General features: G+C 40.2%; 1 protein-coding gene across 4 annotated transcripts; it reads left to right on the forward strand.

Annotated features, from left to right (window-relative positions):
• Positions 1–25,720: 25,720 nt before the first annotated feature.
• GPR63 (G protein-coupled receptor 63) lies at positions 25,721–56,476 on the forward strand. 4 transcript variants are annotated; one of them, XM_032989923.2, is made up of 5 exons: positions 25,721–26,058; positions 41,390–41,518; positions 43,847–43,932; positions 48,620–48,694; positions 50,810–56,476. In XM_032989923.2, the coding sequence occupies exon 5, from the start codon at positions 50,954–50,956 to the stop codon at positions 52,211–52,213; it is 1,260 nt and encodes a 419-aa protein (XP_032845814.1). In that variant the 5' UTR covers positions 25,721–26,058; positions 41,390–41,518; positions 43,847–43,932; positions 48,620–48,694; positions 50,810–50,953; the 3' UTR covers positions 52,214–56,476. The 4 variants fall into 4 exon arrangements, with proteins under 4 accessions (XP_032845814.1, XP_032845813.1, XP_032845817.1 ...); XM_032989922.2 differs by lacking the exon at positions 41,390–41,518; XM_032989925.2 differs by lacking the exons at positions 25,721–26,058; positions 41,390–41,518 and adding an exon at positions 28,696–28,779.
• The last annotated feature ends 15,613 nt before the right edge of the window (positions 56,477–72,089 follow it).

A 72,089-nucleotide genomic window follows, 5' to 3' on the forward strand; every position in this document is an offset into this window, starting at 1 on the left:
TCAGCGGGCAGGTGCTCTGGGATGCTCGGTGCTCCTCACGCTCAGTGCTCCAGCCATACCTTCACGGCAAAGTCCTGCCCGTGGGTGAGGCGATTGCAAAGCTATGTCTGGTTCCTCTGGAGCCAGGATCTCCTCCTCAGAACATACCGTCCACGGTGGGGAAGCAGGCAGGTCCCACAGCACAGAGGTGGGCTGGGGATCCGTCTCCCTGGAAGCAAATGAGCTCTCGGTGGCCCGGGCGGCTCCTCGGGAGCAGGGAACTTCTCTGGCACAGCACATTCACTTCAGGAAAATCCGACGCAGTGCAGTTTGCCGGTCGGCACAGGGCTGCTTCTGCTGGTCACCCGTCCCACCCGCTGGGCAATGTCAAACCAGCATCGTGGAGGCATTGCTGATGGTATGGGATCGTGTAAAACCTGTACCTTTATCCAAATTATCCATAGTCTGAATGTTTAGCTTTCACTGTCTCTTTGGACTCAGAGTGTTTTACTTGCCCAAAGCTCGCAAGAGGATCCAGGAGCGTGGATTTCTTCTCTGCTCTGGTGGGGACTTTGGTGATGACTCTGGTGGTCAAGCACTCTCAGCACTACCATCTTGTCTTGCGCAGGCTGCCGGCCACAGCCAGCCACAAGGTCCTTGGCAGGTGTGTGCGTAAGCTGTGCTCAAGTACATGTTTGAAGAGAACTCTCTCTTTAGGGTTGATGTCTGGAACAAGACTATTCTCACTGTTGCATCTTTTCTAGAACTGCCTATTTCCTTTCTTCCATTTTCAAGGGACTCTTCATCCATCAGTTATGTTGCCTGCTTACCAGTTTCTGGTTTTGATGCAATTTCCAATCAGAAGAATAATGGTATTTTCTTTGCACTTTTAACTTGGTTTTGTCTGTGTCCCTTTCTGTCTAAAAGGTACTCTTCAAGCAACTGTTTTGAAGAGGTGATTATGGGGAATTTGTGGGAACCTGCAGGTCAGTTTTCTGGAACTCATGTGGAGAATTTTTCATGTTTCATTGCCATGCATGCAGTGCACCAAATTTAGCACAGATGTTTTTGGCCACCATATAGAATCATTACATTTGGTAGGGAACAACCTGCCTCACTCAAGCTGCTTTGTTCTTGCTGAATTAGTGTAAAGCACGTAGCAAGTATAAGCTTTGTGAGCCTGCAAGGGAGTTGTTTAATTTCCAGTATAAATGACACACAGTTCACAAACTGCTTTATATGTGGCACTAGTACTCCAGTTTTCCAAATGTCATGCCTTGTGCACTGAGACAGAGTGAGTACACAGGGCAGGCTGAGCCTCATTTGGAAATGAGGGTTACATTCCTGGTGAGACAGACATAAAATGGAATTTCTTCAGGAGAGTTCCAGCAAGTATACCAAAATTCCTGGCTTGAATTTTTCCAAAAAATGTCTCTTTAGAGGGAGCCTAGTAGCTCACTTACCCACGTTTTCTGGGACATAGTCCCATTCCTCTAGCCTTGTTCTGGCGTTAAGTCGGTTCCCAGCTTTTTCCAGCCAGTCTTCTCTGCTGTGAAAAATTTATGCAGCTGCACTCTCACTCTTTACTAGCTCACAGGCAAATGTTGGTTGTATTCTGCCCTTTCAGTATCAACAACCTGTTTTATTTCTGTAGAGCTCTCTTGCCTTCTAGGAGTAGCACATCTGCTGAGGTAAAGATGAGAGGACTGAGCACATGTTTTGCTCTGCAGAACTTATGAATAGGACAGATTTTCAAAAGGAATGTAGCTTTTCATACATCTTCAAAAGCTGCTCTTTTGGGATATGTGAAACTAAGTAATCCTGTGCTGTGTCACCGTGTATTTATTAATCGTAGCTAGGTTCTTGCAGTCTGATACCAAGACAGCAAAACTGGAGCTGTAAGGCAGGAGTTTTAACTCTGCTTTCTGTGCAAGTTAGTTAGAGGGAATTTCAGTACAAAATGTGATCTTTCTGTAGCCTTTCAGTGCAGGGAATGTGTCTTTTAAGCTACCTCTTTTTACTCAAGGAGAAAAGAAAATTATGTTTATATGCAAAAAGTGTATACTAAACTTACAAAATGGAGTATCTTATTTCTGTGTTGAAAAATAGAGTCCAACAGGATCAAAATGCAAAATTTTAAAAAGGTAGTTGTCTCACTTTGTTTCATATGAGCACTATGCTTTCATGTTTGAGATTGCATGAAGCTTCACATTTCATGGTTCTGTTCTGGAGCCCCTTTCTAAATAGGATTTTCTGGTTCTTAATCGGGTGGTGCCAGTGTTGAACTGAGAGCAGGGGAGGCCTGACCAGTGCAGGTGAGCTTCAGGTGCAAATGGATTTTGGCACTTGAGACTGCAGCAGCTGTATACCGACTGATGTGCTATTAGCAATCAAAACACTGTGTCGGTGCCTGTTACTATTAAATCTGTTTCCAGCAATCTACAAGTCTAATGAATTATGTAACTCTTCACAGTTTAGGTATTGATGTGTTATTACCAGAGCTAAGTGTTCTCTGCTGAACCCTTTCCCCACCCCCCCCACCCCACCCCCCAAAAAAAAAAAAAGGATTAATTTTTCTTAGAAATGTAACATTAGCTTTCTTGGTCTGAAACAGAGGCTTACATTTACATGAGGAGACAGCAGTGTTAGGTAACAGCAGCACATCTGTAGCATGCCGGAGGGAGTGCACTGTGGGAGATTCTGTGGCTCTGTGGGGTGGAGCAGGGTTTGATATGTCTGCTGCCAGAAAGAAAATTTAAAAAATAAATCTGCCAAGGTGGTTCTTCTGTGACTGTTGTGCAAAAATCTCCTTTGTGTGTGGCTTACTCCAGTTGCTGAAGCTCTGTCTTTAGGTGAAGTGTTCTGGCCTCCTGACGGTAGTAGTGCCACTGTATTACCCAGGAAAAAAGTGACTGAGGGCAGGATAGACCCTGTAACCATCTCCTGTAAGAATTCCTTGCACAGGAATGGAAAGCGCATGGTGCCTTGTAGGACTGAGGCTTTCAGGCCACTACTTTTTCATGGTTTCAGCTCAGTGTCATGGTTTCAGCTCAGAGGGCAATTGAGCACCACACACCCACTCACTCCCCCCTTGCCCCCCAGTGCTGGGAAGGCTAAAATAAGCAAAGCCTTTGGATTCAAGATAAGGACAGAGGGGGATGAATCACTCATTATGGTCATGGGCAAAAGGCAGACTCATTAGAAGAAAAGAAAAATAACATAAATTTAATACAGACACTAATAACAACACCATTTAACAGACAGAGTAGGACAGTGAGAAGCATTGCCGCATCTTGAAAGCACCTTCCCCCCACCCCTCCATTCTTCCCGGGCTCAGCTCTGCTCCTGATATCTCTTCTTCCTCCCCCCACTGGTGCAGGGGCAGGGAATGGGGGGGTGCAGTCAGTGCTGCCACTTCTTCCATCTCAGATGGGGGGTGGAACTTCTGGAACTTCTTCCCCCCACTCCAGCGTGGTCCCCCTCTCACAGGAGACAGTTCTCCACAACATTTCTCCAACTTGAGTCCCTCCCGTGGGCCACAGTGTTTCCGTAGCTGCTCCGGTGTAGGACACCCCTGTGTGTTGCAATCCGCCAAGCACTGAACTACAACAGTGGGGGTTGCTTCTTCCCACATGGTGCAGGCCTCCTTAGGGTGCAGTCACCTGAGATGGCGTGGGGCTCCCCACAGACTGCATGTGGGCATCTGCTCCACCGCAGACCTTCATGGGTGGCGGGGGGGGCCGCCCTGCCGTCTCACCGCAGGATACAGGAGGGTCTCTGCTCCGGCACACCTCCCTGCCTTTCCTCCTCCGATCCTCCACTGACCTTGGTGTTCACATAGATGTCACAACTCCTCCTCACAAGTCCCAAGTCCTCCTCCCAGATCCCTTCTTAAATATGTTACCGCGGAGGCACAGCTGATTAGCTCAGCCTTGGTGCAGAGGTGGGTCCGAGTTGGAACTGAGGGAGCTTCGAGAAGCTTCTCACAGGGGGCCACCGCTGTAGCCCCTTCCCCTGCTGCTAAAAACCCCACCACTCACTCAAACCCAGGGCAGGGAGGTGATGGTGTGGCTGGAGGAATCCCTGCCTTTGAAATAGTTGCTCAGCAGCAGCCATACCTGTGAGCTGGGTTCATCCAGGGAATAAGGGATCCCACTGCTGAGCTGCAAATGGTGCTGGTGAAAGCTAGATTTGCTCCTGCCAGGAGCTGCTGTAACTGGAAGCGTGAATGTAAAGACACAGCTGGGAGCTCTGCTTACGTGAGAGGGATCGGGGCTCTGCAGAAAGGATAACGGTGCTGGCAACCCGGGTGCAGCTGGGAGTGCAGAGCTGCTTATAATTGCCTGTGATGGCAGAGGGAAGAAGAGATAACGGTGGAGTCTTTGGAGCATTTTCTCTGAACTAGAGCATGCCCCGTGGTTAATTGCACAGGGCTTTGTTCCCAGGAAAATCAACACAGTGCGGTTTGTGACTCACACAATTTTGACGCTACCCAGGGCCACGTGCCGGTTAGGAAGTAGGGGCAGAGCACTGTAAGCCTGGAGGGCCAGAACCCAGTGGAGCTGCTGTGTGGACAGACCTGTTGGGAGTTGTACGTCGCATGCATGTCACACTGGATTGCCTTCTGCCTCGGTTTCTGGTGTTTGAAGCACAGCCCTGTAGCCTAAAGGGTGCCACAGGCTTGATGGTTGGGTCTCTCGTTAAAGCGGGGCTGTGGATTTACATCCCCCCTTAAGGTGAAGCAGAAATTGTCTGTGAGGTAGGAGTCTAGCTTTGCTGTCTCCATGCCCCTCAAAAGCTGGAAACTATGGATTTTATTTTAGTTGCATAATTCCTCCCTGCCGTGAATTTCCTTCCTGAGCATGAAGCATAGCAAGAGTCCCTCTTGGTGGGACCGAGTGGGGGAAGTGGTAGGGGCTGCAGCACGGTGGGTGCAGGACGGGCTCGCCGCTGCTCGGGGAGGGAAGCCTTGCTTGTTCCTTACCCCTCCTACCCCTGTTCCCAGCACCACAGCCCACTGCAGCCCACCGCCTCTCTTCTTGCCAGCGCAGGCAATCGGCAGACTGCTTTATGAACCACTTTTATCCATTAACGTGGCAGAAACCAAATCAAAACAAGTGTATTTAAAACCGAGGAGGAGAAACAGTCTTTACCGCTGTCAGCATTAGTGGCTGTCCTTTGATTGGAGCCAGCATATATTCAGCTTACTTCTATTATCAGCCATGTCCACTGGGGGAAACAAGTTATTAAAATTGGGTATGTTTTTTGCACACAGTTTAGGGACAAAAAGCTGAACATGCAGAGGTACCAAAATTCTTCTGTGAATTTTTGAAATACATTATCCCCAAGTTATTTGATTTGGGAAAAGCATATTTTAAAACCTATTTTTTATATTGTAATAAAATATTTTGGCATTGTGGTATGACATTACATGTATTTCTACAAAGAGTTCAAACTGAACGCAAAATACTAAGATATCCCTTGCTTTGCCAAATAATAAGGGAGGGTTTTTTGTTTGGTTGGTTGTTTTTTCGTTCGGTTGGTCGGTTGGTTGGTTTTTTGCTCTGGTCAATCTCAAAAAGAAATGCTAAGACTTTTGTTAAACAAAAGTTTGTCCCATTCTAGTTACTACCATTCCCACCCTTACCTAAATCCAGCCCTCCGACTGCCCCCGCTACTTTGTGGATGAGTTTCTGTCAGGTTTCCAGACCTGTTTCACGGATAGGCAATTAACTGGGCCCAAGGAGTGAGGCTGATTTACTGTCTACCTAAAGCTACAGTGTAACTGGAATAAATAGAAAGTGAGTGCATTGAATAGCAATGAATCAAAGCAAAGCAGGCTACTGAAGATGTCTTTAGGAAGAAATAATGCCACTCTGTTGGTTTTTCTCCCTCACAGAGGAAGAAAGTGGGAATAAATTTCATACTGTGTTCTGCCTTTCTCAATTAGCTGTCACCAGTTAAAGATTTCCTTTGTGGGAATGAATTCGCAGTTGTCGTCACTTAACAAAGATAAATTCTATCATCTCACTTCTGCACATGCAATACTTCAATATTAAACTATTTTTTATGTCGCAAAGTTCTCATTAAAGTAGCAATTTGAGAAATGGAGCCATTTTTCTTGTGACTTTCTTAATAGGTTGACATTTAATCATGGTTTCTTAACCCTTTCGAAAGAAATGTACTATTTTGTATATTTTGAATAAAATTATTTGAATTTTATCATGGACACACAGCTGTGATTAAAAGCTGAGAAGATAATACAAAAAGTACGTCTGTTCTTTCGACAAATAACATGAACACCTGTTTGTGATGTATAGGCCCCATGACATACATAATTCTCAAACCTTCAGAAAGTGGTGAAACTGCACTGTTTTGGAGACACCCTAAGGAAAAAACATGATTTTACTGACAGAGCACTATAGGAAATCCTTGTTGGATTTTTATCCTCAAAGTTTTGTGTTTTCCATAATTCTGCTGCCATGGAACTTGTTACAGAATTCACCCCTTGGTACAATATCATGCTCTATCATATAACATTTAATTTTGCTAAAAAAGTGTAATTAGTTCTCAGACAAGAACAAAAGCTTGAACTGAGTGTGAACTATGCTATTCAGATCCCCTTGAGTTTGCTGCAACCTAAAACAGTACTTTGAGAAATATGAACTGCTCCCTCTGTATTAGCTGCTACATAATTCTGAAAATGAAAGATTAAAATCTAAATGTAGTTAAAGTCAAAATGCAGAACATGATATTAATAAAAATTACATGAGGCTTTTGATGTGCTATTACTCCTTTCTGTCTTGAATTTAACCCAGAGTCTGTGACAATTTACTTTTTTTTTTTTTTTTTTTTTTTTTAGTTTTTAACAATATGAAAAGCCTTTGCTAAAATAATCCTTTGTCCTTGATGAAATGATAACACCTCCTTCAACTTCCCCTGCACAGATCATCTCAGCTTCCCAAATGAGGGAGGGAAACAGCAGACAAATAGATTCAAATGTCAGGTTGAAGAATGTGTCATGAAGGATTTTCAAATGCTTCGTCCTTCCTACACCAGGCACTAGGCACGGATACATTGCATTTGTGCCATCCTGATCAAAGACAACTTGAATCTGAACTAACTTCTCATGCTACTGGTTTCAAGTTATTTCCATGATAAGGAAAAATGATTACTTAAGAGATAAAAATCCAGTATGCATTCCAATTGGTCAAACTGTTTCTATGGTTGCAGAGCTGTATCTAAAGATTCAGCTGAAAAAACGTGGCTTAAAGATGAGAAAACAGGTTATCTGTTGCATCCCTTCAGTAGATACACCAGACAAAAATGGAGTTCCAGGCTGCAGAAGAGATACAGGCAGATGGTCTTGTTGCTGAATCCTTGCAAATAACCCCTCCCCAAATAAAACTTTTCCTGCAAGCCCTGCCAAGTCCAGGTGGCCTCTTGTTTTGTTTTATGTTGTTAGCTAGCAAAGCTTTTAAGTTGCCCCAGAGATTTATAAGCATATCATGAGATTTATGCGGGGGACACTCAAGGGACCTGACTGCATCGTTTGGGAAGGTGACTTACAAGGATGTACCTAGATGTAAACTATGAAAACAAGGATAATATTTGTTTTAGCTGTGTTCCGCAAGGACACTTCACCCCATAGCTTTTAGAGAAGTCATCGCACAAAGCATTACTTAATTTACTGATATGTTTTTTTCTGGTTTGCCATTAGGAATAATATTGTCTTATTTTTTCTTGAGGTCTGCTAGCAGCACAGTAGGAATAAAAAATTTATGGGCATAATACGAGAAATTAATCTTGACTTTTCCTAGGCATGTTTTTTTTACGTATGCATATCTTGCCATGTTACAATAATAGTTCTATTTCACTTTTTAATTTTACTTACAAAATTGCAGATCATTAGCAGCATCTATAATTTCTGTAATATTTTCAGAGCTTGTCCTTGGTCCATCAAGGTTATACAAAGGCAACAGCACTGGAATAATGAGTACTGGAGTCCTACTGACCTGCAGGAGCTGGATGACAGTTTTAACAGGATCTGGGCAACCTCCAAGTCAAGTGCAGTTAGCCATCTCGGCGTCTAGGGTCTAGTAGTTACAGAGACAAGGTATGATTTTAGTGGAAGAACTCAGCATTTCATTTGGGAAAGAGGCAGACCACTTGCTACATCAAAACATTGGGCACCATGCTGAAAACAGTTTGAATTCATAGATTCAGAATAAATCAGATTGTAAGGGAATAATTTATCTTGTGCAGTTGAGGAACTGGTGACTGTTACCTGTTGCTGTTCTGCTGCATGCCTCTGAGAAGAGTGACTCCATATCGCCTATGCCTGGCCAAATGTCTCTCAGCATCACCAGAACATTAAAAATCCTGGGGATAGAAACTCGATTCCACCCGTCTATGCTTTACTCCTTTGCTTGGAATGTCATCCTTCTGATTCCTGTTCCCACTGGGAGCTAACTCTGCAACCTCATCATGAGTGGAGAGAAAAGGTACTAAAATATAGTACCTTTGTACTTTGTCCTTTAAAAGACAAAGGAATCATTCAACAGAATACAAATACACAATTTAAGGATTATTCCTGCAATAGTAACACTATCATCCTTCCTGCCAGCTTGCGTGTTTTCTCTGCATATACTTAGTACCAGGCAATGCATTCATCTCTGGAAAGCAGCAGCCAGGGTGGTGAGTGGGAGAACAGGGAAACAAGAGCTAAAATCCAAACAAAACTTATCCCTGTCTTTTATCCGTGGTTTACTAATGGAAACAATATTGCCTTATTTTATTCAATGAACAGTAATGTAGAAAATTATATGTAAGCTCACAACCACTCCTCTTCCCTTAGCAATTCCTCTGTAGTAATGTTTTCCAGTAATAAGGTTACAGGATCCACATTACAGTCAGAGCACTTTATGAAAGGAATTGTATTGCACACTTAAAAGATCCATGGTTGTTACTCATTTTCTAAGGCTCCAAACTTTCTGAAATAGTTGGAAACAAGTCTGTCGTAGATCGGCTTTATCATTTATGATGCTTTAATTCTTTGTTTTGCTGGTATTGATACATAGGCACAAGCGAGTTGACATTTTACTTTAAAGTCTCCCACATTTTTATAAAGATACCACAGAAAAAATTGTGTACAATTTCTTAGTGCTTCAGGTCTACATCAGACATATGATGAAACCTGGGTGCAGTGACCGACACCTCTGGTTCTTGATCACCTTAGCAGCATACACCAAATTGTCGTTATATCACTTAAATCACTGCAATAAGACTCTCTGATGGTTCTGTGGCATGTACATGTTTGTCTTTCTGGTAGGTGTTCATCTTAAGTGATAAAAAGAATAAAAGATATTTTACTGATATTGGTATTTTATTTGATAAAACAAAGCTGAAAAATTCTGACCTGCTGCAATAGGACTGGGGAAGAACTGGTGAAGCTGAGCCTGTGCCAGTGCAGGGGAGCACTGTTATCCTCATCAAGGGAATGGAACAAGAAGGAACTTCAAGTCCTAGTCCTGTAGCTTAGATATGCGATTATTTATTTGCATAAATGGTCAGGTTTCCACCAATAGGAATGATGCATGTGATCAAAAATTTGCACAGTTAGGTTTTAAGATTATCTCTGAGGCTTCTGTAAATTTATCAGAAATAAGGCTAGTTCAGTTAGGATTCTGCTGTTCACTCTTTCTTTTTGTCTGAAGGATGAAAAACATTGAAATATGCTCTTCTTTGAAAGTGTGAAGTGGCACCCTGTGAAGACTTCTGTGTAGTAAAAGGCATGATGATGCTCTAATCATATGCTATTGATCTGACCATGTGAGAACACTCTTAAAAGTATAGATTATCTTAATGAAGTCAAATAGTCTAACACCCTAGAGACTTCCTTTTGACACACAGTGATGTAACATTATGCCACCTTATGAAATTTCTGACACTATACATCCTGAGTCAGTAAATGAGAATGAACTTTAAAAAGACAGAAAGGATATGTTGCTTACAGACAAATATGATTTATTTCTGCACAATGGAGAAAGACATGTATACAAGCACACATGATATTAACATTCTAGTATGAGTGTAATAGCTTAGATTTTGGGAGGAATCTAAGCTTATTCAAGTGTGCTAAGCTACATTTGGAAAGACATAATATTCCTGTTCTTTTTTACAATCTCCGGATCATCAGCTGATGCTGTGTCAGATGCTGGATCTGTTGTGTGGGTCACTTAGGTCCCAGGGAAGTATGAAGGCATTTCACTTGCCTGTACTGAGGAAAGCATCTGCATGTGAGATGAAAAAGAAGCATGGCCAGCAGGTCGAGGGATGCAACTCTCCCCCTGTACCCTGCTCTCGTGAGACCCCACCTGGAGTCCTGCATCCAGCTCTGGAGGCCTCGGCACAGGAGGGAGGTGGACTCGGTCGAGCGGGTCCAGAGGAGGGCCGCAAGAACGATCAGGGGGCTGGAGCACCTCTCCTATAAAGAAAGGCTGAGAGAGTTGGGGTTGTTGAGCCGAAAGAAGAGAAGGCTCCAGGGAGACCTCATAGCAGCCTGCCAGTACTTGAAAGGGGGCTTGTAAGAGAGATGGGGACAGACTTTTTAGCAGGGCCTGTAGCAACAGGACAAGGCATAATGATTTTAAACTAAAAGAGGGTAGATTTGGACTAGATATATGGAATAAATTTTTAATGATGAGGGTGGTGAAACACTGGCACAGATTGCCCAGAGAGGTTGTAGATACCCTGTTCCTGGAAACACTCAAGCTCAGGTTGGATGGGGCTCTGAGCAACCTGATGTAGCTGAAGATGTCCCTGCTCACTGCAGGGGGGTTGGACTAGATGACCTTTAAAGGTCCTTTCCAACCCAAACTATTCTACGATTCTATGAAAGTCAGCCTATTTAAGGTGTACCATCAACAACTAGAAAGCACCAAAACTTTATCTCTTTTAGCTCATTATTATAAATAAATTGGATCCTCATCCAGCCTTGCCACATCGTGTAGATATCAAAGATTTGTATAATATTGTTTAGTGTTTAGAAAATATTTAATCATCACTGTAGAGTACAATTTGCATTATTCCCATTTTTCATGCCAACATGATTTGTATGGCAGCCAGTGTATGCTAATTAGAGAATTTCCCTAACTAATTTTTGTCAGTGTGCTGCCCTAACACGACTTAAAATGTACAGCTTAATGTATTAAATGTATTTAAATTGCTTCTACTTCCCATTGTATACCAGGGAGTAATTTGCTATTAACAGCAAGTGCTTACAACAGTCTTTAGATGTACATATTCTAATTAAAGTGAACATCCAACATGTTGGCCAAGGATGAGTCATACTTCTCACTAGCTCTATAGGGAAGGAGATCTGAATTGTGTATTCTTCTAAAGCAATGGCCAACAAGAATACATTTTCTTTTGTGTGCAATGTATGTTGTGCTGCTTATTACATGCCTGAAGGATGGATTAGTGAACCTGAAAGTACGAAGACTGGGCATACATACTGCATGGGACAGGGATGGCACCTGCCGTGGAGGGCTGGAGGGAGGGCTATTTGAAAACTTGCTTGATTAGATTTTGTTGCTAAGTGCAAAGCCTACTCGATGTGCATTTTTATCACTCAGGAACAAGGTACCAGCATATGCCATCCTAGTTACCATGGTTTCCATTCAGCCACAGTGCCCTCTCAGAAAAGAAACAACTTTAATTTTACATTAATTACATATATTCCTTAGGTATCTTAAAACCAAAATTGCAACTTGAGTTATCTGTGGACATCATGGTTTGGGTTTTTTTTTTTTTTGAAAATAAAACCCTCAGAGAGATGCCTTTTGTAAAAGAGCGCTTGAACCTTTCGAACGCCGCGGCTCCTCCTGATGCAGCCTGGCAGTGAACGGACTGTGCAACTCCACCTCGGCGCCAGACGGTACCGTCACATCGACACTGAGCCGTGATGGACTGAGGGCCTGCAAGAGGCTCCCGGGAACCTCCAGCAGCCACCCCTGGCATCCCACCCTGCTGCCAGGAGGGCACGCTTCGCCGCTGTGACAGTCGAGGTTAAGAGAAAAGCTTGGCAGTGTGAGTGTGAGTGGTGGCTTGTATTCTCGTAAGAGAAGGATGAAGGCGTTTTGAACGCAGTGTTTATTCTGACGGTGTCAGCTTCTGATCTCTGCACCTTTCAACAGCTCCAGAAAGTGCAATGCACAGTGACCTGCTCTCTAGAAAGGCCCCTTGCAGCCTCTAGCCATATTTAAATCACACAACATTCAGTGTGATACTTTCCTAGGAGAATTGACAGTAATTTAGTTTGGGCGATACAGAACATATGCAAAGAAGCAAAACGTGAAAAGGATTAATGCTCTCAGAACAGTAGCCAATGTTCTCAATTTTTTCTGAATTTTCACCTTTTCCATGCAACCGTGGCGTTCTCAGCACATGATGAACAAAGATAGCAGAAGCTGGTCTTTAGGTAGCAAATGGCACATGAAATGACATACGGAATATGTTAAAACAGATGGGATAATCTCATTTTTAAACGTGTCTGTGTAAACAAGAAAGAGTAAAATAATTAGTAGCACAAAAGCTAATTCCAATAGGATTCAGAGTCAGATCACAATCAGTAAACAAACTTCTTCGTGATTTTCTGACCCATCACCATTTCCGACTTCCTATGATTCCTAAAATACTTGTGAAATGAGGCTCCAGTTACACTTGTCAGTAAAAAACTGCAAGGAAAGACACTCCCTACCCTAACTGTCCTTCTTTCTCCCACCTCTATAGCTGATTAGAGCTGTGGTAAATCTGTAGTAAATAACCATTGGAAAATGTTGACAAGTTAATTGGGCTCATAACTGCGAAGGCAATGAGACATTTCAGCAACTGTTTAGATCAGCTTTGTCAGAAGTAAGTCAGTTACAACGGCGACACATTTAATTCTACAAAGAACACATGGAGAATAAATCAACTTTCAGGCTTGAATTACAGCGCAGGAGGGATAATTACCGTAGCAGAACATGTACTTAGAAACAAAAACCTTTTGTCGTGCACAAACACCTGGAACAGAATTACACTGAAAATTAATGTTGAGTATCCAAAAAATATAAAATGGGAATATTGAATAAAATAGTTGTACCATTTTAAGCTATGAGAATTTACATTCTCATCAGGGATGAAGAAGGGAAGCTTTGATCATACTTCCAAAACATATTGAGGTGATGCTGATGGTTCACTAGGCATCAATTTTTTTTCCCAAAACACCAAATTGTGGTGCTGCTTGCATCTATTTGTTCCACAGTCCCCATATGCCTGGTAGGTGGATTACGTGCATGTGCAGTCTGGAAGGGCTGCTTCAGTTAGAAATGTATATAAATCAGAACCACTTATAATGATTAGAAGTCATCAAAAACCTAAGGTGAGCTCTGAGATCTGGATCAATAGAACTGAGCTCTTTTTACATAACTGCCTTGCACCAAAATTTGCCAATTTTGTGTTTATCTAAGTACACACTGGCAATTTGTTCTACTTGCTTACTTACATTCTCAGATATTATAAACCTGTACCTGGTTTAAAACCTAGCAATAGTATGTAGCGTGTTAATCAAAATGTGTATGACATTTCAAGCCTACCTAGGTAAAATAAACTCGGGCAGGTGATGTGATGAATTACTGAGTTTTACAAAATTTTACCTGTTACAAAAACTTGGTTTCCTTGTTCAGCATGCCATTGAATGTTCCCATTAATCAACTACACTTGGAAACAAAGGACATACATTTGAAAAAAAAAAAAAATCTTCACTTTGGAGTCACGTAATCTATACGACTTTGTTGGAGTCTTCTTGTAACACAGAGTGAAGCTATAACACAGTCTAAGTTATTTCTCATTTACAACAAACGGCTACAGAGGTAGGAATTACAATATTATCAGTCCTAAGCACAGAAAAGTCCTGTGTCCCAGTTGCTAAGAATCATATTACTGCCCTCAAGCATCAGGGAACTTTTAAAGAAATATGGGGTTCATGGGGTTTTATTTGATTTACAATTATTGAACCTTTGCTGCAGACTTTTAATCTTTTCTCTACAATCATAAGGCTTAGAAACTTCCATTAAAAGAAGAAGGAAATGAAGCTTTTCATCCACTAGTAGGACTGAAGGAATTAAAACTTCTTGAGAGGAAAAAAGGTAATATATTTTTTTCTCCGTGAGAAAAAAAAATAGGTGAGTTAATGTAAAATCCATATCTTAATCAGATATTGAGGACTGGTTTGGAGGACCGTTTTCCAACATATAGTTAGGCATTTTCTTCAACACTTGTTTCTTACCATTTTCTTAAAAAACAGACAGTAGCTCATATATTCTGCCTATAGATGGAATTATATACCAAATATCCAGAAACCATACTGCTGATCCAGCATACAGTGTATTATTGTCGACAGACAATAATTACAGTTTTTCTACTCAAGAAGAGATTGCTTTTTAGAGATGCATGAAATAATCCCATATATCATCCGTATACCACTTTTGATTACCCGTAAATAAAAGTATTATATAAATCTGCAGTGTTGTTGTTGTTTGTTAGGAAAAGCCCTCAGTAGATTACCGAAGGAATTTTTTGTTTAAGCTAATTGATCATTATCTCCTCTGAATTATTCCAGAGCAAATTATGTCTTTCCGTGGTTTATGGTTATTCTGAGTTCTCCCTTTATCCTTATTTTCATACTTTATATAAACTTAGACATGGCTACTGTGATGATCTAATGTGATCTAAAATAAAGTGATGTAATGCTTCCTTGATTTCCTATTTCTTTAAAACAGAAAAAAAGCTTTAGGGAAAAAACCCAAACCCGCTATTGATCAAACAATTTCAAATGAGAGAGACAATCCTGCATAATCCTTAGAAAATTACCAGTGATTTACTACCTTCATGGTTCAAGATTGTGCTCTACTTGTAGACTGACTGTTTTTGTTAAGCTTTCACCCATTTATTGACTCTTTTTATCCAATGCTTATGGTAGTGAAAACCTACTATATTCTCCATGATGACACTTACAAACTGTCATTTAATAATATAATGACATCATCCTGTAGTGCATATACAAAGAAATACACACGATATTATTTTACTAACTGTTGAAGAAGGACAGGAAATACCTCTAGATCTCCAATTGTTAGGAAAATGACAGGCTCACTCAAAATATAAACTATTCCAAAAGAGATGCTCACAGTAGTTCTAACACGAATCCTGCCCTGCTCCTTCTGATGAGGAAAAACACCCTGGAGGCTGTAGAAGTCGTTTTGGTTTTGCACCCTGCGGACTGTTCTGAAACCTGCTGTATCTCTTAAGTACACTGATGTTATCACGTCAAGCTGTGACTGAAACATTTTCTATTAAGGCTGGAGCTAACACTATGATACAACGGATCTTTTCCATTTCTAGCTTCTGTACGTGTTCCTGTAGGCTGGAACTGGGCAATGCGGGCACTACAATGGCAAACAGGCTTTGAGGAGCGTGTGGCTACTGTGCGTCGTCAGCCCTGCGAGCCAGTCCTTCTTTTAATGTGTAATTAAATTGTGGAACTCATCGCTGTGAGATGTTATGGAGGTCAAAAGTAGATTAAAAAAAAAAAAAAAAAAATCAACACTGAAGTGAAAATCCACGTGTAGCTGTTGAACACAGCAGTCAGGATGTAACATCTCAGAGGAAGAACAAGCGATTTAGGAAGTCCGTAAATCATTGACTGCTGGAAACCAGAGGCAATCATTTGGTACATGGCCTGTTTCTTATGCTACTCCTGTAAGCATCTACTGATCACCCTTAAGGGGAATACACCGGACTAAAACAGGCCAGCAGGAGTGCCACGCTAAAGCTGTGAGGTTGCTTTGCGGTTGACTCGCCAGCCTTGAGACATTGACTGGTCAAGGTGCCAAACACTCCTTCACCAACATTTCAGCACTTGCAAGGATCAGCACTATGGTAGACAGGCATTCAAACAGGCCAAGAAGAAGCGGGCCTCAGGGCAGCATGAAAGGAATCACAGCAGTTTTTGAGTTAGACCCACAAGCCCATGTTGTCCGTTGATTTTTCCTGCCATCTATCAGGCATTTCTTAGTGTGCCACAGGAAGACATCCAATAACGCGTAAATCTGGAAGCAAAGTGTTTTCACCCTGTCCAGAAATGTTGCAAGCTCAATATTGCAAACGATAGTCAGTCTCCTCACTGCGTGGAGACTATCATTTGAATTGCAGCAGAAATAACTGGTTGCATAGATACAGCTACTGGGCTGTGTCAGCCAGCCACCACAGAAATGGCAAAAACTGTTGCTGTCACTTGCCTCTGGAGTTCAGCTTGTGGAACTGCCTCTGTGGGCACTCCTAATCTACTTCTGCACAAAGTCAGCTGGCATCGTTTAATCTATTGCTTAATATATTTTGAGCTAATCTTGGCTGACCTTTCGCTGAAGCAAATAAGAAACACTTGTACGAGCCTTTCTGCCGGCTCAGCTCTGATGATAGTGCCCCCCAGCAGAAAAGCAGTCATGTCTAAAGCTTCCACAGATGCTTTCACAAAAGTTATTTAACACAACTCCACAGCTCAGTAAAGAGCTCGCTCCCTGCGCAGGCAAGGTGTAGCAGAGCAGAATGTGGATTTTCTCCTTTTAATCCCTAAGACAGAGCTGTAGCTATGTCCCTACATAAAGAGTAAGATGCTCAGGCTGTAGAACTCAGGGCTTTTTTCGGTTGTTTCACACAAGAAAGAAAGACGCCAGGCTGTCTTACAGCCTTCTGATTAAATTGGCAGAGCTGGAAATCACAGATGTCATCTTTGTACTGAAAAGAGTTCATCCCACCATGACTTCTGTTGAAAAGATGTTCCAGAACCTGATTCTTCTGATGATTAGAAATGTTCTAAATTTCAAGCCTAAATTTATTCATAGCTCTTCTCCCTCCTTGGTGATTGCCATATCACTGCCTGTGTATTTATAGGCATCAATCATAATATTAGAAAGGACTTTATATAGAGCAATCAGGAGAAATATGCTTCAGTAAATATGATCTGAAATTGAGAAAAGGATGGTTTTATTTTTCCAAGTTTGTGGGTTAAAATACATCTTTGCTGTAATCACCTCCTCCCTGCTTAAAAAAAAAAAAAAAAAAGAAAAAAATCAGAGCTGGTGTCAGCTGGTCTATTTGAGGACAAAAAGGGAAAGGAGTATGCTGATCATTAGCAAAAGGTTGATTATTCAAACATGTTTACTTTTAATAACATAGAGTTTCTTCAAAAGGACACAGAGCTTTCATATTAACAATCTTTTTCAACACAGTAATCATAATTTGGAACAACAGAATAGTGCCAAACTATTCAATTTTAAATGGATATTTTACTTATTTTTGGGGTATTTTACAACCTTCCCCCCTAAAAAAAGCAACAGGTAGCACCTTCTTTTATTTGCTAGAAAACTGATTGAAAATGTCTGGGTTTTTAAAATGCAAAACTAGAACAGCAAACAGCATTATAAAACATGCTGTCTGTTTGTGCAATTGCCTTTACAGGTGCCCTACGTTATTGTTTCATGTGGATACTGAATAGACAAGATCTAACGTGCCAAGCAAAATGTAATATGCAAAATGTCTGACTGCTAGAAAGCCGTTACTTCACTCTTGTCTAAGTAAAATGGATAAGCAAAAACTTATTTCTTCAGCTTGTATCTGTTTTTTTGAACTCTACTGCAAGGCCTTCAAGTCAGAGGGTGCATCATATATGGGGTGTATGCACACATAAACGCACAAAAATCTCAATGTCATAAAGCCTCTGATAACAATCTCCTAACTGGTCACTCTTGGCATTTGTGCATCTGAAAATCAGAGATGAAGTTAAGAAAAGAAATAAAAGCCCATGAAGTCTGCAATGATATTTAAGGAGCAGCCATTCCCCTCCTCCTTATCTACTCAGCATGGAGATTCCAAGCCACAAAGACGCTGATTTTTCTACTGCAGGACTCAGGTACTGCTCCGAAGGTAACACTGTTTTGCTCTTTCTACTGTCTTCTTACCTAAAATCTACATCTGTAGCATTTTCACCTCACCTACCTCATACCAAAGAGATGTTTGAGCTTATTTAAATACGAATTACGCTTCATTTAAAGCAGAGCTGTTCCTTTGGAAGACCTACAACACTGGTACCAACAGACATTCATAGATTATACAAGAAATTGTAAAAAGTAATCATTCACAGTATTGAGAATGGAATTCTCAGCCTGTATAGGTTAACATCACTTCTAAAAATTAACACCACTATTTAATTGGCTAAATGAGTTGGCTTTCTCTGAAGCACACAGATTGTAACACAGCATTGCCAGATCTAATGACCAGATACAACTCAGGAAAAAAACATTAAGAGTTATTGAGACTGAATTTCTCAGAAATCACTGAGTGAATTTGTAGCAGCATTCAAAGAAAATGCAGCAAAGGTGTTTGGCATCATCTGAAATGACAGGGTATCCTTCTGCCTCAACTCCAGCGTGATTCTATTGTATCCAAATTTTGAATGCTGTATAAAGTTCTGGTCTTGACATCTGAAAAAGGACACGGTAGAGTTAAGGAAGATACACAGAAGACAACAGAAATTATTAAAGGGATTAAAGGGAGTGGCTGCCTCATGAGATCAGACTAAAAATTTTGAGACTTTTCAACTGGGAGAGTGCTGTGGTGAGACTCGTTCGAGGTTCATAAAATCATCAAGGTGGCTGAAAAGATGCACATGGAAACGTTTTGCATCAAATTGCAGAGTTTGGCTCATTTGATCAAATTAGAACAGATAAAAAGAACACATTATTTTACAGAGTGGCTAATGAATTTCTGGACTTGTTGAAAGAGGTTGTGAAAGCAGATCCCAATGGCAGGTTCAAACAGGAATTGTACAAGTTCATGCACAATAGGTCTGAAAATAGATAGTAAAAAGACTAGGCAAGGATATATCTTCCCAACAGACATGGAAGCCAGGGGATTACAAGGAAAAGCCTGAAGAAGGTGGCCAGGCTTGTGTGCACTCTATAAATAGTTTCTCCTTCTGCTGCTGCTTCTATTTTCTTTGCTGTTTACGTACCTGTTAGCAAAACCTTGAGGCCCCCCTAGGGAGGGAGAGGAATAAAGGTAACAAAAACAAGGAGAAAAAATTAACTACAATGAGCAACAAATGAAGGGTTATGGGATTGAAAATACAGAGACAGGGAACTGGAGGAGGGCGTTAGGCAGAGAAATCCTGACATCACCTGCCACTCCTTGAAGGTTATCTGAGGAGTAGGTGGATGCTTCCCAATGATGCTCTGCCTGGAGATGAGGAAGGATGATGGACACCAGTCCTAAAGTCACCAGGATCGCCCCCATCAAGCTTCGTTCTTCAGGTGACATGAATAACCAACAGGGACAAGGCCTAGAAGAGGTTGATGAGGACGTCCTGCAACCAGGAAGAACCCTGGTTGAGGACTGTATAAATAAATAGTTGAGAGGAAAAAGTGCAGCTAGAACTTCAGTAAGAGGTTCTAGGGGAGCCGGAGGAGGGACAGCAGCCTGCCTCATTTGATGTACACTCAAAGTACCTGATGGGTGCCAGGGTCTCTTGCCACTCAGAAGAAAAAAAGGATCCCCAGTCCAACCCAGTGGGGCGTTTCCTGTGTTCACGTATGTTCTTAGATATCTTTTTTGTCTCTGAGGAGTACAAGTTGTGAAAGCCTCCACAGATGAAAGTTGCTGTTAAATTACTAGTGCTGTTCTAAAAATGGTAAGGCACATTTAGGACAGAGGGAACTTAAGAATCTGAAAAATTAGCTAGTCCCAGGTGTAATTAAAACAGGGTAGTATCTTTTTTTAAAGAGAGAACTGAAAATTATGTGTAACACGTGTGAAATTTTATATTCTCATTAAATCAATTGAACACAAAATTTTGGTTTAAATTCACTATTTCATATTCATTCTTTGCTTAAGTTACTTACCAATTCAGAGAAGGGATTCCAACACAGATATTTCCCAGTGGTGAATTGTTTGCCTTACTGTAATGCTGTAATGATAACTGAGCTTTTCACCATTATTTTTATTTAACTGGAGGATCTATGAAGCACTGGTCGTTGGTTAACAGTTCAGAAACCTGTTTTATTATAGAGGTCACTTTGTAACACTGGGTTCATGGGGCACCGCCTTAGGTTCCGTAAAAACACAAATGAGGATTTTTTGAACGAATAATATCTATGTTGTCCATCTTGATTTATAGCATCTATTAAAAATAAAATTTGCTACTGAATGAATGGCAACAGTTTTAACATGATGCACAAAATTAGATTTTGCAATACCAAATTTGTGATATCAGAAAGGTGCCTTGTGGCAGAAGTTCTGTTTTGTTATGCTTTTCCTAGAGAGTGTAGTTGCACAAAACACTAGGCATGTTCAGACACTGCACTGTAGTTTCCTGCATTAAGACATTACAAAGTCATCCCAGTTAGTTTCACTAGACTATACTGTAAGGACCCCAAGGCATTTGCTGAAAATAGAGACTGTTATTTAAATTCCTATGTTATCAGTTAAAATAATTGCTTTAAAAACAAATACTTTAATATGTACCATAAAGGTTCTACTGAAAATTGGATCGAGTAAGTGGAGTAGATATAAATCTAGTCTAAAAGTGACAGAATAGCAAATTTACAAAACCAGACACAGCTGGGATCTGGATGAGGGGAAAGACTACACTTCTTTTATTACACCCACTGCATGGAAGCACAGGAAACACTAAACTGGGGGGAGGGAAGGGCAGAGAGCAGGGAAACAAGTTTATAGTTCCTTTCTAGGAAGTCCATGCATCAAGATTTTTGCCCCTGGATTAAAGAACAAAATGAAACAAACATCATATTAAAAAGAGTATATCGACTTTAGTAATATTGGACGTAGCCTTCCTGCCAAGATCAGAAATACCAGAAAGTCTCCAGCACACTAACTACAAGGGGAGGTCAGTTGGTTCTCTTACAGGAGGGTCTAAATGAAGAGAAGTGTTGTGAGTCTCATTCCTTTTTTAAATCTGGGCCACAGGACGAAGAGACATAGTTCTCAGAGTTGAGCTTCTGGGGCAAAATACCACTTTGGGGACTATTCTGTGCCACGCCCTCTACTTTCACAAGCTTCTGAAATTATTATAATTGCTGAAGGACTTAAGTTACAGCCCAGACACTTCAGGGTCTCACAGATCAGGAGCTGAACGTTGAATTTTCCCAAAACAGTTTTTTTTCATGGCAATGTGGGTGGCACACAGATGCAGTAGAGCTTTGGTTTATCTTGCTTCAAAGGCAAACAGTAGCAACTGAAGCTGCCTGTGTCCTTTGAGAAGAAGGTGAATTTATGAGGTTTGTTGACCATCTTTTCATTTTTGCTATGAGAAATAAAAGAAGAATGACTTCAATAGCAGTCAGATGGCCAGAGACACTGAATGCATGGCGATACCTGAAATTACATAATAAATGATCTCATATTTGCTTGACAATGACACAAATTTTGTTCAAACACTTTTTCTCTCTTCCTCTCAGAATGAAAACAGGATAGTGAACTAAAGGACTGAAGCTGTGAGGAAATAAATAGCTGATATTTGCTACACTGCAAATGCAGCTCTAGAGGACCCAATTTTTCCAGAGAAAGATGTGAAAGCATTTTCATGCTACATTTCCAACTCAGCTCCAGTTTACAAGCCTTTTGCACCAATTCTCAGATAAATGTCGTAAATTTCCACTTCAAAATAGCAGTCTGTTTTTTCACTATAATCCTTACTCATCCAGTCTTTCTTCACTCCAGTTACTGTGGTGAGCTTGCTTGCATTCCACATATGGGCAGACCAAAATACTTGTGTAACTTCAAGCACATGAATAACCCCACCAAGATCAGAGTTTGGTACTGTCCCTTTGTTGTTACACTATGCAATGTTTTTTCGTATCTTCAACTTCATTCTATTACAAAGAAGAAGCAGGCAAAAGGGATGTTAAAGTTTTTATGTTGGATATACCAGAAACCACATTTTGAACTCCTCTATTTCTTCCGGGTGTAGAGCTCAGACATCCTGAAACTCAAGACTCTTTTGGGTTTGTATACAACTAACTCCTTAATAAAATAAGTGCAAATATAAAATCTATGAGTAGTTGATATTTTTTTTCTGTTTACTTGTACGTTTTTTCGCTATTGTTAGGAAAAAAAAAATAACTGCATCATTTTGCCATCCATGTTCAATGTTTCTAAAAAGCACACCTTTTCTTTTGGGCAACTCTTCTCTGTCACCCCCGCCCCAATGTTACTCTTTGGCCTGTTCTGTAAGAAAAAAAAAAAAGTTCTGAGGCTAAATTTTAGTAAAAACTTTAAAGCAGTCATGTTATGTCCCGATTTCCCTTCATACAATACTAATGGTTTCACAGAAAGGTCTGACTATTTGCCTTGAGTTTTCCCATACTACGTTGAGAATCATCACTGAACAGAGTTAAATATCATAAATATGAATAGAACAATCAGGAAAAGTCCAAATAATGCTGAAATGCTCATGTAGGATGTTTTCAGCTGACAACTGTTTCAAGCATTCTGACAGTTGCGCACAAAGTGAATTAACAGAAGCATTATGTTACTTATATTTTAATAATAATAATAGTAGTAACAATTTAATGTAATCAGCGCAGTGATGAAGTGATGAGTCATTGCTCTAGGAAAATGACCAAGGAGTCTGGAAAAGGCTAACAAATACTGTGGTCGACAAAAATTCTCTGCCCTTAATGTTATCTCAGGAATTGATGAGACCTGTCTCCACTGTTATAATAGTAGTCAGAAAGAGACACTCCACCTTTGAGGCCTTGTTTGCACTGAGGCATTACTTGAAGCAGATCAATTCCACCCTACCAGACCGCACTGTTTGGAGCAGTCAGCAAGTTGACGACTGTGTTGTTCAAGCCTCTCCCCAGTAAATGAAACAAAAAAGGCCAGTGCTTTGTTCAGCATTGCAGTTCCACGTCACATCCCGGGGAGAGGCACATACATTAATGCATATTGCAAGAGAGGGGGGAATTATGGAAAAAAAAAAAAACAAAACAAAACAACAACAACAAAACCCCCTACAGTTCACGTCTGCTAATTAAATTTAGCCTCCTTGTGGAACCTGCTTCTGTGGTGAGGCAATTCAGAGGATCCTCATTTGTACAATAGAATCTTCTCCTAATTTCCTCCTGAGCAAGACCTGTTTTTCCTTGCTTTTTTAGGTCTGAATGACTAAGCTTTTCTTCAGCCTTTTCTCAAGAAAACCTTTTTCTCCTCCATCCAAGGAACAGTTGGAATAACTAGCTCTTTGTATTTTAAGTTATTCATTAAAGTTAAATGGCTTTCTCTTCAAGCTTGTCCTAGGGCAACTATTATAAGGTTAACCTTTCAATAGCTGTGAATCCAGGTAAGTTTCTCAATTTTCCCTGCACCCAGCCAGACACAGATACGTATGAATATGCCTTTGCTATGGTTCATAGTTGTCGCCTCAATACCTATTCTGATTTCCCAAAGCAGCACTGAACATCAAGGGGAAAAAGGTCACAAGCCACGAAAAGCAGTTTCAGAAGGGCAGAGAGAACTTCATCATTTATTTTTTTTGGGGGTAAGACAGATAGTGATCCTCAATACAGTGTTCCAGATACAGCTAGATTATTTTATTTCTTACAGGGGTAACAAGAAGACCCCAAACCAAACCAGTCAGTTCCCTACTGAGCAATCCTGCATAGCAGTCTTTACCCCAGCCACATATCCCCACACTGTTCACCATCACCATCAGATCACCATCACTGTTCCACCTGGAGCCTTTCGAAGACCCTCCCAAATCTGGGGTGCTCCTTGGCAACCTCATCTAGAAAGCAGGTTCCTTTCTGCTTTAGTTTCCCTTTTCAAATTACATTCTTTGAATGCTTTCCTAAAGCTCCTTTCCAAAACAAAGAAGAAGGAGATGGGAAGCTCATACCTAAAACGAGGGACCTTTACACAACTCCATGGGGTACAATTAGGTAGATTGAAAATTAAACAACTTCTTGTATCCACCGCTCTTTGTAGTTTCTTGCTTTGGCAGTAAGAACCAGACACTGTTAGGTTTGATTACTCAGAAAGACCACTATAGGATCATTTTAAAATGTGTTGTTGCCTCTTCCACAAGATGGAGTGCAGTGATAATATCTGAGGATTTTCAAATTGAGTCAATATATCATGTCTCCCCGCTGCTAGATAAAGCATTTAAAGAATTCAGCCAATCACAGCAAAACAAATCAGAAACCCCGGTGGGGCAGTTTCTCACTGGTTAGTTATGCTTATTTCAAATGGGAGGAGTTCAGAGTGCATCCCAGAAAGTAAAATAGAGCCCACAGGTTTTTTTTCTTTCTACGCTCAAAATCATCAGTAGAACTTAACAGCGATTTTCCTCTGATGTGAAATTACAACAAAAAAGTGCTTGCACCTACTTGTTAAAGAAGATGTAAGAATAAAGGAATGATTTTAGCTGGTCAAGAATTTTTAAAGCAGCCAAAAGAAATTGCTTCCTCTCTAGATCCGCCTTGTGGTTCTCAACCATAGCCTCACCTGTGCAGGACTGCTGAACTCAACTGAGAGCTGTACTTCTCAAAAGTCAAAGCAATATCAGCGGATGTGGCTGATAAGATGCTGCTGGCATCACACCAGCTTCAGGCTTAAGAGATCCATTTAGGAGAACGAGAAGCCTCCTTTTCTTTTTCTCTCCTGTTCTGAGTTCACTGCGAGCAGCTGTGATCTGACACAGAGATCTGTTAGCTGGCAATCAGGTAAATGAAGTTTGAATGGAAAAAGGGATGGCGAAAGACTCTTCCTGGTTCAGACATCAATTTACATCCCTGTAAACCTGTTTAACATGATATAGCGAGTCTTGTCAAATAATACATATTTTAATTATTAAAATAAAACAACTAGCTGGAGCCGCAATAAACTCCCCTGAACCACACAGACTGCGGCCTGAAATTACCAGCTATTACCTTGCACTTCTCAGCACCAGTATTCACAGTACCCCTGCTCGGAGGCGATATGGCAGCCAGTACCACATGCTGCGCGACCTCAGCGTCGCGACCACAACCCGCTCGGCGAATCTCCCTCCCCGCCGAGTTAGCTGCGGGGGCAACAGGGGGGCGTTCAAGGCTCGGTTATCGTCCTTAAAAATCAGCCGGCGCAACTCTTTATGTCTCCAGGCAGAGGATTCTCGACGGACACAAGGACCGCAATGCCACCGAGCGCGCGGTACCGTATTTATGGCCCTGCCCGGCCGGAGGCTCGCAGCTGCTCGGCGTTTGTTAACCCAGCTCTCGGCATCTACCTTTTTTCCCTTTTTTTTTTTTTTTTTAAAAAAAAAAAAGAGAGGCGCCTCACAACTTTACACGAGGAGCCCGCTCGATGCTTGGCTGCGAGAAACGAACGTGAGGGGAAAAGGCGGGAGCGGGGTGTGGGGTGTCTTGACGATCCGCTAAGCCGGGCCGCGGCCGCCCCTCCGCCCGCAGGTGCGGGCCCTCAGGGCCGCGGCCGCTGTGGGCCGCCCGCCGCCGCCGGGCCGCAGCCTGCGCGCGCGCCCCCGGGGGGCGGAGCCGCGGGCGGGGCTCGGCGGCGCTGCGGCGAGCGGGACGGGCGGGCGCGGGGAGCGGCGGCGGCGGCCGGCGGGCGGGCAGAGGGCGAGGGAGGCGGCGGCGGTTCGTCTGCCTGCTGCTCTGTCCGGCGGCTGCGTTCGGGCAGAGCCGCCGCCGAAGCGAATGGGGAGGCGGGCGCTGAGGCGGCTGCCCTGCCGGGTTGGTCGGTAGCCGGGGCGGGGGGGTGGAGGGGGAGTGCGTGCAGCGGCGCGGCGGGCGAGCGATGCCCCCTCACTTTTCTGCTTGCGCTGCCCTTCCTCCTCCTCTTCCTGCTCCCGGCTTCGAAGCTTTTGTTTTCCCCCGCCGCCGCGACGGCAGGAAACTTCCCGGAGGGATGGGTTCGGGCCGGGCTTGTGCTGCGCTGGGCTCCGCAGGGCACCGGCCACGCCGTGAGGTGAGGCGAGGCGAGGCGGCGCGGCCGGCGCCGGGTCCGCCGGCGGCAGTTCCGCGGGGCTGGGCTGCGGCTGCCCCCGCTGCCAGCGGGGGCCGGGGTCGGGGCGGCAGGAGCGGGGTGGGGTGGAGTCGAAGCGGCGGCTGCGTGGGTTATGCCGGTTCCCACGGCGGGGGTCCGAGCCCGTGGGCTAGGCCGGTTCGGGGATCGGCGCCCCGAGGCGGTTGCGTGGGCCCGGGGCGGCCGTGCCGCCTCCTCGCCCCGGGAGCCGTTGGCGGGCAACGGTCGGCGGGGGGGGGGGGGGGGGGGGGGGGCGTCCTGTGGGCGTGCGGGGGGGGGGGGGGGGAGGAGCACAGCACGGCCGCCCGCCGGGCCGCGGGGTGGGTGCGTGTGTGGGTTTTCCTGCGTGGGGCGGCGGCGGTGGGTGGGTGGGTGGGGGTGTTGGGTCCCCGGGAGTTGGGGTCGTTGTTGGGGGCGGTCAGCCGGGGGTGGGGGCGCCGGTTCCCCCCGGAGGCGGGACGCCCCGGCGGGGGCTGGCGGCTTTCTGCCACCTGCTCTGCTCCCTTCAGGCTCTTGGTTGTGCGAAACTCTGGACCGGGGAGAACCTGCCGGTGTCTGGAACGGTGTTGTGCGTGTTGCTCCGGATGCGGGGAGTCGCTCCTGAGGGGGGGGAAAAAAAAAAAACAAACAAACAAACAAACCGAAAAAAACCTCCAAACAAACAACAAAACAAACGTGTCTTACTTAAGTAAATGGAAAACAATTGGTACTTTAAAAATGAACATGTAATTTTTATTCGGGTGTTGTACATGGTTTTCTTCATACGTGAATGCTTAAAAGTTAGATGATCCAGTGCAGGCTAATGTGTATATAGCAAAGCATATTATAAAGTTTTCCTTGTAAATCAGTAAGAACGCTTTTCCAAGAAGACGGTGGTTTTGCATGAGGATAGAGGTAATGCATCTTAAACGGTTAGAGCTGGCACATTAGATTCATGCCCAAGAGGATTGTTAAATAAAATTGTTTAGCCTTACTGAAAACATGAATGCTTAAACAGTGGCCAATGAGTTTTGCACAGTGCATTTTCTGTGGGACATCTTACACATCCTGACACTTGAGCAAAGGTGGCAGAGGCATGGGGTTATGAAAGGGACAGTTTTAAATTGACCATTTCTAGCCATCTGAAACTGTAAAGAGATTTCAGAGTATTGATAACGCAGAATAGCCGTATAATGTCAGTTGTCATGTATTTTTTTCCATTGTTTTTGCACAGTTACCTGTTGTGAAAATGTATTTGCCAATATTACGGTAGCTGTGTTTCTAGGATAATATAATAGAATTACTAATAATTATATTTTTAGTCTGCAGAAACAGATTTGGTAGTGAGTAGTAATTAGAAGAATAATAATTTTTAAATAACTTTAATTTGAAATATTTACTGCAAAATGATCAACCCTCAGAAACCCAGCTTCTTACGCTATTTTCATGACTCTTTTATTAGAGAATAGCCTTACTGTAAGAGCATAATTTAAATGTATGAAACTTTTTTTTTTATTAAAATGAGGAAATAAATGAGACTGTGGATATTAGTAGATGATATGCTGGGTTTGCCTGCTCAGAGGAGACAGGAAGAAGCTAAGACGAGCTCTACTCATTTCTGATTTTCTTCTTGTACACTACAATGTGTAGATAACTTTTAACTTTTGTAAGGTATTGCTGACCAGGCTGTGCTGGTATGCTTCATTGCATGTGCCCCTTTTCAAGTCTTCTGCCAGGTATGACAGCAGATAAAGCCGGGGGAGGCTATGATCACTTCTTTACCAGTTAATGAAATGTTACCAGGATCGTTCTCTGGTCCTAAAGCCAGCTGGCACGGATTAGCCCGGGCCAATGCTGCTAAACTCTCCTGGTTTCCAGAACAGGATAGCTGAATACAAGCTACTGGTTGGGACTGGCTCCTGGCCTATGTTAAATCCAAAATCATGCTCCAGAATTGCATGGGAGGGCTGTAGCTGGCCCCTGTTGGAAGCATGCTGTGCCAGTCTGTAGCAGTTCAGCGGTCTGCGTGACTGAGTGAGTTCCATTTTCTGGGAACAGTTCCTGGCATTGCTTGATTTACTAGTGTGGACACAGTCTATCAGTAACGCTGTAAGTAGCCTCTCTTAACTCTGTGCTCTATCATAGTGATCTAATTTCCCTGCATTGAGGATCTCTGGCACTATGAAATGCTGCTTTTCATAGTCAGCTGCTTAGAACTGTTAGGGCTGCTTTCTTCTCTGCTTGTGCAGGTGGGTGAAGAGGGAGTAGGTGAAGGCTTGGTGCCTCTCCCACTTGCCTGTAAGGGGGGGCTAAGCAGGATCAGGGAAAGGCTTACATGTCTTGTTCTCCTTGCCTGGGAATGTGCTCCCAGAGCAGTGCGTGTCCATAAGCAATCCTGATGACTGGATGTAAATGTGGCCATGGCCTGCATTCCCATGCCATTTTGCTGCTTTCCTAATTAATTTGCTACAGGTAGCAAGATGGGCAGGGGCAGGGCAAGCATTTTTTTTTTTTTTTTTTTTTTTAATGCTCTGAAGATTATTTAATTCTAGGTGCAGGGAGAGATTACTAGACTGTTAAAAATATTAGAGTAGATGTTAAAAATAATTGTGGACCCTCACCATGCTTGCTGTACTTTTTGTCACAGAAATTATGAACAAAGCCTCTGTACTTCATAAAGTTTCTGTAAGTATGTTTTAGTTCACATTTTTATAGTATCTTACTGGTTCAATAAGGAAATGGGGTGTGTGCATTGTATTTTATGCTGTGCTTGCTTTTTGAGTATCGATATGTGTAGTTCATCTCACATAATAGTCTCATCAATAAGTTTCAAAGCAATTCTAAAGGACGTCAGACTTAATTGTTACAAATGAGGAACGTGAGGCAAGAGGAAGTATAACTCTCTGTCTAAGGAATTCTAGTTGTAGGATGCAGAAGTAGAATCTCAGATCAAAAATTGAGCTGTGAGGTCTCACTGACTCTCACAGACATATAAAATACTTTAATAGAATGGTGTATTTTTTTCTATATATTTGCTGGCAGCCATTATTTCACTAACCTAGCTAGTAGCGCAGTTTGAACTCAAATAGGAAAACTCTTTAGTCACCTTAGTTCCAGTTGAAGTTAGCTCTTGGATACTTACCTAAACCTTACATGTGTGATGGGACTTGAAAAATACTTTGAAGTACTTTGCTGAACAGGCAGCTTGTCTCAGTGAAATTCCATTTGAATAAAACCTTGTAAAATACAAATCTTAACATCGAGATGGTTCAGCGTGTACTTTAGGAGAAAGGTGAGCTATCCTTTTTTTCTCCCTCTGTGTGAAAGCACTGATGCAGTAAGGTGTATTTGCACTTAGGCACATGTTAAAGTGTCTGAGGAGTCCCACTGGCACCTAGAGAATGGCACCTAGAGAAATCTCTTGCATAACTGTAACCTAATTTACCCCAATCTAGATGTATATTATCCACAAGTTGGGTTTAAAAAAGCATTGTTAAGACCACATAAGCATGGAAGCGTTTGGAAATTTAAAGCTTTGAAGTGGTGATGATGCGGCCTTTGGGAGCTGTTCTTTATACTATCTAGGATCTGTTTTTTTCAGAGCACTTAGCATCTCAAATTGGGCAACCGAAATTAGTGCTTGGTTACGACTTTTGCATCTCTTCCTGGATTTTCTCTTCCTTGGAGTTACTAAACCAAGGCTGAAATTGTTGATTAAATATGACACGGTGGCACACAATACTTGTGGAAAAGGCAGGGTTTTGAACAGTTGTTCATCTTGGTGAGCACTGGGCCTTGTAAAGGAAGCTGAATTCTGTGTGGATAAGTAGTATTTAGGCAGGTAGTTAAAGCCTATGTTGTAGTGTTTAATTAAAGTTCTATAGATGTTACTTTTCAAGTCTTCAGAGCTTGACTTGCAAACCTTAATAGTGTTTATTCTTTAACATAGTTTTTGGGTATGTAGTTTTCCCCTTGGGTTTTTAATTTTTTATTAATCCCTAAAGCAAGTGGAAGCAAAAGGAGGATTTTTTTTTCTGGGGTATCTTTGATCATTGTTCATGTCCTTAACAGAGTTAGAACCTCTAAATGCCAGTTCAGGCTGGAACTGCCTGGGCTATAGCAGTAGGTGGTGATCCATACCTGGCTTGACAACGGAGGGAAATAGCATGTTTTATACGTGGATTATGAAATGACTTATGATACCTTACAATTTTTATGTAGTGTAGTATAGCTGACTTAAGGATGGTGAAACTCTGGGGCTTAGGTTCCAGTCTGCTGTCCACGGGGCAGTGCTGTCTGGTGTTGTGTTCCCTGCACTATTTTACTGACCAATTTCTTCCGGGCCATCTTGCTGCCCAGCTGCTTGCTGTGGTTTTTTTGCCAGATCCTTCTCTTGGTTGATTTCATATATAGTTTCTAGTTGCTAGTCACTTTAGTTGGCCATTTAGAATGTTTTATCCTAAACTAGTTTGCAGCCCTCCAATTGCGTGGGTCAGGTCAGCTGCCCAAGCAGATCATGTCAAGAAAGCAAAAGGGAAACAGTCTTTCAGATGCATCACTCGGGTTTAACGGGCTGTGGTGAAGGAGTAATCACTGTTATAGCCCAAGTGAGCTGAGGCTGGAGCACAGAACTACAGAATAATTGCAATTGGAAGAGACTTCAGGAGGCCTCGTGGGCTGCCACTCTGCTCAGTGCTGAGCCAGATTGAAAGTTAGATGAGGTTGCTCAGGATCGTGCCCATTTGAGTTTTGAATATCCCCAAGGATGGAGATTCTGCAACCTCTGTAAGTAACCTGTCCCAGTGTTTGACCACTCTAACCATGAGATTTTTTTTTTGCTTTGTTTTTCCCCCCCTAAGGCCTGGTTGAAGTTACCCATACTGTAGCTTGTGTGTATTGTCCCTCATCATTTGCTGTGAATCTCCAAGAAGAACCTGGTTCTTGAGCTCGTTAAAAACAACAGATTTTTTTCAGATGCTTAATAACACACTTCTGTCAGGAGTATATAAAACTTGTGTTGAATGTGAAAAACAGACTTCTTCCAGCCAGTCTTGCAGACCCTATTCAATACCATGCTGATCGAAGCAGTTGAATTACTTTTTTTTGTCTGTCTGTCTGTCTTTCATGTGGGCAAAATAAAAATATTTTGCTAGCTGTACTTTTTGAAACAGATGAGATGTTTGACATTTCTCCTTTTTCTCCCACATGATCATGCATTGTATTTTCTAGCAGGTGCATGCCTAATTATGTGCAGTGAATGGGTGCTGGTGGTTTAGGAGGTAAATCTAAGTCTTCTATCCGAGCTTCTGAAAGGTCTTGTCCTGTGATTTATTTCAGCCTCATTAGGTGTATGGACCCCTGCATAGCAAAGTTAAGCCCACTGATAACAGGCTACCTTTCAGGGATCTGTTAGAAATAATCTGTGGAAGACCATGGTGACACTGAGGTAGCCTCAACTAGCCTTCCAGGCACAATCAGTGGAGAAAAAGAAGCTTGTCCAGAAGGTGGTTTATCGCACATATGGCTGAATTACTTGCTCAGTGCCTCTCTGCTTTGTATCATGAGAGGCTCAGTGGCTCTTCTAGCCGTGCTATCTAGCTTTTAGGACAGCTACGTTTAGGCAAGGTTAATTCTTTAGTGAACACCTTTGCAGCCTTTTATTTTCTTGTCATTATTCAATATATGGTCACATGCCTTATTTACAACCCATTCTGAATGCTTAATAATTAATGTGTGTTTTTTCTGTGCTGATGTTCATCCTTATAATATCTCAGTTCTTGAGGAACTTCAAATTATCTTCCTAAACTCACTATCTTGTGCAAGCTATTTTCTCATTTTAAAAATAGGAGAAGGGAAAAAAGTGATAGAAAGAAGTTCACAAACGAGGTATTCAGTTTGGGTTGCTTTGAGCACAAGGAGAAAACTTTGCAACAAAGCAGGAGAAAAAGTGTGTATTTTTAATGCAAATTGTGAAATAACAATTCAGTCTTTCCAAAGCTGTCTTACTCAGAACTTCAAAACCTGGCACCACTTAGAAGTGGTTATTGCTACAAGTTTCCTGCATCAGTAGTGTAATTCACAAAATTATCCCTTTCAAAGGATTATACAAGGTTCATTGTGTATAATGATAGAGAGTATGATATCTTGTGAAAAATAGACAACTTTTTTTTGTCAAAGGCTTGAAAAGTAATTTGAAAACACATGATATTTTATGTTGATTACTTTCTTATCTTCAGTAGGTAATACTCTAACAAGCCTTTTATTACTTGATCACTTTGATTTAGACTCTTCTGTCAGTTGTCACTTCTGAATTCTCTCTAAACCTTTTTCTGCAGTCTTACGTTATATTTGTGGATGTGTTTAGAAATACATGCACATACTGTATTAATGATATTTTGCTTCCTGTATCATTAACTGTATGTTTATATGCTTTTGCGCATATAAACTCTAAAGTGAAGATAATGATTTCAAATTGTATCCAAATTTCCTGCGCTCTGTTTTACTACCAAAATGATTTTAAGAAACAAAGTAAAAAATCTCCAAAACAGAATCCAAACTTCCCACATCTAGCCAAAGACATGCCTTGAAACATTGAAGGGAATATGTGTGTTGTGTGTGCACTTCCATTCTCTCAAAAATGCACACTGGGACCCCAGACCTTTGTACGCTTGTATTGAGTACTCTGGAAGAATTTGTGTGTGGCCTGGAGAGGAACTACCTGTTTATTTTTGGAGCAAAATCAACTGAGCAGCAGTGAGGCCTCCCACCTCTTGCCTTATTTCTGCTTTGAAGGGTTCATGAGTTGGTAGAGCTAGAAGTTAATTCCATCCTTCACACTACTGAATTCATTCAGCATGTCTGCTCAGGCTCCAAGTGTGTCATTTATGATAAGAATGTGACATTTGAAAGAGATTTGCAATATTTAATACTGACTCATACAGGCATGTTCAGAGTATTTATAACAGGGAGAGGTTGTAGTATGCCTTACTGGTATCGGGACGTCTGCATCTGCCATAAGAAATTTCCATTGCATTTATTATGAGGATAGAGATGGGGCTGAGTGCATTTTCTGGCTGAAGTTAAGAGTTTTCCTTCCCCATTCCCTTAATTTTGATAAGAAGGTGAGTTCTGACTGCCTTAATCTTTTCTGGAAATATCAAATCAAAGCATGAAATCTGAGGTAATAGCACTTCCGCTGTTAAGCTGCTAGATCCAAAGGAACTGGATTAAATGTGTGTTTTCAAGGCCACCACAAATGATAGACTTGAGAAGGCACCTCCATGGTACACTGGCAATAGAGTGATACACTTCAAGATATTCTCAGCAAGGCTGAAAATGTAATAGCCCCTGTATATTCTGTTTTCCCCACTGTTTCCAATGTCTATCTCTGTTCCTGGGTATGCAGCTATTTTAATAATTAATTTGATTCTTCATTTCTTGATGTTAGTATAAATGAATACGAATCCGGCATTGGCTCAGGGACTGACCAGTCACTTTACTGGTCTTCCAAGATTTTGCGTTTCTAAAATGGTGAGGAAGACGGCTTGATTCCGTTGTGGTGTTTCATGGGCTCCTGGCAAGCTCCAGAGCACACTGAGGATCCCAGGATCCTAACTCCAGGAAGGGGGGGGCTGGTGAATCACTCCTGGGGCAGGCTGGTGTCAGCCATTGACAGGGAAATTTCTGCAGTTTTCTGAAACTACAGGATTGTGGAATGTACCTATTAAGCATTATGCAGCTCTTCTGTAGAAGCATACATCTGAGTCAGTTGTTCAGGCCATACAGATGCATGCAGACAGATGTAGATTCATAGAGGTGTGGAGTTTATATATAGTACTGTTAAGAAACAAGATAATTAAAACAGATACTTGAAACGGTTTAGATGAATTTGTTTTCCAGAAAATGCATGTTCTGATTGCTGAGTAAACTTAAGTGATTACCTCAAAGATACGTTGAAATGGGGTAAGATCAGCCTCAGCCCTAGTAGGAAGAAAATGTGTGGTGGGGGGAAAACCAGATGCTAATAAAGAAACAGACTGCCTTAAGGTCTTCAGTTGGGGCTTCATATTGATGAACACTTAGTAAAGTTGTCAGACATTGCCAGAAGGCCTACCCAGTTCACTACTCAGCCAGTCTGGGGACTGCAACACCACTGTGCTAAGTATTTCCAAGATCTGTCGTCTACATTGTGAAAAAGATTATTTGAAAATGTTTTCCAAAATATATGTGATGTATCAGTTGATTAACAGCATTTGAGAACTTAATGTGGTCACTCGCCTAACATATACACAATTTAACATCTAAGAGATTTTAGACTTGTATTTGTGAATTTGACCCATTACTTCCCTCACCTGGGAGAAAAAACATGAACTGTCATTGCTTCTGTCTGATGCAGTCAGCCTGCTTCTTTCATGGAACCAACCAGCACCAAAGCATCTGAGTCAACAGTCAGGTGGGACTTGTTTGAGGGAAGCATCAGGTGCCTGGAGTAAGTGCTAGGGTATGAAGTACTTAGAGGGATGCTGGCCAGTGCATCGCAGTGAGCAACGCCGCTCGGTACCTTGACTCAGGAGACCCCTGATTTGTGAAAGCTCAAATCTCTCTTCAGTTGCAGTCAGCAGGTCAGGCAGTATGGGCTTGTATGCCACCATGGTACAGTAGAGTCAGGCAAAGCCGTGCAAGTTTTTCACTTAAAATGGCTCACTGCGTGGCAAAATCATTTTGTAGATGAAAAACTGGCTTGCTGTTGATGGGGCTTTGAGATGTAGGCAATGAGGAGGTTGTTCTGCTCTACATAACTGATTCATTTGCCTGTTAGATAAGAAGGGAATTTCATTTTGCTTGTTTGAAGTTGCCAAATTAATGTGAAATGGTGTATGGTGAAGATGCATTCTGCTATTTTAAGTTGTATCCGTTCATCCGGATGGTGGAAGGCCTGATGTTACCCAGTTTCATCTTAGCTTGGCAATGGCAGTGGGGAATTTGCTAGTTACCCTCCAGTCACTGAATTGGCTTTCCTGAATATTTCGAATTTGCAATTTTTATCCTCATAACAATGCTTAAGTGTTACTGCTAGGGACTGGATTTTTTTTAGTTTGTACAGATGATATTTACAGTTTTAGATGCAAAAACCTGAAGAATAAGTATTTTTAAGCCAAGTGGCTCTACTTTGTAATGCAATTAACTTTCATTGGGTTTTTCTGGCTGCCATTAATAGCATTGCATCCCATGTCTTTCAAATTACTTCTCTTAGAAAAGTCTTAAGAGAACAGATTAACCTTGTGCAGTTCTGAAGGTTCCTTCAGCTGGGCATGGTGGAACAGAGATGAGAGAAATGTTTCAATTTCTGAAACTCTTGGTGGAAGATGATGTACAAGATCTCTCCCTCTCAGAGCCAGGACTTAGGTCTTCAACAGCTTTACTTAGGACAGCAGTGTCAGGAAAGAGATGCTACTGTAACACCTAGAAGTTGAAAGCCTGTGTGCCATTCTCAGTATGTGAATCATTTATTCAAGCTACAGCAGGGAGAGTTTGCGCGCGCGCGCGTGTGTGTGTGTGTGTTAAGAACATTTTTGCCTTTCCAGGTTCATTTATATGCTCACTAATCATGATGACTGTATGCTGTTTAAAATATAAATGTTTTTGAGCCTATTTCCGGTGTACAGGAGGATATGGTTTGGGAATTTAGCTTTCTGCAGCCAGATGGATTATAGCGTTGCTAAGGAAACAGACTATAAATGAAGTGGCAGCTGAGTGTCCCTAGAACATGAGACTGCTTGAAGCTGGTATTTTAAACTCATTTAGGTGGGTAGATAAATTGATGATGCGATGAGAAGTTAATTTCCTGTATTTTACGGTTCGTTAATTTTCATTGCTTTGTTACTATTTACAAAAGGTACCGTAACTTCCCACTCAGACCACCTGGTGTGTGGGTCACTGAACAAAAATTTGCTGTTAAAATTAGAAAATGGATAAAAGCTGTACAGTAAACCAAATCCTAAAATAATCATTAAAAACTACTGCTCAGTGGATAGGTAACGGTGTAATGAAGACCTGGCAGCAGTATGGTCCTACTGAAAAACTGGGACTAGGAAGTAGGCTGAGAGCCACTACAGAGCTGGCAAAGTTAGAGATTTTGAACTTCATGTATAAGCTGTTTAACACCTATAGTATACCTATTTGATTTACATATATGAAGTTGCTTAGAGCAACTGAATTGAATTGTGGTTTTGATAGTTGCTCTGCCCAAGAAGAAACCTTGGCTCTTTTTTCTAAGGCTCTGGCTGAGAATGTATCAGGTTTCCAAATCAGGGCTATTGACTGATAGAGCAGGATTGATTTTTTTTTTTCCTTCTCATAGAGGAGGGCAGCCATAGCTGAACCATTCTAGCTAAGCATGTGGCTACAATGATAAAGATTTAAATAAGCTGAGGACGGACAGCAACCACTGCTGTTGGTAAGATGGACTGATGGGAGAAGGAGAAAGTCATGAAGAGTTCTGAATAGCTTGAAATACCTGCAGGCCTCAGACTAATAAAAGCATATAGGTAGAATGTGTGTTTTCCTCTCCACTTACAAAGGTCTCCAGTGTAAGAGGTAAAGTAACGTACTTATTTCACATTGCTTGCTTTACTTTAAGTGCCTTGTGTTTCTGCAGCTAAAGTCCCTTCTTTGCAGCTTGATGGGCTTGGAAACTGAAATACTAGAGAAAGTAATGGTATCAGTGTTCTCAGCATTACATGAGTTAAAGATAAGATATAAGATAAAAGAAATTACTAGACAATATGTTTAGAAATGCACCCACTTTCCAAAAAAGCTGGTGATAGCAAATAAATAGTGAAGGGCAACACAAAAACCTAACACAAGAGTCTGCTCTGCTGTTCTGAAGTTGTATCCCATGCATAAAGGGTTGTATATTCAAGCATACAGGCAAGTGGTTATAACTTTATTCAGACATAGTATTTATGGAGCATATCTACTCAAAATGAGACTGACGTGAACTGAATATGCATGAGTTTCACAGGCTATGTTTGCTTAAGAAAAGTAATAAAAGTGGGCTGGGAGGAGAACAGGCAATGGTTGAGTCTGCAGAGCTTCAGAAACTTGCCTTAGCTACTTCTGGAAAGGTCTTCGTATGACTGAAACTGGTAATAACTTGCCAAGCAAAGATAGTTTGTGAGTTAAATATGTAATGGAAGGCTGAGGAAGGATTTAAAGTATGTACAGGTGGTTGGTAGAATTGCCATTCTATGTTTTCTGAATTGAAATTAAACTGTTTTCAGTAAAACACATTCTGGAAAATGAGTCATTGTTCCATCAGTGTTAAACCTCTTCAACATGCAGTGTTTAAACTGTTATTTAGAGTACATTGGAGAGAACTGTTGTTGGTCTTTTCAGCCAGATAATCGACAGAGGTCATTGTGGAGATGGCATTAAGCACACTATAACTTTTCCCCCCATGTTCTTCATATGAGTGAATTTATTGCATTGATGTGAGTATGGTCAGTGTGCGTATGGATCAGAATATGCTGCTGACTTATCATTGGAAACAATAACCAGGAGCAGGCTACAGTCTGCCACAGCATGGAAGTATGACTTTTCCTCTGTAATTGCCCCTTTGCTGAAGGACTTTAGGATTGAGCCAGCTTGTTGTGGTGGCTCTCTTGTTTCCTGAAGGATGCCTTGCATCTGTCACATCTTCTGACAAACTGTGTGCTCGTCGTGTGGTGGAAGGAGCCGTAGGACCCACGAGAAAGCTGGCAACAAAGAGCACGCTGTGGATCAGATTAACTGTTGCTGCAAGGTGCCAATAGGAAAGGGATGGTAGGAAGAAGACAGGGAGCTGGATGAAAATGTTCTGAAGGATTAATTGTGGCTCTTGGACTGTTGGTTGAACCTGAATGAGAAATATTTTGAGGGAACTGAAGCAAATGTACAGTGCTGTAGCCAGGTGTGCTGGAACAAGTCTTGTTAAAGGGAATGTTTTTTTGTGTAAACAAAATAATGAAGTATAAACAAACAGTCTGGCTTTTATTGGAGAGATTTTGTAGAAATATGTTAAATTAAACAAGATTTTCAATGGAAAAAGTGATAATGGTTTAATAGGCAAAAAATGCTATAGAAGTTATTTTCAGCAGCTCTGTGAGTGTAAAGGAGCTGCCACCGGAAACTTGACTATTACATCCGGAGTAGGAAAGTGGTTTTGATAGAAATGAAGAGAAGATAATCAGATTAGATAAAAATACTTAAATATAAATCAATCCCAGAGAAAGGCAGAAAATGTATATTTTTATTGACAGTCATGATACCTTCTGTAGTATCCTGATACAGAATCCTTTAAAATGACCTGCAGATCTCTCCCAGTAGTTAAGATCTCTTTTTAATTCTTCTTCTTTTCTCCTGTCTTAGAAATACAGGTGAAGCATTACTTCTGATTTTGCATGTGTTCTTTTTGATGCCTTCCATTGAATAATGTTAATTTCAACATTAACAATATTTTAAGGTTTATAAAGAGATTTATAGAGAGCACAGAGGCAAGGGTTTAATTTTCCGATCTCTTATGGTAGAGGTCATCACACTTGTTTTCCTATAAATCTTGCCCGTAACTTTGAGTTGTTACTAACTTTTGTGTGTTTCAGTGTTTTCAGAAATTAATACAAGTGTCTTGGTCTGAATTCTTTAGCGGTTGCTGAACAGTTTCAATCAAATTAGAAAATATATGTTACATTTATTATTCTACTTAGAGTTATCCTGTATGCAAGATGATAAATTCCGTACAGTATACTCTCAGGATCAGTTTCATATTGAAATTGAGACCAAATAAATTTCTCTGTAACTGAAGAAACACTTTGATGTTATTTGCAAAATGAGTTAATTGAGCATTAACGGTTTAAATAAACACCTTTTGGTTAAGTGGGGAAATACGATCTTGAGCTGCCAAAGTGGAAGACAATGTGAATTAATGGGGGACTTCTTCCTGGTTAGGTAATACTTCTCTTTGTAGGTTTGCTTTTTCTGTTTGTTGTTGTTGTTTTGGTTTTTTGTTTTTGAGGTTTTTTTTGTGTTGTAGGGGTTTTTTTTGGGGGGGTGAGGTGGTGGTGGTTTTTGTTGCCTTTTTTTTTTTTTTTTTAAATTAATTATTTTTGTTTTAAAGAGTGTGAAAATCCCTCACTTTTATTACCGAAGGACTTTTTCCATGGAAACAAGCGTTTCCTAACTACAAGGTTTGTGAACTGGCAACTGCTGCAACTCTGTCCATGTGAGACATTTGATTTGGCCTACTGTTTGTTTAACAGTTCCCAAGTAGCACAAAACCACTGAGTAGTGCAAAATTCCTTCAATTAACCATTGATTTATTTGTAACAGGGAATTACAAGGTACTTAAAAAGATTGTCCATACAAAGGTTTTGAAGCCTTTGGTTGATGCACATATTTGTTTGCTTTGAGTTGTTATTAAAAAAAAAACCCAAGAGATCACTATTTCAATTTTTTCTAGTATTACATTAAAGCAAACGTATGCTTTAAAAATCACCAGATTGATTAAATTTACAAGCCAAAAATATTTAAATGAGTCATTTTTTAATCTGTTCGTGATGTGTGTTCCAAGCCCTGCCTGTCATGTCTGTAAGGGAATTGTTAGTGCCTGTATTGATAGGGTCTGAACGCCTGTAATATGTCATCTCACCCTGAGAGTTGTCCAAATGGGAACTCTCAATTTTAATCTCTAGTATGAATAGATTTCTAACTAGAATTGTATCTCAGAAACAGTTGCTATCTTGAAAGTGTTATTCCAGTTGGCTGTTAAGAGACAAAAATAATTCTGAAGCTATTAAAACAATTAGATGACATGGATAACTATTTAGTAGTAGTTAGTTTATTTAGCCTCTGTTTCTATGTTATGAAAAGTAGGTTACTATTGTAATGTAGCTGATTTTAATAGACTCATTTAGACTAACGGGTATATAGGGTAAATCTGGGGGAAAAAAAAAATCAAAGGAACACAATTGTTACTTTATGTTTGTTTTGGGCTGAATAGAGATGCTAATAAGTATTGTAAGTATACTCGCATGTGCGCATATGTTTAAGAAGAGATGTGTATAATATAAATATGCATATAAACTAAATCTGTGTTTACTTGTCAGCTTAATCTTACTCTTGCGGCCTTTAAGTATTCTTCAGAGCAGGATGCGGCAAGCAGCAGCATTTCTGTTGTTGGAATACAGTCATCTCATTTAACTTGCTACCTGCACCTCTTCCCTGTGAACCAAGTGCCAAGGAGTAAGATCCATAGCATCTGTATTACAGTAGCAAGACTCTTGGGCAGCAGCAGAATTTAGCTGTAGCATGAGCTGAATCCCTGTGGGAAAAGCAGAATTAGAGCTGATTGCTTTTCTCCAGGAGCTAAACCAAATCCCAGGAACCTATTGTGGGCAGCACCCTGTGTGAAAAGCGTACAAATTCGGTCATTCCAATCTCTTTTCCATGAGCATCCCTGCATCTTTTTATAAAAATCAAGTTTGTTTCAAGAAACAGGTATATTTTTGAGGGAGAGACAGCTTAAGAAATTCCATCAGTATAGAACGCTGTTGATGATGGGGTTACCATTTTTAGAAGAGGAATTTTGTAAGCCCTTGCATTTTGATAGAACATAGTGTGATAATGGCTGTTGTCGAAACTACTGACGAATGAGAAAATCCATCTTCCCCTGTTTTTAGCAGAAAGCGGTGCAGTAGTGTATGTTGGATGTACTGGGGCACTACAAAGGAGCTAAGAGTGATGTAATACAAGAAGCCTTTAGATCTTTACCTTATGGTGTATGAAGGTGAAACATCTTCACAGAACTCAATCTTCCATTCAGAGAATATACGGGAGAAGTTGCTCTAGTTGAAAAGCCAAAATAGCTTTAGGATGGTTCTGTTAAAGCTCTAACTTCAAGCAGGCTTTTTTACTTATTATCTTCTGATAGAATGACTTTTTGGTGAAGAAAGGGAGCTTTCAGTGTTTCAGTTTATTTTTGCCCATGGGTTTGACTTAAAATCCCAAGAAAGTGTTAAGTAAACTTGCTAAAAAATGGCCATGGACTAGGTGCAATTAGATGTAGAGAGCTGTCGGTAAAGTATGTAACAGAAGTTATGACTCATTTGAAAAGTAATGGTATACTGAAAACATCTCATAATATTTTTCAGACCTTCTCTAGTCTGTTGCTAAGTCTTTAACGTAATCTGAATGATTATGGGAAACATTTTTAAGTTTCACGGTGTTTAAGATCTCTGTGATTTTAGTTCCACTATTTCAGTTCATCGGAAATGACAGTGCCTGGTTTGGGGAATCGAAATAGACCTAGTAAAGATGCAAATTCTTCTAAGATCATCAGTAATTACAAGTTTTGCCCAGTTCTCGCTTATGGCACCACACTGTCTCGCATGTAAGTACCTCTTAGTATTTAGAAGCCAAATTTAGATCTTATGCCTTGTTCTGTGTACCCCAACGTCTCACAGCTTCAGGACAGAAATGGGAAGCTTTTCAGTTTGCTTGCCAGGGTCTGTTTTAGTCCAGGTCAGTCCTGCCTCAGGGCTTGGGAGCTGGGTTCAGGAATGAGTGAGTGAATGAGGAAGAGGTTGGGACTGCCCTTTGAGTAGCTCTGCCAGCTCTAAATGCTGATATCAAGGTTATAATTTCACAGGTAGAGGTCTTTGCAGGTACAGGAATCCTTGCATTCAAATTTCGCTGCAGGATCGTGAAGGGTTACAGAGCTTTTCCCCTCTGTTCTTACAAAAAAACCCTGACTAATCATTTGGGGGGGAGGAATGTGTTTGGAAACAGCATTAACCCCGTATTGCCAGCAGAAAACTGCCCAAAGCAATCTTACCCAGTTAAGAACAAACTCTGCAAAGTACTCGAATTTAGTAAAATTTTCCAGATTTATTTTGAAAAAGTGCTTTTATTTTTTCCCTTCTTGGAGTCATGAAGTGGAAGAACTTCCTTCTTTATGGTGATGATTTGGATTCTTTTCTAAATTGATTTTAAAGATACTTCAATGAGAGTTGGAAATACTTTCTATAATCATGTCAGTAGAGAGAAGAAATGGCTCTTATGTCAGAGAATGTGCTTGTCTCGTGGTAAGATCTGACAGGTTGACGCTGTATTTAATCTGTCCAAGTTCCTGGCAGAGTCTTCTGCCTGCTTGCAAATCTGTTCGCTTCTTTGACACTTCAGCAAGCCTAAGAGAGAAGATTAACAGTTTATAATACTTATCTCACTAAAGAGGGAATAAACCAAGTGGTGAAAGACTATAATAATCTAATGGCTACATTTTATCTCTTTTATACACAACTAAACCTGAGACTTGTATTTTTCCTTCCCACCTTGTCCTGTGCCATAAATGTAAAGATGGAATTTTTATGCTAATGGCAAACAATTTGTATTAATAGATTATCAGAAAAATCTTTGAGACACTGACTTCCATTGTGGCTAGATAATGGGTTGGTTCTGCGGAAGGCAGATTTCTCAGCAGGTGCCAGTCTAGCAAATCAGCCTTATGTTTTGGGTGTTTGAAGTCTGTTAAGTTGATCACAGATACAGAAAATCAGCACTTGAATGTTGTAGGAACCAGGAGATTATGAGTGGTCTTAAAGTACAGTTTGTTCTTACTGCTTCCCTTGTAGATGGTCATTGTAAACTCATTGGCTGGTTTGTTCTCCAACCCACGTGTACAGCATTTATTTAGAGACTTGTTCCTGAAGGATCCTGATATCTTTTGCTCCAGAATGGAGGTGACTTACAGATGTTGCAAAAGCTGTTTCTGGCAGAAATTAAAAGCCTTTTAAAAACTAGCATGTAAAAGTGTCTGTGTTCCACGTCTTTGTTCTTTTGAATTTTATATATAAACAATATTTATAAATAAATCGGGTCACTGGGATCTTTTGGTGTGACACAAACTCAACTTTAAAGGCTCACTGAAATTTTTTGGCTTCCTTCTGAGAGTGTATTGAAAAACTACGTGGAAAATTCATGCTCTCCGTTAACAACGGGTATGTCATCATGGAATATGCAGCTTTTTAGCTATGTTAGGCCCAGTTTACAGCAATAATTTTAATTGCTTGAGGCATAGTGATTGATTGGTACAAGAGCATGTAAAGGAAGTGCTGAGATCCTGCACTGAAACTTTCATGGTTTATTTTTCCTCTCTAGACCTGTTTTCTCACCCTTTGTTTTTCCGATGCTATTATGCTGATATCTTTGCCATTTGGGGAAAATGAATTCAGCTTCTTCATGATGTTCAGTAGCACCCTGTGGGTTTAAACAACATTTTTTTTTCTGAGAGGCTTTGGGGGGGTCTCAAGATCAGGATCCTGATGTTTAAGGCGTATATTTTAATAATCCAATAAGATTTATGGCAGCTAAGTGTTGTGTCCTTGTCTACAAATTAAATAAATGCATCTCAGTGAGAGCTAAAACAACACGCTACCCCAGTCCTGGCAAATGTTATTACTAAATGGTGAGATTCTTATGTTCCACAGGGGAGAAAGCCGAGGATCTTTTTGCCTTGGTGAAACTTAGAAGCCTTAGTCCTCTGTAAGGTCTACACCTTCTGCAAGAAAGGGGAATGTGATCTGCCTTTTGTCAGGAGACAGCGTATTCTACCTCTCCCAATAAAAATAAAGTTTTATTACAGGAAAAACTTTGATGATTCTGATCTTGTCCTGCCTTGAGTGTAAACATGTCACCAACTTTTTTTTTTTTTTTTTGATAGGTTATTTGGAATGGAAATACTTTGCTGAACAGCACAGCACAAGATGATTTATGATTCCTGCTCTTCATGGGATCCTGTCTGGATTGGTATGCTTTTTTTTCTAATTTGTCAAACTGACATGTAGTGATTGCATGTATAATCCAAAGGTCCACTTAAAATTTAGGAAGCCAAGCATTTAGGTAGCTTCCAACTTGTTAGGTGTTTGTTAATAACTAGGTGAAGACTATGAATTAAAAGAGTACGTTTTCATTAATATTTAAAGTATTTTTATTTACTGTTCTTCTAGGTACTGCAGTATTCGGTTAGCTCTTCAGCATTAATATTGAACTAGTGGGAGAATTAGAAGTCAGAGGAATGTTGTCAGTACTAGAGATGAACCTAGAACTGTGTAAGTCCTTTCACGTGATCTACAGATTGAGAACATGATTTTTCCCAGGAGCTAAGAGAATAGAATTATTCTTTACATTTTGCATATTTGTGGTTTAGAGTAGTAATAGTGATTCCCATGGCTGACATTTCTTGACAGTTAATGGCTCTCTGAATTAAGGACAGAAAGAAATATCCTCAGGAGGGCAATTAATTGTACTTAATGACCCGAAGCAGAGGTGACGGTTTCCCACAATACTTTCCAATGAAAATCGCAACGGTAGTGTTTATAGAGTGGAAAGAGGAAAATTTCCTAAATTAAACTAATGCCTCTTGTGAATAGTTTTATGGGTCATCTACTCATGCAGTGTAGTTGATTAGTTTCCATTTAGGATATGTAAATAGGTATTAAAACTGAAAACTGCTAGTTCCTTTTGGGAGGAACAGTGAGGTGAGTAAGAACATTGTCCCTGCTGATTTGTGCTCTGACTCATTCTTTGCACTAGCTTTAGCAGAAAGGATTCCATTGCAATATGTTCCTGCCTCTGCTTAATGGCATAGGAAACGATGCTCAATTTGTATGGAGAGGGGAGTATGTCCTGGGCTGCTTTGTACAATAATGGGGTGTCAGCACATACTTGAGTATTTTCTGTCAACACATTTTTCTGAAAACAAAGTAAGTCTGTGGTCTTCATGTTTTTTGTTGACTTTATCCTTTTTCCCCTAAGAATATTTTGCTTTTGAGATGTTGTTTATGTTGCAAAAATTGTTTCTGCCAAAGTTTACCTTCAAAATTAAACCACTGATAGTAGCTATAAGACATGCAGAAGCTCCCCTTTTGTGAACACTTGAAACATGCCCAAGAAATAGGATCAGTGTACCAGGCATTGCTAGTTCCAGGCTTCTGAATAAGAATGATTTCTGTGTGCTGGACCAAATTTTGTTGCTGGGCAGTACTGAAAATATGCTCACTTTTTAGCAGATAAATTTCATAAATCATTGAACGTTTTGGCAGCTGTTGATACCATGTTCTGATCTGCATTAAGCATAACCGTTGTTATGGCCCTGTTATGTTCCTTGTTTTGTCTATGTTGGAGTTACTGGTTTTGACTGATGTTGGCTTTGCACGTAAGATATAATCTTTTATTTCTGGTTAAGCATGCTATCCAAATTTTGAACAGAAACCTTTTAGCTTCAAAAGCTGTTAAAAACAGACACCATAGTTCTAGCAATAATTATATTTGATGAATGAAATTTGTGTGTTATTTAGCTTTAAGTGTGTACTTCATTGAAATAATTGTGTCTATTAAATTCCATAAAAAGAAAGTTGCATATGAGTGAGAACCTTGCTTGAGAGAAAATGTTCATACCCAGTAATTTTCAGCACTGAAATGGAAAAAAAGTGATTCTGTGAAGCTTTTTTGCATCTGAAAAGAATCAGAGAGAGTACATGTTCCAAAAGTGAGAATGCTGTGAGAAAAAGGTATCTGCCTCTTGTTTGAGTACTCTGACCATCAATAAGCTTACCTATTTAAACTGTCAAAGCATGGTTGTCTTTTACAAGCTGTGTGATTACCATTCAGCAATGACTGTGACTTTAAAATTATAGGATCTGTCTTTCTCAAAGAGCAAGTCAGGACTGAAATGAAATTGCTGTGAAGTTATCTTATTGGTCCCTTTCTTTCAGCTTATATTTCTATCCTTACATAATTTTTGGGAAGTTGGAAGGGTAGGAAGAAGGATAGAGGCACGTGTTTAATAATCATGTGAATGATTATGGTAGAAGGCCTTTAAGTAGGAGGAGGGAAAAAAAAAAGGGGAAAAGTATAAAAAATATATATGACTGTTACAGAAGTGATCCTCTTGAATTTATTGGTTGAATTGCTAGCCACTATTACAAAGGATGATAGCAAAGAAGGAGGATAACTAAGTTGCATGAAGGTTAGATAAATGTAACTCCAAACCACATTTGAACATGCAGATTCAGTATTCAGTGCACGGAGAGATTTCATACCTCAGAGTGATAGAGTACAGAGAAGGGTGCTGCCTGGAAACCATCAAGAAGCAATGGGCACAGGAGCAACACTCAATAGTTTGTTTCTAGCTGGATCCAAAGCCTGCAGCCCTCTTGCTAGGTTAGTTGTCTTTGCAACAGCTGATCACTGCTCACTCTTTCATCCTTGAAAAGAAGATAATGGCCGATGACTTATCCAACAGCCAAATGGCTAATGCTTGCTTCCCACTTTAAGCACTTGTCTAGGTCCCGGCAGCAGCTTGCATGAGGTCATTCTCCTCCTCTTCTCTTAACACTGTACAGAAAAGCATACAAGCTTCACACTGAGCAGAGAAAGAACAAAATAGGAGGTAGCTGTTTGCTTAGAGAGCTCTGATGGTGAGAAAGCATACATGAGATTATTTTTCTTAGTCACTTTTTCTGGGTTTGTTAGGAATAGTCTATCGACACCTCTCAGTCCTTTGTTGCTATATAGTGGGTGCTACTGGCTTGAGAAATGCAGGGTAGCACAATCCTTTTGACTAAATGAAAGGTGCAGAACATTTCTGCTCCTATTCCTCTTGTCTGGTTACTTCTGTTTAGAAAGACAATTTGTGATAAAGCAGTAGTTTCTAAAACTTTAATTCTTTACCCTTGTACAATTGTAGGTTTGGGGTTTTTTTCCTCTTTAGAGCTTTTATGATACATGTTATCATCTAAGGCTCAGCTGAACTTCATACTTCAGAGTGTAAAGTTGTGTGGCATAAATATGTTTGAAGAACTGTAAACTTAAGTGAGTAAATTCTGTTGTATATATTTAAAGTTAGTCAAGATCAAAATGTCTGTACTCAGATGACTGTGTACCCTTTGCAGTTAGCAGAGGGAGATAGGTGCTTCATGAGGGTGATGCACCTCTTCTTGACATAGACATTTGTATAAAGATCTTGTGAAGTCTGTCCTGAATTGCCTCTTAAATCCACAGAAGCTCTGTGGCATCCACAGCATCCTGTGGCAAGTATTTTCATAATTAATTATGAAATAATCGTGTCCAGTTCTGGGGTCCTCAGTTCAAGAGGCATGGACATACTAGAGAGAGGCTAGTGATGGGCTACAAAGATGGTGAAAAGACTGAAGCATCTCTTCTTTGAGGAAAGGCTGAGAGCTGGGACTGTTCAGCCCAGAGCAGAGAAGGCTCAGGAGGATCTTCTGAATGTATATAAATACCTGTAGAGAGAGTGCAAAGAGAACAGGCTCTTTTCAGTGGTGCCCAGTGACAGGATCAGAGGCAGCGGGCACAAACTGAAACACAAGAGGTTCCTCCTGAACACCAGGAAACACTTTTTTCCCACTGTGAGGAGCAGGCACGGGTTGTCCAGAGAGGTTGTGGAGTCTTCATCCTTGGAGATACTCAAAAGCCATCTAGACATGGTCCTGGGCAACTGACTCCAGGTGGCCTTGCTTGAGCGGAGGGGTTGGCCAAATGACTTCTAGATGTCCCTTCCAACCTCAACCATTCTGGGATTTTGTGATTCCTTTGGCTTTTCCTGTTCTTATATTATGAGAGACAACAGTCATTCTCTTGCCCTGTCCCACTCATAATTCTGTAGACCTCTATGATACCTTTTTTCAATGACTTTTGAACAGAGATCAGGTGGAGCAGACCTGAACATAGTACTAAAGATAAGAGGTGCCGTGAATATGTATTGTAGCAGGTAGTGCAAATAAATATACAGTGTATGTAGATAGCTCCTGCATTTCTTCTTGGTTTCTTTGCTAACAATTCTGAACACTTGGCTGATGTTTTCGTAGATTAGACGATTAAAACTTGAAGATCTTTTTCTTCTGGATGGTAGTCATTGGTTTAGCATCTGTTACTGTGCAGATGACTTTTTTCTATACAGGCATATCTTTACCTCTAGCAACAGGGAATTGTATCAGGCAGTCTATTAGCTTGTCACTAACTGTCATGAGATCCCTCTGTACCTCTTTATAGTTGACATTTGATTTTATTAAATTGCTCTGAAAACCAGGTCATGTTCATCAGCAGCAAATGTCATGGTTTCACGTTCCCCTCTTTTCTCCTATAGGTTGAAGAGCTTGAACCCCAGTATAGATTTTCTTTGTATGATCATTCTGGTGACCTTTTTTCACTGCAAAACTAACTGCTTCTTCTTTTGTTTCCTATTTTAAACCAATTATTGTCTGTGAGAGGGCTTTACACTTATCTAATGGCAGATTATATTCTTTTAGAGCCTTGGTGGAGACACCTTGTCAAAAACCATCAGAAATGCAGAAGTTACCTTTGCTGGCTTATTGCTAACAGAGCTCTAAAAGATACTGCACTGGGGATCTAATTTTCTGTATGCCATGATTTTAAATCCAGAATTATTTGTTGAAGTTGTGCTCTTTTGCAGTCCCTGCAGAATGCTGCAGCTTCCTTCCCTCTTCAGTGTTGGTTTGTGGAGTCATAAACTTTGGTGGAACTTTGGGTGAGTTTTTAATGTTCGTTGCTAAAATCCTTGTTTGTTTTTCCTGGAAAGGTGTGTTAACCTTTCTGCTGTTGGTTACAGATTTCATTCTAACAGATATGTTTAAGAAGACTAGTAAAGGAAAGATTTATAAAAACCAAAGAAAGAAGATTTTTGGCTACTATATATGCTTTAGCCTGTAATTACATTGAGGCTTTCTCTGGAAGAGTTACTGTAGAACACAAATAAAATTGAGAGAATGGAGAGAAAAGGAAAAATCTGGAATCAAGTTAACAGAACTTGGCATTTTTGCAAAATGTCCATGTACATAGCTTAGTGTACTCTTGCTGAGTTTAACAATCTTTGAAATATAATAGGATAAAATAGAAAATTATGACATTCCCTCTAATTCAAGTAGGGAGACCTACTTCACAGACTCAATGAAATTAGGATGTTTATAATAATATGCCTTCATGATATCACTGAACATTAAAAGAGACAGGTTAATAATTTGTCTTAGAAAAAATGCAGAAGGTGGTCTGGCCCTGGAAATCATCTAGTGATACTGAGCTTGCAGATAGGAAAGGAATAGTTTTGCTATCGAATGAGAGGAGCAGGTTGTAGTGCTGATGTTCCTTGATGAATCATTGGCAGCAGCCTGAGCAGGCTTGCATTCATATTGCTAGAAGCCCAAACTGGGGACATAGGTTAGACTTTGTTGTTTTACAGATCATTTCTTTGTTGGTGAAGTATTACCCAGGCAAGAATAAACTTTTGATCCTCCATAAAGCATGTGGTTCTTGTGTAAATTCATAAAAGCTTTCCTTCCTCCCTCCACTTTTGCGCAGTGTTGGTACCAAACAGAACCCACATAAATTCTGTGGGCAGGATTTGTGTTACCAAACATAAACTTCTCAAGTTAGCAGCACAAGCATGTCACCGTGTGCAGAGATAGAGGAGATAGATTGCCCTCTGGAGAAGCCTATATCTCTCTTCTGACTAAAACCATGAAAACAGCCTCAAGTGACTGTTACAGTCATCCAGAATGGATGAGGTGAATCCCACTTTATGTTTCTGGTGGTGGTGATCTGTTTTTTAAAAAGCCATAGAATCCTTCTGATTTCCACTTGATCAGCTGCCAGAGTACTCTGGGAGTGTTTAGTTTAATAGTCCAAGATGGAGGGGTGGAGCTAGCACTGAAAAAAGGGAGATAACTCCAACACTTTTGCATTTTGTCTGTAAGAACAGTACATGTAATAATACAATACATGTAATAATAGTACAAGACAGTACATGTCAACTATGAAAGGAAATGTTGCATTGTATCAGCATAACAATGAGCTCTAGAGTTCAGCAGAATGGTCTAAGGATTAGATTTACAAGGAAGAAGAAGGTGCACACAATTAAATTATGTGGAATACCAAGATGAATTAACAAAGATGTGTCTAGACCAGTGAAAGCAGGAAAGCTTGCTGCAGGGGGAAGGGTTGTAGGACTGAAAAGAAAGTTAGTTTCCTGCACCTTGTTATGAGTCAGTCACTAAATGAAACAAATTGAGAAATACTTTAATCCCGGGGACAAGTTATTTAATAATGAATAACAGGTTAGGATGTTTTGCATGCTTTTCCCGAGGCATTTGCTGCTGCTGACTGACATGGAACCAAGGATTTCGTATTATGTAGGATAGATCAGCTAGGTAGGCTTTTCAGTGCTTACCAAACAGACAGATAGATAATACTGATACTATTCATGCTATTTGGAAATGTTATTAAAGTTTCCAGCTGTAAGCAATTTCAAAACAAAATAATGAAGTTAGTTTTAAATTATGTAACTAAAATTATGTAATCAGTAATGTTTGTTTTCAAACACAAAAGTTTTCCAGTCCTGGTTATAGTAGAAAAAAGGCTTAATGAGAGAGAGTATTGTATAGTATTGGCAAGACTACAGGAGCAGGATGTATAAGAAAAAGACTCACTATTGCGAGACTCCTGTGACTGGTGGTGAAGTAAACTGTGTCAACTTCAAGTGTAAATATGTATTAAGGAACCTTTTGTCATTAAGGAAATTGAAGCAGTCTTTCCCACTGGTTTTGGAGAGTCTTACTTTGCTTCTTTATATTTCTTTCTTCTTTTTCAGGTGGAGGTACTGATGTGAATTTAAGAACTTTGATTCCTTCAGACGTTGAATTTTGATTTGTTAAATTACCAGGAATAAGATACTCCCTGAACAAGATGAAATGCCTTGAAGACCTTTGGTTCTGCTTTCATTTCTCCTGAAGCAATGGTTTTCTCAGCAATGTTGACGCTGGCCCACTCTGGGACCTCAAATGCTACTTTTATTGTTTATGAAAATGCCTATACGAATTTTACCACTCCCCAGTTCTTGCTTCGTAGTGGCACAACACAACCATTGAGATATAGTTCAGGTGCCGTGCTCACCACTGAGAGAAGTACTTTTCTGGTAAACGCTACAGCTATCCTGCCATCACAAGAAGTTTTCAGGAGCTTGAGTTTGCCACTCCAGATCATTCTTTCTGCTGCTATGATATTTATCCTATTGGTTTCTTTCCTTGGAAACTTTGTCGTCTGCCTCATGGTCTACCAGAAGGCAGCTATGCGATCTGCAATTAACATCCTCCTAGCAAGCCTGGCTTTTGCAGACATGCTGCTGGCAGTGCTGAACATGCCTTTCGCTCTGATAACAATCGTCACCACTCAGTGGATTTTTGGGGATATATTCTGCAGAGTCTCTGCCATGTTCTTCTGGCTTTTTGCCATAGAGGGGGTAGCCATTCTTCTTATTATTAGTATTGACCGATTTCTTATCATAGTTCAGAGGCAAGATAAACTGAACCCGTACCGTGCAAAGATTCTTATTGCAGTTTCCTGGGTGGCATCCTTTGTTGTTGCTTTTCCGTTATCAGTAGGGAATCCTAATCTGCAGATACCCTCGAGAGCACCTCAGTGTGTTTTTGGCTACTCTACAAGCCCAGGTTACCAAGCCTACGTGATCGTTATCTTGCTAATTTCTTTTTTTATTCCATTCCTGGTAATGCTGTATTCTTTTATGGGCATACTCAACACCGTCCGCCACAATGCAGTTCGTATCCATAGCCACCCTGATAGCATATGCCTCAGCCAGGCCAGCAAACTCGGTCTCATGAGCTTACAGAGACCTTTTCAGATGAATATTGATATGAGCTTTAAAACTCGTGCCTTCACAACCATCTTGATTTTGTTCCTCGTCTTCATAGTCTGTTGGGCACCCTTCACCACTTACAGCCTTATTGCCACATTCAACAGCCACTTCTACTACAAGCACAACTTTTTTGAGATAAGCACTTGGCTCCTTTGGCTCTGCTACCTCAAGTCTGCACTGAACCCACTGATTTACTACTGGAGGATTAAGAAGTTTCATGATGCATGCTTGGACTTGATGCCCAAATACTTCAAGTTTCTGCCACAGCTACCTGGCCATACCCGGCGGCGCATTCGACCCAGTGCCATTTATGTGTGTGGGGAGCATCGGTCAGTAGTGTGAAGCTGCGGTTGTTCGACAATGATTGTTATTTTCTAGGATTATTTGTCTTAGGCTTTAGGTTGAATTTTGTTTTCTTTAATATGGTTTCTTCAGTGTGGCCATATCTTATAACTTGATTAAATTTTCCAGTACTCTGTGCAATTTTGGGAAGAAAGATAGAGGGAGGGAAAGTGATTGGTTATAGCGGGGTTTACTACCAGAATACAATGTAAACAAAATAACAAATGTTACCTCTAGGATTCCATGGAAATCCATTCTTTTAAATGAAAACTACATTTGTAACATTTTGTCAGGTTTATGCTTACTAGGCCTGCAATTGCATTTAATTGTAGGGACTTTTTATGCTGCTAAGATACAGTATATTTAGGTGGTGTAATTTTTCTGAAAAATGTTGCTGCTGTCTGCCAATATATTAGAGCCAAAAAGTCTCATTAGATTACTTCTATTTAATTTTAACAATATTTCAGAAGTTTTCATGGTGACGCTAGAAAACTTTTTCTTTTTTTTTTTTTTTTGTAAAGTATTTCCATTAATATTTTTGTGCACTTTACAAAATTTACTGTAGGATTTGTTCATTTGAATATTTTGTTCTTTTTTGAAGCGTTGTTATTATTATTATTATTATGTTATGTTGGTGAGTTTCAATGAAAGACCCATGTAAGCTCTAGGAGGGCCATTTATGTTGGTGTAGCTACATGTACAGTCATAGATTTTTCTGTTTTTTCTAACACCTGATCAAAAGTAACATTAACTGCTTGGTAATCAGGGGAACTGGAAGGAGAAAATGGAGGAATGAGAAGGAAGGAAAGCAATGACAATACCATGTCCCAAGGTTTAGACTAACACAAGATTTAGAAAAATGTAGTTCATGTGAAAATTGTCACAGGGGGAAAGGATGGCTCTAGTTGTTACTTTAGGCTGTTAGAAGCTGTCCAAACCTGGTGGTAGGCCTGAAAGCCTGTCTGAAATTGTGACTCTGGGCCTACAGTTCGCACTGGGTTGGTATAACGCTGTTTCTGTTTGGAGCTTGTGTAAGGCTCCATGTGCTCCACACTGCTGAAATCATGCTGTCAGGTGTTCATTGAGATAGAATCAGAAATAGTAGGATAAACTAGCAAACAAATAGCACATGAATCATAGTTGAGTCTAGGACTTAGTCTACATAGTAACGACTGGGAAAAAAATCCTCTACTTGCTTGTTTTCCAGTTTAACTATGAGACCAAAACCATAAACTGATGATAATGAATAACAGTTGGCCAGCAGAGTTTGCTGGGGTTGTAAGTTAAATTCCCCTTTTCCCTCTGATACTACTTCATACTGATTTTTGTTGTTGTTCCCTTTCCTCTGTAGTGCCTCAAGGGTTTACTCTGCTGTTTTCATCTATTAGGCATCAGCTTCTCTCCCTGAAATGCCAAACCACCTTTCTGATTAATGTCAGGCTGTCTTGGTACCTGCTTGGAAAGCAGAAAGGCAAAGGTTTTACTTGATGATAGCAATTCAGACTTGGATATTATATTTATTTTAATCGGCTAAATAAATATTTAATGTGAGGTAAGAAAATTAATGCTTAGGTTTGGTCTTTGAAATGAGATCTCCAGTTGCTCTGAGTCTGGGGAAGAATGCCTGCAGAATTTGTGTGCCCTTGCAGTGGGCTTTTTGGGGCTGTCTGTGATCAAGTACAGGAGGATTAATGTATAACAAACTCATCAACCAGGGCTAGGGTTTGGGCTTCTCTTGCTTCCACCTCTTTCAGTACCCCAGAGCATGGAGACCTCTTTCTTGTTCTTGTACCGAAGCAGCAAATAGTAGCAATCTTATTTATTTCTATCTATCCACCAGAACAGGGCATTTCTTTCGTACACATAGACGTGTCCAGGGACTGCTTGCTTCCTGAGGCCAACTAAACATTTACACCCTAGATTTTATTTAGGTCTTCAGTGAAGAACTAATTTAACAGTTATCTCTGTTCTTCTCATCGACAACTATCAGTAAAAGTGTTGGCAATATTTAAATTTTAGGAGTATAAAAGGAACAATTTTGAATTTAGTAATTTCATTTTTAAAAAAAGCTGCTAGCTGAGGTTGTGGGTTACATGTAAAGGCACCCAGGCAGTGCTGGTGCTATTGATGTCTGTGCTTTCTATTTCTTCTCAACTTCACGGATGATGGTATGGATTTTTCTGATCAATATGACAGGCAGTAAAGGAGTTCTGCTGTAAAACAGTGGTTTAGCATGTCTTTGCAGTATAGCTTTTATTTCTCAATTACATTTACATTGATAGCGGAAGTTTATGACCTGGTTAGTATGGATTTTCTGTTTCAGAGCTGTCATGCCTGTTTATCTCCGAAAGCAGCAAAATCATGCTTAGAGCAAATGTAACAGAGTGAGAGCATATACTGTCTGAGATGGCAGGAACAGGTATTTTTGCTGTCTTCCAGAGCTATAATGTAAGAGGTCTGAATGAATGTCATAAAACGTGGTAATTCAAGAAGGGAAGAATATGAGTAATACAGGAAAGTCAGTGAAATTTCTTTCTTGAAGGGGGAGGGGAAAACATTTTGTGGGGATTTTATAATCTCTGACAAGTACTGGCTGTGAAGTAGAAATTGCAAACATCAAAGTTAATTTGTCTTGATAATTTAGTGCTTGTTTACACTGACTGTAATAGGGTTTGTGCTCAGAGCTGCATCTGCTGATGGTCGGAGGAAAGAAACCCAAATTGTGTGGCCCAAACTCAGAGGTGATTTACATGGTGATGCCGTATTCACACCAGGTTTTAGCGGTGATCAGAGCACGCAGTGAACAAAAAGGTGTTCAAAAAAAGAAACAAGGTGGCATAAAAGTATCCCCAGGGTAATTATGTGTTTACAGAACCATTTGGGCTATTGTGTCTAATATACTTTCTTTAGAGCAGTGCCTTGATAATTACAGGTGAAGTCCTAGGACCAAGTTGAAGACCACTAAACTGCTCAGTCTTGCTGTCTGTGATCCTGCCAAGATCAGCATAAGCTTGTTAACATCTGTAATGTTAAAACATATACGTGTTGTCAGGATTGGGGCTACTGAGACATTTTAGTGGGATTGACCTTGAAGACCAAGGATTTTAAAAACTGAAATTGATCCTTCTTGATTCTACTGGGGAATTATAATTTTCTTCCTCTCCAGAAATGATACTTGTTGGTAAACTGTATTCCCTCATGTTACGTGTTGAGAAATCTTTGGTACGGAGGATTGAAATGAATGTATTTTGAATTATGTTGCAGTTTATTTAATTCTGTCAAAGCATGCTGCTTACACAATTCTCATTTGTACAAATCTATTGCTAAAATGATTATTTTGTACTCAAAGTTGTGTATTTTTGACATTTCTTGTTACTCATGTAAAAATATTTATGTATATAGAAACAAAAATTGTTTTGCCTCTTATTGCTTTCTGTTATTTTTTTCACTTTTATGCTTAATGCCTTCATATTTTATTTTATTTGGGCATATGCATAAACAACTGCAAGATTTCAGTGGTCTTTCTGCAACTGTTTGAGATTTTTAATTCTCAAATTATTCAATAATGTCGTCCTTGAAAGAGATTTTAATTTATTTTTGTGTGAAAAATAAAAATTCAGAGCACAAGTTTGTTGCGGTTGCAATGGTGAGGATTTTCTTAAGTCCAGTTTTCCAGGAGCCACTACTTTGCCATTATGAACTGATTTGATCTTTTTTTGAGGAGTAGTCATTTTCTGATGTGGAGAAACCTTGAATTACTGTTTTAAAAAAAGCTGTTAAGTAGAATGGCATTGTCTTTTCTGTACATATTACACCTGTGAAAATACCTGAGAAACAAAAAAGAAAAAAAAAAAAGAAAAAATAAATATGAACATTCTCTAAAAATGTAGCAAAAGTCTATAGAATTGTTCTATCTTTGTGCATTCACAGGTGTCCTGGATTTAATGCCTCATTTCATAGTTTTGAACACTATTTATTTTATCTCTGTATTAAATAACAAAGATTGTTTGCCTGATGTAGATGGTTTTGTTTAAGCCAAAATGTTTCTTGTGGAAAGAATTTGCAGAATGCGCCTTTCTGAGACATTGGGGTAGAGATGTGTCAATATGTCTAAAACAAATAATATCCAGCAAAAGGGAGAGCAAGCCTAAAAAGAGAGTAACTTTCCTAAAAATACGACCTGAACTGGGTGTACTACATTTTAGGGCTGAGTAATTAAGATCATCTTACCGTGCAATAAATAAAACAGGCAGTGGCACTGTATGGCATGATTCATTTCAACACAAGACAGTGACCTTTATGATTCAAGTGCTGCATGTTTGTGTGTGATGGGTTATTCTTCATATTAGTAGAATGAAAAACATTCAGCGTCTTGCCTGTTTCGGGGGGATTTTTCAGCTTGCTAATGATTTAGCAGAAATTCTGCTGGAGTAATTTCTCTAAATGTTGGAGTCAAGGCATATTCCTAAAACATGCCTGAGAGGGGATGCGTATTTCCAGTTGCTTGGGAATGGCCTTGCTTAGCTGCCCACATGCCTAATTTTGAGACCCGTTCCCCGTACCTCCGCAACCATCACTTTTCCCTCTCCTGGTCCCTCCACCTCCCCAGGTCGCACCTTCTGCGCGGCTGTGTTGCGGCAGGAGACACCGGTGCTGATGGCGGGAGGTGGTGGAGGTGCCTGGAGAAGCTGTGGAGCCAGCCAGTCTCTCTCACCTCGCGCTGCTCCCTCCCATCTGGGCTACAGTTTGGACCAGCTGTGATGGGCGGAGGGTGAATTTCATCCACCTTTGCCTGTAAGAGTAGGGCTCTCAGGGAAGAGCTGTTAGAGGAGCATGGATATTTGCCTTTAGTGCTAGTGCAAAGTTCTGGTTTTCTCACCCGTACTGTTAGAGGTTTTATTCCACCTCATCTTCTGGCAACTGAGCTACAAGTCTGTAGCCAGTTCATGGCTGAATAAGAATCTTTTCGCTGACTTTCATCTCTGAGTGCCCTGGGCACTGGACCTGCTGGTGAGCGTTCGCCAGGACAGAAGTTCCTACAGCCACCTTTCAAACAGAAATGGTGCTCATGGAGACAACCACAACTCTGCTCGGATATGAGGTGAGAAAGAGCCGTGAGTTGGCGACTACACTCTGTGGTGGAGGAAAATGTGAGCTGTAATGGATGATAATTCTTAAGTGCCCTTACAGAGCAGATGTTTGTTTTTAAAATGGGCTTATGGATACTTCATGCACAGAATATCGGGTTGTGTTGTTCTACTTTATTGTGTGACAGTGAATGCAGCTTGATATCAAATCACTAACAGTACGGTGGATAAGTGACATAGTATTCATAAATATCAAAGTAGAACTTGTTCCTGTTCTGTTGTATTGCCCTTTCCAGATAACCAGCTTTGCTGGTGTGTGGGTGCAGAACATAGCAATAATGAGACATGCTCCTTGTTTAATTGGTGTTCTGCCTTAAATAGGTTACTGCAATTCAAGCCTCTGTGTTTGACCTGAAATAAAATTAAGCCTGCTCACCAGCGTGAGTAGGAATTACACTAGCACTGCCCTGTCTGTTGAAGGAGAAGGTCTGTTCCTCCAAGAGTCAGTTAATCTGATCTCCAAAGGGGATGTAATCACAGCTGTGGTAAATGGGTCTCCTTTTGATTTACTAGGCCTAAGCTCTGTCAAAGACGGAGGGGAGATTTTGGTGGCTGAGAGTAATGCCTAAACACCTGGGATGGCAACAGGGAGCCACTCAAGCTTACAGGAAAATCTCAGTTTATATAGTTAAAGCCCTGCTGGTTTTTGGTATGTCTGTGCTGTCTTTTTCTAAAAAAGCCACTCCTTTCAAAGAGAGATGAAGTGGCATCTCTTCCATCATCTCTTGCTTCTTTATTGACACACTGAGAACAGTAATTTTTAATTTGGTTCCCTGCACTTGGATTTCCTTCCCTTTCTCACTGGAGGAGATTCGAAGCTGTCATCTATCAGCCTGTATACTTCAGTGTGTTCTAGAGGAGATGGGAGATACTGTCAGTCCCTCCTGTGAACTCCCACACTTAATACTCCTTGGGCTGGAGAGATGAATGTGCTCACAGGAAAGTGGGAGGCTGTGCTCCAGCCACTGTTTGATGCAAGGGGCTGTAGATTTTCACATTGGGGCTGTCAGGAGAGCAGTGGTGGAAGCCAGGTTCTCCCCATCGCATGCAGTAACAGGTGTGTGTCTCTTTCAGTGAGTATCTAATTGTTTTGTTCAAAGTGTAACATCTTTTACAGGAGGGAGTGAGAGTGCCCTGTCTGTTCTCACCTCAGATTAGGAAATAATCCACTGATTAAAGCATTGAGGAAAGACTGTTTAAAATCCTCCAGAATCCTGAGAGCAACCCTATCCTTCCTAAATGTTTTCACTACTGAATTATTAGGTTAAGGGAGTGGTCTACTAAGACTTTTGGCTTAGTTTATGTTTTTTTTTTGCAGCCTTAACTGTTGGTTGAGCTCTGAAAATGCAGATGGATGGACTTTCTCATGTGATATAGATAATGTAAAGCCTATTCTGTAAATTCGGGTTTGAGATGGACGTTGCACAGTTCACTGCCATCATTGCTGCAGCGCTTGGGGACACAGGCAGAAGCAGATGAATATGATAGGATATATCTGTGGTATTTTAGCTATCTACAGAATAAACAGCTCCACTGATCGCTTGAGGCTCCTTTGCAGTCAGTGGATATGAGTGGATGTTTTCAGGTACGATTTCTAGGAGCTATTTTGGAAGGTTGCCTTCTAAAAGGAGTGAGAGAAACAGCCCAAAAGAGCAAGTATCTCTCTGCTGATCAAGAAAGCTAGAGTATTGAGGGCTACATGTTTGTAGTTGGTCAGATTAATCTCACCCCAAACCATTAAATGAATTATATATAATGTGGAAAACTTAGGCACCTATGAACATGAGGGTCAAATACAGATAAACAGGCTTTAAGGCTCTACCTTTTCACTTTTTAAAGTGCCTGAATGTATCTGTAGTCTTTTTTGTGATTTCTGATGATAACTGCACCGGAAAAAATATGGTGCATTTTAGATCTTGATACACTTCCTCCAGTGCTTTCTTCTAGGCAAGAGGCGCAAAATACCTGCACTTTTAACCATGGTATGGATTTTCTCCTGCAAAAGTAAATTGGCCTCAGTTTGGTGCAATTTGTCTGAAAGAATTAGGCCACTTTGCTTCTGTGTGAGAGCATCTACACTGAGATTTAGCATTGTCCAACTAGAATGCATTACCTTTGTACCTTTAATTACTTGATCTTTGATTTCTTGGGTTCCAATGTAGACAAGACTTTATAAAGTCAATTCTAAAATTACCCAGCCTTCTAGCATTTTTTTTTAATTTCTCATAATTATTCCATTTCTGTTATTTCAAATATAGAAATCCAGAAGACATCATTTCATAGACTGAGCTGCTCTCCTATCTATTTTGTTAGACTAGATAGAGGGAGCAATGAGAGGTTTACAGGACTAAATGTAAAGTAAAAAAGAAGCCTGGGGACTCACTTGAGGGGGCCTGACTTTTCAGCGTGCTAATTTGAGCAAGTCAGAAACCTCGAAGGTGGTCCTAACTGCCTAGCTGATTTCAGGCTTTGTTCAGGCATTAGCTGATGTGAAATGCATTAGCAATCCCCCGAATGCAGGTGGGAGCTGAGGCTTCAGGTGTCCTGGTCTCCAGGCACCAGCAACCTCGCTCATTCCTGTGCGCCACATTCTGGCCCCACAAAGATTTTGCTGCCGCTTGCACTGTGCTGCAGCTCCCAGGTACGTGGTGCTGGGACCACATCAGACCTCCCTTTGCCTCTCCAGCAGCATGCACCAGCCATCAGGCTGAGAGATTAGTCCTTGACCGTGTTTTAAAGGAGATGAGTTCTTTTTACTTATGTCCCTCCTTCCCTTCAGATGAAATGCAGGATTTCAGGTAGGTTCAGCGGGGAATGGGAGCCAGGAAGGCGTCAGTCCTGCCAAGCATTTCTGCTGAGTGGCTCTGTGCAGCTGCTTTTATGTTGGGTGGTTGACCTGAGACAGCCTGCAGAGGTGGCTGACTCTCTGCTCACAGCACAGAGGGTGTAGGTCCCTGTCTCTGATTCTCTCAGCGGGAGCGTGCAGCTCTTCTGGTGCCTCTCCGGTCCTTAACCCCTCTTCCTTGTCATGCAACAGGAGTTCTTTTAACTAAAAGAGGTCTTTAAGGAAAAAAAAAAATAAAAAAGCATTTTACATTTGAGATTTTTTTTTTTTTAGGAGGTGCTTTTGTTAGAACAATAATTAATTAATGTGATTTATATTACACAGGAGGCCAGACTGACCCCAGTAACTCTTTCTGGCTTTATTCTATATGAGAGGCTGATTCCACTTGCATAAAACTTCACTTTGTTAGTGGTATTGTAAAAGTGAGCCTGGATGTTGGTAGAAAGAACCTTGAATATAATATAAGGGGTACAAAGAAATGTCTCTTTCAAGAGCATTACTAACCTTTGTAATTCATCTTAGGTCAACATTGGTGGTACTCGATTCTGGAAAGCTGGCTTTTCTAATCAACTTTCTCAGAGGAATTCATTATCTGAAAACCTGTGACTAATGAAAGATGTTTTGTTCATTTGAAGTTCAAGCTAATTTCCATGAAGGTTACTATTACTAAGCAACAGATTCTGTGGAGTGTCTCCTGAGGGGCTGAAACCACAGTACATACAAAAGTAAAGCAAAACACAGTGAAAAAATGATGAAATACTATCCCCAGACAGAGGCCACAAATAGTACCATGTACAGGGCCTGCTGTGGAGCCTCCTTCCTTGAAAGCTGATTGACCAATGGAAAAATTCCTGTAGGAGCTAAAGATCAGCATAAACCATATCACCATCTACTGTGAATGTAAATCAAGATTTGTCCTTTACTCAAATCTAGAGATACACCACAGCATGACCACGGGGGGGAAAAAAAAAAAAGAGTCCCAAATATAATTCAGCATACTCAGTTCTGAGAAGCAATCACCTGTGATATATGCTAGCCATATTAAAAGAAGAATGGTTGTTCTAGTGTGACATGAACAGACTGAAATTAAATACAGGAGTTCTTTCTTAAGTCATTAAAGATGATGTCAACTTTTCTTCTATGCAGCTTTGTGTCAGAGTAGAATTATATATTTATAGCTTGCTTAAGTAAAAAAATACCTGGTGGTTCAGCTTTTTGAGCATAGAGATTATTACTCTGACCTCTTACTTTGGCTTTATCCACTGGCTTTGCTGAATGCAAGGTACAAATGATAGAGGATTAAAAAAAAAAAACAAAACAAAACAAAAAAAAAAAAAAAAAAAAAAACACAAAACCCCCCCCCCCCCAAAAAAAAAAAAAAACAAAAAAAAAAAAACAAGAAGCCAAACCAAACCCCACAATTACATTCAATAATCTTTTGAATGTTTAGAGTAAGTTTCTTTGGTCTTGTCCTTTTTGTGTTCAGTTTGGGTAACTTTTTAAGTGATGCAGTTTTCTAGTGTAAAATCTGCATGAGGTGACTATCAGTATTTGTTCAACAGAGTTTATAAATTTTACAGTAAAAAAAATACCAATATAATACAACAACTCAATAATTGTAGTGTGTGTATGATATGTACAATCTGGAAATAAGTAAAATGTTCTGAATAATTGAGTTAAATACATCTGGTCATGAATGTCAGACTGCCAAAGGTAAGGATAGAATATCCAAGATCATTGTTAGCATAGAAATCTCCCTACCCCTCCAACTATTTTTTGCTCTGATCATTCCAGTCAGTTTCTTTTTAACACGATTTTGTTTGTTTGCTTGTTTTTTCCCAAATATAAATATCTTCTGACACTGCAAAAGAAAGATGTGTTCTATTTCAAATTTGTATAAAGTGAGAAATGAGGCACAAGTGGCAACAACTTAAAATAAATGAATAAATAAGCAGAATCTCTAGTCAGCTGCTTCCCTGTCCCTGGAGGTACTGAGGGTCGGCAGGTGTCTACACTTTCAGGCTCCACAAGGTCTGGTTTTGGGCACGTCCAGAAGCAGCTGTGTCCTCACATTGCTGTGCTGTGGGTGCCTTCGGCACACCAAAGCCCTGGCAGCGTCCCGGCGTTTCATGCAACTCTTTTGCCCGCACAGCTAATACAGTAACCTCGTGCCCACCCTTTTTCTCAAGAACACGGGGCTTTAATAAAGCACATGTATTCATCAAATAAGGACTTGAATTCTCCTCGTCTAGAGAAAGCCTCTATAGCTGTCACACCCAGTCATAACAACTGGTTTGGGACTAATGAGCATCTTAGTGCTGTGTAGTGAGTATCTTAGCACTGCCCAGTGCTATCCCAGGAATACCCTCCAGCTCGTGGGTGGGAGGCAGTTCTGGGAGATGCCCTCTCATGTGGGAATCGTGATGCCACCATGGAGCGCTGTCTCAATACTCAAATCATTTGAAAACAGAATTGGACTGGCCTGGAATTGCAGGTAATGATTTTGTTCAACCTCAGGCCTATACTCGTTTCAGACCTGAAGTGGTTCAGACCTTTTCCAGTGCATACTGTATCTTGAACGTAAATTTGGTATGATGGATTTTTTTTTTCCAGGTGACTGATTCTGAATGTTAAACCTTACCCAATTTAAAGGAAACTAGCTTTTAGAGAGGCCAAAGACCCACCTCTTTTTTTTTTTTTTTTTAGAATCAGTTTCCCCATGATTTCTTGGCCAGGGTTAATGAATTAAAAATAGTGGGGGAAAAATGCCTGGGAATCTGAACCCCTTGTATCTCTCCCATCCAGAGCTGTGTAGGAACTTGGCAGCTCAGTTTAAGGATCACCGATACCTCTGTTGGATCTGCTTGCGTTACATGTATCAAGTGACTGGATAGTTTTTAAAAATGAATGTGCTGGTAGAAATATGTCCTCTTATTTAATGATAGCCTCATTTTATGTTGCAAGTTCTAAATCATTTAAGCAGGGGTTTGGAACAAATAAGTTGCAGGAAGTCTAATTAATTGATTAAGTATTACTTTCAATCTTGCAGCAATTAAGATTTTACGGTGTTGCCATAAGTCAGTTACATGTCTGGACTGATGCTTTTATTTCAGGGATTTGAGTCATAAACCTTCAGAAAATGGCTGGTTTTTAAAATTTTGATACTATAACACTACTTTAAAATTTTGTGTTAGATTGACATAGAGCGGTTCTTGTTTGTACTGGCTTCAGTACGTTTTGTTACATCCCAGACTACAAGGAACAAAGATAAGATGAACAAAGAGAGATGTGGTTATTGTGGGAGAAGGTGTATAAATATATACTGTCTGTAAACTGTGAAACTAGGATTCCTTACTGCTACTGATGGAGTAATTCATATTATTGTTAAGAATAATTTGGCATTGAAAATTTCAGGTTATGTTTCTGCAGTAGGTCTGAGCAGGCAGAGGTCCACAGTCAGGTGCAAGAAAGTGAAGATACTGGAAAAATCTAGAGGAAAGTCTGAGTCACAAAGTTCATATCCCATGTGTGAAATTTTTGTATTAGGTTGAGGTGGATTGGAATTGTTGAGAGGTACAGCTTGTCAAAGCCTACATTTCCTTTCTGTGGGAAATGCCAGCAGTTTGAGAGTGTTTGAATTTTGATTCAAAAGGCAAGTTAGATAGAGGTTTCAAAACTCTCTCTGCAAACAGAGACAATTCTTTTAGGAAAGTGGAAGGTTTCTGGTTTGAAATTTCTTCAACAAAATGCTGCTGAGTATTTCTGTTTAGAGGCTTGTGCTCCAGGATCCCGGGCAGCCTCCAGAGAGTCAGACCAGGGTGTGGAGATGTTGTGTGATGAGGAGCATCAGGAGGCTTAAACTACCAAATCCCTAAATGCTTTTAGGGTCTCTGCTGCAAAGCCCTAGCCAAGCAGTCAAAGCCTAAGGAATCACAGAGGGTTTGAAAAATTACCTTTTCTCTAAGGCATATATTACCTGTCATATGTTTTAACACAAAACTATATGTATTTAGAAAGGATGGCTTACAAATATGATTAGAAAAGATACTCATCTTGCTTATGTTTTTATATTCCAGGTCATTCTGTAGTTCCTTAGTCAATTTTTGTATGCTACTGGTGTTACATGAAAAACATCTTGGAAATGTTTCAGATGTTTAAAATTTATTGGACACTCTTTCCCATATCTTCACTTCCAAGGCTGGACCAGTTTCATTACAGGGGGCCAATTTTTACTCTCATAGCAATTGTAAATGTGAAATAAATCCATTCATTTCAATATGGTTGCTCACAAGAGACTTTGTAATATAATCCTGCAGTATTTGGCTCTACCAGATCAGTACAGAACAGATCTCTGAAGGAGAAAGAGATTAAATTAAAATGTTATTTAAAATTAATATTAAAATTGCATGATTTGTGTTCGTTGTTGCAAGTGCTCTCATTTTGAAGTCTGGGGTAGAAGCAAGTTCTGTGCATTCATTTGAAGAGCAGGCATGTGTTATTTTTTTTTTTTTTTTTTCTGGGATTTTGTAGACACCAATATTAAAGATATGAAACTCTCTTTTGTACATAATTAAATATTTTTTTTGATGAATGTCCTTTGGGGAGGGATTTATCATGTGTGTAAGTGTACTTACTTATATGTTGTTGCCATTGTCATTATCATCGTCCATGTATGCTTACAGACGTATCCACAAAAGGGTCTATATAATGAATGATAGAATTTGGACTTGGACTTCAAAGATAGATACAACTACAGCAACAAAGGGAAGCTTCTGCTGCTACACAGTTTTATTTTTACATTTTCAAAATGCAGTAGTGACAATGAGATGACCGTAGCTCTTTGTACTGGCTTTCTTCCCTGTTAGAGTTGTAAATGACAAAGCTGTCATCTATGGTGCTGGAAAATTTATATCTTGCCCAAACAAGGTGGTGCCATTTTCAGATGACCTCGTTTACAATACTCAAGTTATTTTGTAGTCGAGAATGAAGAGTCTTATTCAATATATCAATCATTATCATATAAAATCATCATATAGGCACTGCTCTTTAGGCACCTACGACCAGTCTTCTGATTGAGGACTGACCTAGATAGAGGGGGGAAAAACAAGCATGCTTATAATGTAAACCTGGGTAAATATTTCAGACAAAAAATTATATAGCTCTTGTAGAACACCAAGCTCTCTTGTATTTGTAATGCATTGCTGACCTACATGTAATTTTTATTATCCAGAATTCATTACAATTGCTTAGCAAGCAAGTCTTGAGAAATCAAATTTTGACATTTTTTTCCAATTAACTCATCCAAGCCAGAGGTATTTTAATTTAACTTATTTCCAGTCAAGGATATTTAATCATAGTCTTCCATATGAGCTGTGCTTCAAATGATAAGATACCCTGCTGAGCTCATAGTGCAGTAGAAAACTTTGGTTTACTTGACTCAAAACAAGTGTGTGTGTGTAGTAAAATCTGGTTTTATATTGCTTTTCTGACCCTTTCATTCAATACTAGCAATGCAATCATTCACTGCAAATGCAGAGAAAGTGCAATTGTGGCTTAAGCAGTAATGCGCTTAAACCTCTGAAAAAATAAACTATTTACTAAATATGCCTGTCAGAATATGCTGTTGCCCAGAGTTTCATGCTATTTCCTAATATTGCCCTGTGTCTGAGGAATTAGTTTAAATGCGTTTGCCAGAAATGGGGATTACTGTCTTTCAAGGGACTGTTAAAAACAGCAAAGCTGTTTTATCTGGCTGATCTTTCCTTGCCACCAGGACTAGCGTAGCACAGGGGCTGTGGCAGTCTCTCGCTGACTCTTCGTTCACTCCTGTCCCCCTAAAAGAGTAGCATGGCTATGGGGACTGAAACCCCTTCCAGCTGAAGAAATAGTTGGAGACGTATGTTGCTATGAAATATCCTTGTGTGAAAGTAATACAGAGGATGCTTTGTTTTGAGAGTAATGGCCAATTCCTTCCACCTTCTGTATACTATACTCTGAGATGTTTTAGAATAAAAGGCACTCCATCTCCATTAGGGATTAGGACCTGGGAAACATCCACCACTGTGCAACCTGAAGGAGGTATATCCAGTTCTATGACACTAAAACATTTGTTTAACAAGGCAGTGAGTTGAGCTTGGGTGGTTTTTTTTTGGTTTCCAGTCAATACAGGCTGGTGGGTTTTACAGGAAACAGTCTGGATGTTTCTTAATGTTCTTGGTGTCAGTGTCGTGGATCAGTGTGGTTTTGTGTGGGTTTTTTATGTCTTATAGTGAAATGCACATTGCTTTAACAGGTTTGTGTTTGAAAGGTAATAATGGGACCCATTATGGTTTCCTGAACATAACTACTCTTCAAGATCACTTTGTGTCTCCTTGCTGTAATAGCAATGTGAGAAACAAAAGGAACAGTAAAATGGTACTTTGTTACTGCACCTACCTGCTCGGTACATGTCTTTTAGTGGCATTTGCTTTGAATTCTGTCAAGAACAAGCTGTAACTATTTGTCAGCTTTTGAGAAGTGGGGTAAGTCTAGCACAATGAAGCAAATTCAAGCATCTTCTGTTGATTTTTTTTTTTTTTTTTTTTTTAATTCTGAGAAATATCAGATAGTTAGTGTATTAGAGATTCATTTTACCTAACTTTCAGCACCAATAAATTGAGCATCTAATCTAAGATACTCCCATGTGCTCTCTAGGTACCTTCAGGTGGTGAATCATCCCTTCTATCCAAGAAACTTATTTTAGGAGGATGATTCATTCTCCAGAAATGCCCACCTGCTTCCAGTGACTCTGAGGAGGGTAAGCTTAGACTGGGGGGCTAACTTTTACCTCTCTGAAGTGTGGTAAGATGAATCTCATTTCTTCCTTCCCTTTCCAGCTGTGACTTATTTATTACCATGGTCATGTTTGTTTCAAAAGGAGAGAAGCACAAAATTGCACCATGATTATTCCATGATACTTATTCTGTAGTTTTACCAAATCAAATCCTATGTGGGCAGGGAAATGAGGTATCTCATATGGCATTCCTGCTGTGTTTTGAATATGTGCAATAGTTCTCTCTACTCAGAGGTATAAAAAGGCAGTAGATGGCTTTAGTTCAAATTTTGACTGCCCAATGTTTTCTCACCTTCCTTCTTCCTTTCTTCTGGTTAAGTGTGTGAGCAACAGAAATAGTAAGCACCTCTCCTGTATGACATTACTTAAAGCTCACAAATGACTTTCAAGTTTTTAGATGACAGTTCTTAGAGTCTCCACTGTGATTCTTATGACAGGCCTTGCAGGCACTCACCCTCACCCTTTTTTCAGGACTTAATTTTTTCTTCCAGTAACTTGCTCCATTAACTTTCCCTGTAGCCAACTTACTGTTTGTTTGCATCATTGCCGTAAGATTTTGCCTTTCAATTATTAAACAATTTTAAGTCAAAGATTTTGCTAAGGCAGATATTCCAGCCTGATTATTTTTATTAATGTTGCTACCATCAAATTCTAAATCTAGTACTTCTATTGTTAGTGATATTTAGTTACTATTAGACTGTTTTATACCACTCCCTGTTATGGTACAGGTATATGATGTTGTTTTAGCTATTTTTTATTTTTTCGTTAATATAATAGAATACAGCACAGAAAAAAAAAGCTTGTCTAAAGGTTTTTCTCTTAGCTCCAAGCTGCGTCCAGCAGCATTTCTCTCTTTCATCAATCCTCTCTGGGGATATTTTTAATACCTTCAGCAAATCAGCCTTTCAATTCCACCTACAGAGAATTGTCCTCACAGCCTGGCACCTAAATATAGGTACAACACAGCTTGTAATGTACTGTGGTACATGATTACTGTAATAGTTACTGTAATGTACTATGGGACTGTGGTGCACAGTCCAGGTTACTTTAACCTAGTGCTGTGTTAGAGAGGCAGAAGAAATACTGTCAAATGTCATAGCATGTGGTGTTATTCCCAGCAAGTCTGTGGGCTAGGTGACATGAATTTCTCAGAGTTCTTTCCAAGCTTTAACAGGCTGCCATCAACACTGGTGCTAATCGGCATTCATGTTTGCAGTCTCATCAGAAGGGTTTTCTGCAAGGTCTGTCTGGGGCACCAAACTCCTCCTTCGTCTTTTGATTACAGGTCGAAATGGGGGTTGCTAACTGGGAAGGAACGTCTTCCTTGCTAGAGATGCTAAAGGGCTAACCTTTTTTTTAGCCCTTGCAAGAACCGGTAAATTTGTCTGAAAACTGCTGGAGCTACAAAAAGACAATTTTTTTTGAAAACTGCTTGTGCATAAGGAGGTGGTTTCTGATCTGTCGGGGTAGCTTAACTGTCTGAGCAAAGGTAAAGGTGAAAGTGGACAGAAATACTGACAAATGTTATGTTATCCTGTTATTATGGGAGAATCACAATAGAAAAGCTTACTGTGTTTCTGTGGATGTGATCCTATTAATGAATGTCAGTCATGGAAACGTGTAGACAAACTCACATTTGTGTTCATTGCTGCGTAACTCCTACCAAAGCCAACAAAGTCATACAGGTAAATTCATACCCCCACTGCAGGAATGCAGTGAGGAAAGTTTTGCTAAATAACTAAGCAAGCTGTTACGTCTGAATAAAATCCTCGCCATCACCACATCCAGGGCCTGCTGTACATCCAGGGAGAGAGGGAAAAAGAGAAGACCATCTGTGGTAAGACAACAGACTGAGTTAATGAAATAGTCATTGCCCGTGGCAGACCCTGGGAGTCAGGCTGTCTGCTGCAGCGAGCTCAGCTTGTCTCTGGGCAGGTAGCTCACACCAGAAAAAGCAAAACTGTAAGCAAAAGAGAGCGTTCTCAGCTCCCTTTCCACGCATTCCACTTCTTCATAAGGCCATCTTTCTGCTTGCCACAGGGTAGTGCCAATGGCTTGTTTGCAAACTTCTTCAACAGTTATTTCATTATTCTAGCTAACCTGAATAACTGGTGTTGGAAAAAGAAGGATAGATGAGAATTATTTTACCTGTCACTGATTTTGCCTCTAGGTATGAGGAACCAAAGCACTGTGTTAGTCAATCCCACTGCCATTTTAGCCTCACTTATTACACTGGGTCATGGCATACTTTTCCATTGGTTATAGATTCATCAGTAAAGAGTGACTCTGAATGCTTGTAATGCTCAGGCTTAAGGGAGTTTAATAATTTTTAAATGAATTGAAGTGGATATGCTTCATGGTTTCAAAGTAGATTTCTGAAGTTATCAAATAACAGGTGATTGTTCAGAACTTAACATCAATCCATTTTTGACACTCATTTCATATATTGGTTCTATAGCCAAGCAGAAAATACAGCAGTGAACTTGAGATGCACTCATTTACTACGAACACAGTAGTTTTATTTTTAACATTTAAAAATGTCATTGCCTTTGAGAAATCCTGAAAGTTACAGAAGTGAATCAGAACTCTAATTAGGATTATAGATTTGAACTCATGCTGATCACTTAGATTAGAGACATCAAAGTCCAAGACTAGGAGGGCCTTCAGCAACCAGTAATGTTCTCAGGAACTGATAGTAAGATCCAACTACACCTTTCAGAAAAATCCTCAAATGGAGTTTTCCTAAGGTTTTTCTCAGAACTTGAAACGGGCAACAGAATCAACTCATACTGTTACCACCCTTTATTATGTTTCTACTAAGTAACATATTTATCACAGGCTTTGCCTGGAGAGTGTGAATGATCACGGATTCTTTAGTTGCACCGTAAGGTCTCCTGACATTATTGCACTCACCGTCTCCACGGAGCACGAGAGGTGCAGAGCTTTCCATACCCAGCTGCCTAGGCAGCACAGCATCATTTGACATCTTGCCTTTTGAATTCTTGTGAAAAGTATAAATGAGGGAGGGAAGAGTTTGGACTTAAATTTTTTTTATCTTTTACTGTGTTCTATTATCATTCCTTGCCTTTAGTTAACATCTTCTGTTCAAATTGAGAACAGAGCTGCATGTTACCTTATTGAGACTGTGCTGGGCCATCTTTGAGATGGGAGTAAAGGAGCTTTACAGAATTTTGGAAAAAAAAAAAAAAAAAAATGGAGGTGGGCAGTCAAAATTTTGTCCTTAGGCTTTGTGCAGGAAAAGACCTCCATTCTTGCAAATTGTCCAGGTAAATTTCTCCTAATGTCAACACTTGTTGGCAACTCTGTGAATCAAAGCACTAGCTGCCTGTATGGAGGAAGGTAGCAAGCTCACTCCAGGTATTCTCAGAAGATCGGTGAAAGCAAGTTTTCTTAAGCATTTCTTCTTGATAAAATTGGATATGTAGTCCAAGTCTGATGCAAGGTTTCATGTGTTTACAAAGCCAGTTGAGACAAAAGGTGGATTGATTTTAAGTGAAGAAGAAGGGCTTTTAGAAAATCTGTCAGGGTTTGCACTTCAGGGAGAATATTAATTCAACATGCCATGAGGACACTAGTAATGTGCAGGTTCACAAGGTTGATGTAACCTTAAGCCTATGTACCTTTGCTTCATATCGGGTGAAACTGGGTGCTTTAAGAAAAACCATTCAAAACTTCCTATAATATCCCACAGATGTTATATTTTCTAATTAGAGAACCAGCTATTAAAGAAAGTCTATAATTTTTTCCTACGTATTCAACAGACTGTGGCATTGTATGTTGCTTTTCTAAATTATGATACCTTAAAACATTTTGCCCAGCAGTTGAACAGTGGACAGAGTGTTTACACTTATCTGCCAAACAATGACTTAAACACTACTGTAAATAAGGAGCGCTACTTTTTTTTCAGAAGTATTGGGTAAGGCTCTAGGGAGATTCTTTTCAGAAGAAGTATTAGGTAGGGCTCCAGGGAGATTTTCCAGTCTTTCTGAGAACCACCAAACAGGAAATAAATTTTGTTCTATATTAAACCTCAAGTGAATACATTACTGTCAAAGTAGTTATTACTGGTTTACCTCAGTGTACTTCTCAGCAGAAATTGGCACTATAAATCTGTCTGGGTGGGTGCTAAAGATGAACAGATGGATGCTTTTTTGCCACATTTTATCTTAAGCATTGAATAAAATGGTAATGACGTATTTGACTACGACAATTTTTGTAACTGCAAGTCTCAGAAACAAAAAATGTTAAATCAGTGCATATCTCTTCCTAATTTATAAGCTATTCTGGTTTACTTCTTGATGACTGAACTTTTCTGCTTTACATGCAACTCTAAATTTACTTCTTATTAATATCACCACCTAGGCTAAGCCTGGAAAGGGCTAAATATTCCTCTGCTTGAAACCACAGACATTTGGCATTATGCTGGAGTGATTTATCTCCCTCAGATTAAACTGCGTACTTTGGGTGAATACTGTTTTTTCACCAGCATCCCAATCAAATAAGAAGCAATCATGCTGTCCTGAAAGCTAATGGGTTTTTTATGTGTTTTGTTTGTTTGTTTGTTTTTTTAATAGCAAGTGAGAGTGCAGAACTTCCCAATGCAGGAATGAGACAAGCAAATGCCGCTTTGATAGGGAAACATTAAGCAAAATTTGAAGGAAGGCTGAACAACTTTTAAAGTGGATGAAACTTTGTTAAGATCGTTATGCATAAAAGATTTTTCCAATGCCTCATTTGCTTATATTATTATAAAGTTGTCTTTTAATAAAGCAAATTAATGATAAAGATATGCAAATTCTCAGTCTTTTAGATTTTCCTGAAAATTGAGCTCATTATTAAGTATGGCTGTCATCAATTTTTAATGATGTCTATTAATGTAATCTTTTATGATAATATTAATGAGATGGCCTTTAATGGTTGGGTTCCTGGATTGCCAGTACAGTCTCCGTATACACTGTGTGTCAAACAGATGATACAGATGATGCAAATCATGCAAAAACTGCAAATCTACAAAACTAGCTAACCTCTGCT

The sequence above is a fragment of the Tyto alba genome, unplaced genomic scaffold (genome assembly GCF_018691265.1).
Source record: "Tyto alba isolate M040663 unplaced genomic scaffold, T.alba_DEE_v4.0 Super-Scaffold_40, whole genome shotgun sequence".
In the NCBI taxonomy this organism is placed as follows: Eukaryota; Metazoa; Chordata; class Aves; order Strigiformes; family Tytonidae; genus Tyto; species Tyto alba.

Bases quoted from the DNA above. Each gene is read 5' to 3' on its own strand.
- GPR63 (XM_032989923.2), top strand. From the start codon at position 50,954: ATGGTTTTCTCAGCAATGTTGACGCTGGCCCACTCTGGGACCTCAAAT.